The sequence below is a fragment of the Procambarus clarkii genome, chromosome 22, assembly GCF_040958095.1.
Source record: "Procambarus clarkii isolate CNS0578487 chromosome 22, FALCON_Pclarkii_2.0, whole genome shotgun sequence".
Taxonomy (NCBI): domain Eukaryota; kingdom Metazoa; phylum Arthropoda; class Malacostraca; order Decapoda; family Cambaridae; genus Procambarus; species Procambarus clarkii.
This window is the reverse complement of record NC_091171.1, coordinates 40458843-40514343: the sequence shown is the minus strand read 5'-3', so window position 1 is coordinate 40514343 and position 55501 is coordinate 40458843. Positions and strand designations below refer to the sequence as shown.

At 46.6% G+C, this 55501-nt stretch overlaps 6 protein-coding genes across 6 annotated transcripts; 1 reads left to right on the top strand and 5 right to left on the bottom strand.

Annotated features, from left to right (window-relative positions):
* Positions 1-1080: 1080 nt before the first annotated feature.
* Positions 1081-40722, top strand: LOC123756748 (pro-resilin-like; the record flags this gene model as incomplete). The annotated part of the gene is made up of 3 exons (XM_045740047.2): positions 1081-1125; positions 39479-39666; positions 40028-40722. Coding segments are annotated over 3 exons (411 nt in total), but the record flags the coding sequence as incomplete, so codon positions are not given.
* LOC123760275 (cuticle protein 7-like) lies at positions 6507-8634 on the bottom strand. Its single transcript, XM_045745798.2, has 3 exons — positions 8609-8634; positions 7427-7644; positions 6507-7183 (listed from the first exon to the last, which is right to left on the bottom strand). The coding sequence occupies exons 1-3, from the start codon at positions 8612-8614 to the stop codon at positions 6820-6822; spliced, it is 588 nt and encodes a 195-aa protein (XP_045601754.2). The 5' UTR covers positions 8615-8634; the 3' UTR covers positions 6507-6819.
* LOC123760285 (cuticle protein 7-like) lies at positions 13400-15555 on the bottom strand. The gene is made up of 3 exons (XM_069329304.1): positions 15531-15555; positions 14360-14577; positions 13400-14117 (listed from the first exon to the last, which is right to left on the bottom strand). The coding sequence occupies exons 1-3, from the start codon at positions 15534-15536 to the stop codon at positions 13754-13756; spliced, it is 588 nt and encodes a 195-aa protein (XP_069185405.1). The 5' UTR covers positions 15537-15555; the 3' UTR covers positions 13400-13753.
* On the bottom strand, positions 22302-24432 carry LOC123760279 (pro-resilin-like). Its single transcript, XM_045745812.2, has 3 exons — positions 24407-24432; positions 23224-23441; positions 22302-22981 (listed from the first exon to the last, which is right to left on the bottom strand). Exons 1-3 carry the CDS (start codon positions 24410-24412, stop codon positions 22651-22653), a joined length of 555 nt encoding a protein of 184 aa, XP_045601768.2. The 5' UTR covers positions 24413-24432; the 3' UTR covers positions 22302-22650.
* LOC123756741 (cuticle protein 21) lies at positions 29015-30506 on the bottom strand. The gene is made up of 3 exons (XM_045740036.2): positions 30481-30506; positions 30038-30255; positions 29015-29803 (listed from the first exon to the last, which is right to left on the bottom strand). The coding sequence occupies exons 1-3, from the start codon at positions 30484-30486 to the stop codon at positions 29386-29388; spliced, it is 642 nt and encodes a 213-aa protein (XP_045595992.2). The 5' UTR covers positions 30487-30506; the 3' UTR covers positions 29015-29385.
* Positions 40723-45676: 4954 nt separating the features above from the next.
* Positions 45677-46980, bottom strand: LOC123756755 (pro-resilin-like). The gene is made up of 2 exons (XM_045740060.2): positions 46721-46980; positions 45677-46358 (listed from the first exon to the last, which is right to left on the bottom strand). The coding sequence occupies exons 1-2, from the start codon at positions 46963-46965 to the stop codon at positions 46181-46183; spliced, it is 423 nt and encodes a 140-aa protein (XP_045596016.2). The 5' UTR covers positions 46966-46980; the 3' UTR covers positions 45677-46180.
* Positions 46981-55501: the final 8521 nt, after the last annotated feature.

Here is a 55501-nt window from a genome sequence, read left to right as displayed (position 1 = left end):
CCTAATCACCTAACTTACGCCTAATTAAACATAAACTTGTAATGTATAGTATTTTAATTTATATGTGAGAAAAACGATTTTGGATTCATATTACGTTACGACTATTGAATGGTAGACCGCTGCCTGAACGACCCTAGCCTGAGGTAAGCTTGTTTGCAGGAAATATCAGTCGATGACAGGCCTTTACTGCTCTAGCAAAATGACATTCTTCTTGGTCCCCTCCGCTCCTTCCTTCAGTGCTCCTCGTCTTGAGCTGAATGTTTACGATGTCTTTTTAGTGCTCCTCGTCTTGAGCTGAATGTTTACGATGTCTTTTTAGTGCTCCTCGTCTTGAGCTGAATGTTTACGATGTCTTTTTAGTGCTCCTCGTCTTGAGCTGAATGTTTACGATGTCTTTTTAGTGCTCCTCGTCTTGAGCTGAATGTTTACGATGTCTTGCAAGTTTTATGGATGCTGACGTGTCTTACGCAGTGTTGGGTGAACTTCTTGACCCAATCTGACCTCACTAGACGAAGGACACCAGCCACCGCATCCTTCAAACAAGGTAAGCAAATTTCTCGATTAGCAACCATCATCTTCACCTGAATTGCTTTTATATGTGTTGTAGCTTATAAACCAAGTTGCCTAACAAGCCAAAATTTAACGAAGTTATATAATTTTAAAAAATTATTGTGGAATGATCAAGCTTTCCATTATATTATATATGATATTAATTTTTTTAATGAGTAAAAAAAACTTAAAAGTAATCAAACCTAATCTACCTAACCTAACCTGCCTAACATAACTAAGTCAAGTCCAAGTCCCTAAGACTATGAATTAAGTTCATATTCTTAATATAATAATGAAAATAAATCAACATGAAAATAAATATTTGAAAATAAAGAGAATCACTCTTCCTGTTAGGCAAATCGGACTTTGCATACTAGGCCAAGTAGTGCGTTCTGGCTATTAGTGTGTGTCAAAGGACATGTAATCGTTCGCGTGGTCATTACGTCATATTTGTGATGTATGAGGATGGAAATGTATAAAGGCATTTCACTAAAGCCTCTGACTAATGCACGCTCAATTCATTACAGGTAAAGGGATCACATCTCTCCCAAGGACCAGACCTCCACCAATTTTAAGGTACGTCCCCCATTTCCTTGTGTTGTAAATTCGTTTCTAAATTGGAGATATCTAGCGGACCCAGGATGCAGGAGATGGATACCATCGTCAGACGTGTTATAATCTCTTTGGTGGAGAACTGTATGCACAATCACCTCCGACGTCCTCCTATTCTCTCCACCTTCCGTATGATAGTAGCCATTCGTAACTATAGTTCGACTCGCTGCGATTCAGGGCCAAAATGATATATTTTAACATAATTGTTGCCATATTATGACGCGGAGTAAATGAGAGTATGAGAAGATCGGAGTGAAGAGCGGGCCCAGGAACTAAAGCTTGAGAGTGGATGTGAAGAATCGTAGGATTCTGAGGAAGAGTAGGCCTAAGGGGGGGATCCCTAATGAGCGGATAGCAACCCGTCCTCTTAAAAATAACGTCACTTTTCGCTCGTATGCGCCGCTATGGCCAAATTTGGACGTAATTTGAAATGTAATCGACTCACAAAAGTGACGTACTGTCCCGTTTTCTGTTTGAGTCGTACGGCTTACTCGGTAAGGTTAGAAGAGGAAAGTTTTTAATTAACGTTTTTCATAACGTTTTGAAACTTTATGAGAATTTCCTGCCCGCCTAACCTATCAGAGGACCTTTATCTTACTGTTGTTGTAAAAAAAAATCCCAAATTTATTTTAACTTTTTTCATTTTCAAATTACGTCCACTTTCGGCCATACGGGCAAACGGCCAAAAGCGACGTTATTTTTAAGAGGACAGGTTGGGGTAACTATAGAAAACTCTATGGCATTCACTGCGAGGCATGACTGAAGAATCTGGCATCAGTAGTTAGCAAAGAACGAAACGTATTTTGAAAATTCTGTTTTTCTCTCTCTTGTGCGATAAATGCAAATTGATAATATTTCAGATTCCATCAAAACATTTTTGGAAGAAGTTTTAGGGGAAAAAAATTATGAAAACAAGATCGAGACGCAAACAAAACTTAAGTTGCGTAAAACAGCTGGAAAATGTCAAAGAAACATTATATAAGGTTCTTCATCAAGACCTCATAGGAACATATTACGCAATATGGTTCGTAATATAATATTTTTCGTAATTTTAATCGTAAAAATTTAATATTCATTTCGTAAAAACATTGCCTAATATGTAATATATAATATTACATACAAGAAACATAGGACGTAATATGTACTCTGGCAGAATACATATACAGGATACAGGGTAACATGTACCCTGGCAGGGTAACATGTACCCTGGCAGGGTGCAGGTTACCTACTCCGGCAGGGTACCCATCCTCCTGTTCAGATAGTAGTTTTGGTAACTATGTGCACCATAGTAAAAACAATGACATGGAATGCAATAAGATAGTAGAATTTGGTACTATTCTCATCATAAAAGTCCGAAAAAATAGAGCTAAAAACCAAATGTTCCTAGACCTAGTATAGCACATATATGTACTAAATTAGACCTGGGGAAGGTTAGAATAGTTAGTTTATGTTGTCTTTGCAAAATAAATGCAAAAGAACTTTTCCGGTTTGTCCAAATTCAATAGTAACGATTTCTACTTTCTAATTGTCCATTACGTCATATATGTACTATGGTTTTCATTGTTTATTTCCTAAATTTACCACCCGACGTAACTGTTATTCTAAGTTAAGGCTTTCTTCATTCAGTATGAACTGCATATCCATACATTTACATTCATCATTCAGTGGCAAGATTTTCCTCGACCCACTGAAGGGAAGGTTACCCTCCATCCCCTGAAAGCAAGGTTACCCTCGAACCACTGAAGGGAAGGTTACCCTCGAACCACTGAAGGGAAGATTACCCTCGAACCACTGAAGGGAAGGTTACCCTCGAACCACTGAAGGGAAGGTTACCCTCGAACCACTGAAGGGAAGGTTACCCTCGAACCACTGAAGGGAAGGTTACCCTCGAACCACTGAAGGGAAGGTTACCCTCGAACCACTGAAGGGAAGGTTACCCTCGAACCACTGAAGGCAAGGTTACTCTAGACCTTGAGGAAGAGGGAGGAAGGGAACTATCAAGGGAAGGCGCCAAGCCATTACAACATATAACACTTGGAAGGGGTCAGGATAAGGATTTGGGATGGGACGGGGGGGGTGGGGGAAAGGACTGGTGTCCTACCAGACGGTCGGGTATTGAACGCCGACCTGCATGAAGCAAGACCTTGATAACGGTAATCTTGCCTCTAACCTAACCATAATATTGTATCACAAATATTATCATTACTCTTGTGATACAAATATTATTTTTTTATATATACTCCTAAAATAAATATAAGACCCTATGTCTTGTATGTGTAGTTGCTTTTTGAATGGTTAATAACAAGACTAAGCTGTTGATCACGATGAGGAAACTGTCTATTACCTGTTGGAAAGATGTCCGCCAAATAACGAGAAAGGTCTGCCACTCTTGTGTCACTTGTTTGGGGCGCGGTAAGTGCCGGAACTCACAGTGCCAAGCCAAGTTCCCTGGCGAGGAGCCCTTGCTGTCCAACTGGGAGACAGATCAAGACTGGGAAATCTTGGAACAGAATGACCTGGCACAACGTAACTAATTAGAACAGGAGGAAATCTAGGAGGAAAGTGTCTCAGGGAAATCGACGCAAAAGTGGCAGGGAAATACCTAAGAAGAGAGTGCCACAGGGGCTCCCAGCCAGGAGAAGAATGGTTAAACTAATGACCCTAAAGTTTCTGATACTTCATAAAAAGTGCGAGTCTAAATGTTTAGCTGTGTACTTTTACATCCGTTGACAGATATCATGTTGCTGAAAACGTGCCTGGAGCTATGCAAGATCGTGCAGGAGCTGCACGAGAACGGCCTAGTGCATAACTCCATCAACGAAAACAGTATCTTGCTCCAATTATGGACCGAAGAGGAACGCATCCTGTGGTTCACGAAAAGACATGAGCGTGTTAGGCCAAACTTCATTCGTAACTCCCACGTTACGAAGATCGGGTCATTCCCGTCTTAATACACCGAATATAGATAACGCAATTCGCGTTCATTTGCCCGTAACGAATGCGTCAGAGAGAGGCTGTACGCGTGGTGTCCCCCGGAGCTCTTCCACGGCCTCAGCCCCAGCTCCTCAGCCACTGATGTCTATTCTCTGGGCGCGCTCTTCGGCAAGGTCTGCAGCGTCATGCACAACCCTCCTCTCGTTCTCTTAAACTGGGTCTCGTCGAGCCAGTTAGCTGTGAAACATAGGCCGGATATCAAGGAACTGCTTGAACAGCTGCCTCTAAGTATTAGACGGAGGAAGCTGTGGAGGCGATATCGTTGCTTCTGGCTTTATAAATGGTTATGCTGGTGATTGGCCTTCTGTGGCAGAGAACGAATGCAAGTCGCATTGTACAACAAGGGGAAGAAAGAGGCGCTCAACCAACTCGTAGGGGCATGTAAAAGTCGTCTCAGGGCGCTGAAAGCTGTGACCTGCATTGATACATGTGCCCTCTATTGCGTGCTTAAAATGATGCCTCTATTGCCTTGCTTTACTCCCAAAGCAAATCCACATGCACATTGTCCTCGTCTCAGCACATTGAATACTTTAAAATACCACAATGAATACCAGTAAAGAGTGTGTGTGTGTGTGTACTCACCTAGTTTTACTCGCCTAGTTGTGCTTGCGGGGGTTGAGCTCTGGCTCTTTGGTGATTCGGCTACTGGGAACAAAAAGTTCCAAGGAGCACGGTCTATGGTGAGCCCGTAATGGACTTAACCTGGCACAGGAGATGTACGTTTTGATGATTACTTAAACATCATCTTCATCACTGTAGCCATCTTCACAACACACCATCTTCACTATACATCATCTTCATCACTGTAGTCATTTTCACTACACACCATCTTCATCACTATATATTAACTCTTCCGGCTCCCCCGTGTACCCCATCTCTAACTACAATCATCATTACCATCACTCTCCATCACTATTCTTCCCCTCCATCATCACTTTCCCTAACCTTTACTACCTTTCGTCTCCTTCACAACATTTTTTACCCTTGACAACCTTCCTTACCTTTTACCACTTTCCCTACCCTTCACCTTCCCTATCCTTCATCACGTTCCTTACCTGTTACCCCTTTAACCCTTCATCCACCACCTTCCCTACCCTTCACCCAGCCATCTGGGGTAAATGGTCTCGCTTCATGCAGGTCGGCGTTCAATCCTCGACCGTCCAAGTGGTTGGACACCATTCCTTTCCCCCCTGTCCCATCCCAAATCCTTAACCTAACCCCTTCCAAGGGCTATATAGTCGTAATGGCCTGGCGCTTTCTCCTAATAATTACCTACCTTTCCCACCATTCACCACTTGAACCACGGAATGTTATTGTGGTCCATACTCTAAGTCGTGCGTCTGTGGTGATCAAGGACGTTAGTTCGATCCCACCATCCTGCTTCAAAACTTTCGTCTGGTGTAACAACCCGCGCGTCAATTTCTAATGCTTCAACGTAATATAAGAATTGTAATATTGACGCTGCCTTGAACAGGTGAGCCTTCTGCTAAATAAGTTAGGTGTAAGGCCTGGGTTTGAATGCTTCTGGTTAGAAACCACTAGGATGTGGTGCTGACGACGCTGACAGCGGGGTCACTTGCTGAGTCCTCGTGAGCCTGTCAGCCTTCTACTCCAGGAACCCTGTCAGTCGACCACTCCAGGATCCCTGTCAGTCTACCACTATAGGATCCCTATCAGTCTACCATTCCAGCATCCCTGTCAGTCTACCACTCCAGGCACCGTCAGTCTACCACTCCAGGAACCGGGTTCTTCTGCAGGTTTGCAGATTTAGTGGTCCCCACTGACCTTAGGTCACGACTCCCTCATCTTTAATCAGCTCATCTTCCTCCTTTGTGCACCTTCCTTCCCTTTGGATTTACCTTCCTAGGCCTCTCGGGGTCTTCGTGTAAATGTTACCATCTTGCGTAGATGGAGATTATCTTGCGTTTATGTAGACCGAAGATATTACCATCTTCGCGTATATGTTACCATCGTCCGTGATGTTACGGAAGGGGCTGCATGGTCCTTTAGTCAGAAGACTGGGACCTTTTCATGTTCAAAGTTAACTGACTGGTATTTCTGGTGGCCTGGGCTGCAACGGACTGGTTCCTGTACACGCCTCCACCCGGAGAGAGGGAGACTTTCTTACCTGTAAAGTTGTTTAAATTATAGGGATGCGTTCTTATGTCTCGTAGTGGGTGTGGATTATGAGGAGAAACGTCGACCGGACGGCCGAAACATAAGTCATGGTACAGACATCAGCCATGGGGACAAATATTATAATTGCCCCAGCTAAATGCATCAAGGTTATATTTAAAAGTTCTTTTCAGATTCTCTCTATTTTTATTGTCATATTTAAAGTATCTTTGTATAAAAAAGTATATGTACATACAAGCACTAATCAGCAGGCGGTGCAGACGGTGCATGAAGCCGATATCCAAGTGGTAGGGGTCTCCAGGGCATGAAGAGCCTTCAGGAGCCTTAGATCTCCAGCTGCATGCCTTGCAGATGCTTCAGGAGCGACAGATCACCACCTTCGAGGGCCTTCAGGAAGCGCAGGTCTTCAGCAACCACTAAATAATATGGCAGACCGAGACACTGCAAGTTGCTCTCTGTGTGGCACGGTGAAGGAAACAAAGTCGGTGGTAATATACGAATAGAGATGTGAACTCATCTTCATATTTTCTATTTTCCTGGTTGAGTGTAGAACTGTGAGGGCTGCTGAGCAGGCTGAGAGTATACTTGCCTAGGAGGTGAGGCAGGCTGAGAGTATACCTGCCTAGGAGGTGAGGCAGGCTGGGAGTACACTTGCCTAGGAGGTGAGGCAGGCTGAGAGTACACCTGGCTAGGAGCTGAGGCAGGCTGCCCATGCGCTAGAGCAGGCAGAGAGTAACCCTGGCTAGGTGTTGAAGCAGGCTGAGCGTAGCCCCTAGCCGGGGCGCTGGGATACTGGGCCTCGCCCTCATAGGTGATAGTAGGGTGGTAGCCGGACTCGTCGGCGTAGTAGTCCACCCTCATGAGCCGGGTGTCCGGCAGCCGGACGAAGTAACTGTGAATGCAAGAATTCAAAGCTGTTATCGTGTTTTAATCTCAATAGCTGTGAAATTCATCCTGTGTTGAAGGAGAAAACCAAGTGTTAAGAGGCGCTGCAAGTTGATAAAATGACTTTTATAGTTACGAGTGATCACTAATATTTCTGAAAAGTTAAACATTCTTTCCACGTTTAAAAATACTTACTTATCAAGAAAGTTCAGAGAAGTTTATATTTATTGCTGCATTAGGAATGACTCACGTTCCCTGGGTGTTGTCTCCGTCCCTCTGTTCTCGGTGACCGTAGAAATTGCCTGAATATTCGTCGTTGACGTCCCACTGGAAGTTGTACTGGGCGGGGGCGTCGGGGTACTGGCCGCCTCCCTGTACAGCCGGTTGCTGGTAGTTGTAGCCGCCCTGGGGAGCCGCCCATGCCGCCGCCGACGCTGCCACCCCCGCCAAGATCACCAAAGCCACTGCCTGAAGGAGAAGCAACGCGATCAAACCGAATACTGAGATACTGTCGTGGAATTAATCACGGTTAAATGCTCCAGTCTTAATGACGACGCTAAGAATCCTGTTTAGCTTCGACCTTTCTCTCACGTGACCTTTTATATAGAACGGAAAATCACGTGATTTCATTCAGCCTTAGGAAGAAAGACTTCCTATGGCTGGGAGTTTGACGTCCTTTACCTTGACTATTCTATAACACCCGTGTGTATGTAACAATGAGATTACGAGTTCAACATCAAGCCTTGTATGTGAATGTGTCACAACTTTGGTTTCTAGTCTAAAATCACGCTTCATCCACTCCAGAACATCGTGTTCCTGGAAAGTATGCTTTAGATTGCACATTTAAATAATATTTAAAACATATGCTGCAACAAAATAAACTTCTGATTACTTGATCGTAGTGAATTGCAGGAATTAGCAATCAACGTCGAAGCCATTACAAATTAGTCTGGCAGAGTGAAGAGGTTACATCAAGTCCCATAATGGATGAGGGTGTCAAATCATGGCTTAGAACGGCCGTCATAACTTAGGATGTCCCGTCATGGCGGACGATGTCTCATTTAGCTGTTAGAAAGTCCTTTCGTGGATATATATAAACATTTTGCAGCCTCTTCATACCCTAGTAGCAGGATGCATTGAATGGCTGCAACTTGCAACTTGTTGCATTCTCAGAAATGGCAATTATCAGCAAAAAGTCATTAAAAGTATCGAGTCTTGGGTCATGTCTCCGTAAGTAGGCGGAGCAGAGGTCACGATGCTTTGGTACTAGACTCGACGCCCATCCGAGGGTAGAGTGGTATTAAAGCCATCATGATAACTAGTATTCTTTAGTCCTGAACATAGTCCAGGGCTAAAAGTAAGCTCTCAGTGTACACAAAGAAGTTGGGTACACCTCTCAGTGTATATACACCAGTATGTCCAGGTCAAGTACCTTCATTGTTGCGTTTCGGGTGAGGGTCTGAGTTGAACTGCCGGTTGCGGCACCCGCACCGCCTTATATAGGGCCGCGGAAGGCGCGACTGGCCTTGCCCGCGTCGTGACGTCATAACTAAGATGAGGGAAGGTCATAATAAAAACTGAAATAGCTTATCATAGCAGTGAGCCAGTAAAGATTTAGGTGAGAGCTATCATTATAGCAGGGAGGTCTTTATGGGGGGGAGTGGTCCTTATAGCAGGTCTACGGGAGCGAGGTTTCGATGAGAGGGGGATCCTCTCTCAGAGTCTTTTGCGAGAGAAAGATCCTCTTTTATTATAGAGTTTTGAGAAATTGAATGTAAAACTGGCTATGGAAAATACGCATTTTACTGGCGAGAAGTCTGTGTGTTTCCTTTATAAGAACGTTTTACGAAAAAAAGAAGAGAGAGAGAGATAAAAAAGAGAGAAAGATAAAGAAGAGAGAAAGATAAAGAAGAGAGAGAGATATAAAGAAGAGAGAGAGAGATATAAAGAAGAGAGAGATAGAGATAAAGAAGAGAGATTGATATTGTTTTTTATTGGAATTTGATCTAAGTGTTTAGTGAGAGTGAAGTCTTTTAAAGAAGAGGCAGAAAGTCTTGCATATGAAAGGCATTAAAAAGGAGAGCGCTAATTTTATTCGGAGAGACAAATATTTCATGACAGAAATAACTTTTAAATCAGGTCTGAAGCGTGAGAGACAGAGGACAAGTATGGTAATAAGGTCCCATATTGAAAAGTCTCCCTAGATGGGGATGGGAGGATACACTTGACTGGTCGGTACATCACCAACCTATCTTACAGCGACGGCGTTCGATCCCTGATGGTCCAAGTAGATTATAACGCCCTCTCCTAGCTCTAGGACCCTCATATTCCCTTCCAAGCACTTTGTAGTCACACTGGCTTAGCACTTTCTCCTTAGTCCACATTTCCACACTTAACTCCACCTTCCGGGAAACGTGAGTCCAGCTGGACCCTTATGACCAACTGCCAGACGCCTGAACTGGTCTAACCATCATCCCAGACCATTAAGACCAGCTAGTAGACATTGGACTAGTCAAACCACCCAGCAAGACCACTAATACCAACTAGCAGACCCTGAGCTGGTTAAACAATACAGCTTCATCATTGTTTCAAAATGAAAGGAATCGCCTCGCTCTGTTAAACAACTTTAGCATCACTTCCGATGTGATTGTTGTTCCTGGACGGTCTCTGGGCTCATGGACCGCCCTGTTGGACGGTCTCTGGGCTTATGGACCGCCCTGTTGGACGGTCTCTGGGCTTATGGAACGCCCTGTTGGACGGTCTCTGGGCTTATGGACCGCCCTGTTGGACGGTCTCTGGGCTTATGGACCGCTCTGTTGGACGGCCTCTGGGCTTATGGACCGTTCTGTTGGACGGCCTCTGGGCTTATGGACCGCCCTGTTGGACGGTCTCTGGGCTTATGGACCGCTCTGTTGGACGGCCTCTGGGCTTATGGACCGCCCTGTTGGACGGCCTCTGGGCTTATGGACCGCCCTGTTGGACGGCCTCTGGGCTTATGGACCGCTCTGTTGGACGGCCTCTGGGCTTATGGACCGCTCTGTTGGACGGCATCTGGGCTTATGGACCGCCCTGTTGGACGGTCTCTGGGCTTATGGACCGCCCTGTTGGACGGTCTCTGGGCTTATGGACCGCCCTGTTGGACGGTCTCTGGGCTTATGGACCGTCCTGTTGGACGGCCTCTGGGCTTATGGACCGCCCTGTTGGACGGCCTCTGGGCTTATGGACCGCCCTGTTGGACGGCCTCTGGGCTTATGGACCGCCCTGTTGGACGGCCTCTGGGCTTATGGACCGCCCTGTTGGACGGCCTCTGGGCTTATGGACCGCCCTGTTGGACGGCTTCTGGGCTTATGGACCGCCCTGTTGGACGGCCTCTGGGCTTATGGACCGCCCTGTTGGACGGCCTCTGGGCTTATGGACGGCCCTGTTGGACGGCCTCTGGGCTTATGGACGGCCCTGTTGGACGGCCTCTGGGCTTATGGACCGTTCTGTTGGACGGCCTCTGGGCTTATGGACCGTTCTGTTGGACGGCCTCTGGGCTTATGGACCGCCCTGTTGGACGGCCTCTGGGCTTATGGACCGCCCTGTTGGACGGCCTCTGGGCTTATGGACCGTTCTGTTGGACGGCCTCTGGGCTTATGGACCGCCCTGTTGGACGGCCTCTGGGCTTATGGACCGCCCTGTTGGACGGCCTCTGGGCTTATGGACCGCCCTGTTGGACGGCCTCTGGGCTTATGGACCGTTCTGTTGGACGGCCTCTGGGCTTATGGACCGTTCTGTTGGACGGCCTCTGGGCTTATGGACTGTTCTGTTGGACGGCCTCTGGGCTTATGGACCGTTCTGTTGGACGGCCTCTGGGCTTATGGACCGTTCTGTTGGACGGCCTCTGGGCTTATGGACCGCCCTGTTGGACGGCCTCTGGGCTCATGGACCGCCCTGTTGGACGGTCTCTGGGCTTATGGACCGTTCTGTTGGACGGCCTCTGGGCTCATGGACCGTTCTGTTGGACGGCCTCTGGGCTTATGGACCGCCCTGTTGGACGGCCTCTGGGCTTATGGACCGCCCTGTTGGACGGCCTCTGGGCTTATGGACCGCCCTGTTGGACGGCCTCTGGGCTTATGGACCGTTCTGTTGGACGGCCTCTGGGCTTATGGACCGCCCTGTTGGACGGCCTCTGGGCTTATGGACCGTTCTGTTGGACGGCCTCTGGGCTTATGGACCGTTCTGTTGGACGGCCTCTGGGCTTATGGACTGTTCTGTTGGACGGCCTCTGGGCTTATGGACCGTTCTGTTGGACGGCCTCTGGGCTTATGGACCGTTCTGTTGGACGGCCTCTGGGCTTATGGACCGCCCTGTTGGACGGCCTCTGGGCTCATGGACCGCCCTGTTGGACGGCCTCTGGGCTTATGGACCGTTCTGTTGGACGGCCTCTGGGCTCATGGACCGTTCTGTTGGACGGCCTCTGGGCTTATGGACCGCCCTGTTGGACGGCCTCTGGGCTTATGGACCGCCCTGTTGGACGGCCTCTGGGCTTATGGACCGCCCTGTTGGACAGCCTCTGGGCTTATGGACCGCTCTGTTGGACGTCATCTGGGCTGATGGACCGTCTTGAGCTAGTGCTATTGTGCCTGTTCTTTCATGGCACTGACTTAGGTTTTAACAATTATTTACTTGGGTTTAAATTATTGAGCTGCTCCTACCAGCTTATTTATGAGATGTCTGGGACTGTTCATTTCCAGTTCCTAATTTGATTATTAAAATTTAAATTTTCACAATTCTCCTGAAATTGACATTGGCCATGATTGTCTGAGCTTCGATAAGCTTCATTTGTTTTTTTAATCATTATGTTTAATCATAATCATTTCATCATTTTTAATCATTATCAGTCCAAGGTTGTTAAAATAATGTCAGTGGAGTTGTCTAGTTGTTTCTGCTATTTTATCATGTTCAAGGCGAATCTGTCGTGTAACCACAGGAGCCTACGTGTGTGTGTGTGTGTGTGTGTGTGTGTGTGTGTGTGTGTGTGTGTTCATTTAGACTGTTTCCTGAAGGTCCGTAATGTAAGGGTGCTAGAGGAGGTGTAGACGGCGTTGCTCGGGTGATGAGCTACATAGTCTCCCTGGCTTGGTGCCTTCTTTTGTTAATGTTGTTGTTTTAGATTCTACTTGAAAATGTTCCTAGTAGCACGGTCTATGGTGAGCCCGTAATGGACTTACCCTGGCACAGGAGATGTACGTTTTGATAATTACCTACCCTGTCAACCTACCACTCTGTCTGCCTATTACGCCAGGTACCCTGTCAGTCTACCACCCCCAGGAACCGGGCTCTTCAAGCGCAGTTTGGAGGTTTAGTGGTACCCACTGACCTCAGGTCACGATAGCCTCCTCTTTAATCATCTCATCGTCCTCATTTGTGCACCTCCCTTCCATTTGAATTCATCTTCCTTCCCTTTGGATTCACTTTGCTTCCTTCCCTCTGTATTCACTTTCCTTCCCCTTGGATTCACGTTCCTTCCCTCTGTTTTCACTTTAGTTCCCTTTGGATTCATCTTCCTAGGCCTATTGGGGTCTCAGCATAGACCCCCTCTTGCACGATGTTACGGAGGGGGGCTATAGCCCCCTCCGTAACAGCTTCAGTCAGCAGACTGGGACCTTGTCATGTTCAAAGTTAATTGACTGGTATTTCTGGTGGCCCGGGCCGCAGCGGACTGGTTCCTGTACACGCCTCCGCCCGGAGAGAGGGAGACTTTCTTACCTGTAAAGTTGTCTAAATTATGGGGATGCGTTCTTATATCTCGTAGTGGGTGTGGATTGTGAGGAGAAACGTCGACCGGAAGGCCGAAACATAATTCATTGCACAGACATACGCTTTGGGCACAGGCATATGCCATGGGCACAGGCACAATCCATGGGTACAGGCACAAGCCGTGGATACCGGCACAAGCCGTGGGTACAGGCACAAGCCGTGGATTGTGCCGGTACCCACATAAACATATGTCATGGGTATCAACACAAGCTATAGGTACAGGCATAAGCAATTGGTTCAGATATAAGCCGTGGGTACATATGTCATGGGAACAGCCATAGCCTTTGGTATAGACATAAACTATGGGTACAAACATATGTCATGGGTATCGACATAAGCCATGGGTACAGGCATAAACCATGGATACAAATATTATTTTTGCCCCAGCTAAATGCATCAAGGCTACAAGTAAAAAAAAAAATTCAGATTCACTCTATTTTTATTGTCATATTTAAAGCATCTTTGTAAAAAAGTATATGTACAATTAGTACAAGCACTAATCAGCCGGCGGTGCATGAAGCCGATGACCCTGTGATAGGGGTCTCCGGGGCTTGAAGAGCCTTCAGGAGTCTTAAATCTCCAGCTGCATGCCTTGGAGACGCTTCAGGAGCGACAGATCAGCACCTTCCAGGGCCTTCAGGAAGCGCAGGTCTTCAGCAACCACTAAATAATATGGCAGACCGAGACACTGCAAGTTGCTCTCTGTGTGGCACGGTGAAGGAAACAAAGTCGGTGGTAATATACGAATAGAGATGTGAACTCTTGTTTATATTTCCTATTTTCCTGGTTGAGTGTAGAACTGTGAGGGCTGCTGAGCAGGCTGAGAGTATACCTGCCTAGGAGGTGAGGCAGGCTGAGAGTATACCTGCCTAGGAGGTGAGGCAGGCTGAGAGTATACCTGCCTAGGAGCTGAGGCAGGCTGAGAGTACACCTGTCTAGGAGCCGAGGCAGGCTGCCCATGCGCTAGAGCAGGCAGAGAGTAACCCTGGCTAGGTGCTGAAGCAGGCTGAGCGTAGCCCCTAGCCGGGGCGCTGGGATACTGGGACTCGCCCTCATAGGTGATAGTAGGGTGGTAGCCGGACTCGTCGGCGTAGTAGTCCACCCTCATGAGCCGGGTGTCCGGCAGCCGGACGAAGTAACTGTGAACGCAAGAATTTAATGCTGTTATCGTGTTTTAGTCTCAATAGCTGTGAAATTCATCCTATGTTGAAGGAGAAAACCAAGTGTTAAGAGGCGCTGCAAGTTGATAAAATGACTTTTATAGTTACGAGTGATCACTAATATTTCTGAAAAGTTAAACATTCTTTCCACGTTAAAAATGCTTACTTATCAAGAAAGTTCAGAGAAGTTTATATTTATTGCTGCATTAAGAATGACTCACGTTCCCTGGGTGTTGTCTCCCTCCCTCTGCTCTCGGTGACCATAGAAATTGCCTGAATATTCGTCGTTGACGTCCCACTGGAAGTTGTACTGTGCGGGGGCGTCGGGGTACTGGCCGCCTCCCTGTACAGCCGGTTGCTGGTAGTTGTAGCCGCCCTGGGGAGCCGCCCATGCCGCCGCCGACGCTGCCACCCCCGCCAAGATCACCAAAGCCACTGCCTGAAGGAGAAGCAACGCGATCAAACCGAATACTGAGATGCTGTCGTGGAATTAATCACTGTTAAATGCTCCAATCTTAATGACGACGCTAAGAATCCTGTTTAGCTTCGTCGTTTCTCTCACGTGACCTTGTATAGAGAATGGGGAAATTACGTGATTTCATTCAGCCTTAGGAAGAAAGACTTCCTAAGGCTGGGAGTTTGATGTCCTTTACCTTGACTATTCTGTAACACCCGTGTGTATGTAACAATGAGATTACGAGTTCAACATCAAGCCTTGTATGTGAATGTGTCACAACTTTGGTTTCTAGTCTAAAATCACGCTTCATCCACTCCAGAACATCGTGTTCCTGGAAAGTATGCTTTAGATTGCACATTTAAATAATATTTAAAACATATGCTGCAACAAAATAAACTTCTCATTACTTAAACGTAGTGAATTGCAGGAATTAGCCAACAACGTCGAAGCCATTACAAATTAGTCTGGCAGAGTGAGGAGGTTACATCAAGTCCCATTATGGATGAGGGTGTCAAATCATGGCTTAGAACGGCCGTCATAACTTAGGATATCCCATCATGGCACACGATGTCTCATTTAGCTGTTAGAAAGTCCTTTCGTGGATATATATAAACATTTTGCAGCCTCTTCACATCCTAGTAGCAGGATGCATTGAATGGCTACAACTTACAACTTGTTGCATTTTCAGAAATGGCAATTATCAGGAAAAAGTCATTAAAAGTATCGAGTCATGTCTCCGTAAGTAGGTAGAGCAGAGGTCACGATGCTAGTAGACTCGACGCCCATCCGAGGGTGGAGTGGTATTAAAGCCATCATGATAACTAGTATTCTTTAGTCCTGAACATAGTCCAGGGCTAAAAGTAAGCTCTCAGTGTACACCAAGAAGTTGGGTACACCTCTCAGTGTATATACACCAGTATGTCCAGGTCAAGTACCTTCATTGTTGCGTTTCGGGTGAGGGTCTGAGTTGAACTGCCGGTTGTGGCACCCGCACCGCCTTATATACGGCCGCGGAAGGCGCGACTGGCCTTGCCCGCGTCGTGACGTCATAACTAAGATGAGGGAAGGTCATAATAAAAACTGAAATGTCTTATCATAGCAGTGAGCCAGTAAAGATTTAGGTGAGAGCTATCATTATAGCAGCGAGGTCTTTATGGGGGGGAGTGGTCCTTATAGCAAGCAGGTCTACGGGAGCGAGGTTTCGATGAGAGGGGGATCCTCTCTCAGAGTCTTTTGCGAGAGAAAGATCCTCTTTTATTATAGAGTTTTGAGAAATTGCATGTAAAACTGGCTATGGAAAATACGCATTTTTCTGGCGAGAAGTCTGTGTGTTTCCTTTATAAGAACGTTTTACGAGATAGAGAAGAGAGAGAGAGATAAAAAAGAGAGAAAGATAAAGAAGAGAGAAAGATAAAGAAGAGAGAGAGATATAAAGAAGAGAGAGAGAGATATAAAGAAGAGAGAGAGAGAGATAAAGAAGAGAGATTGATATTGTTTTTTTATTGGAATCTGATCTAAGTGTTTAGTGAGAGTGAAGTCTTTTAAAGAAGAGGCAGAAAGTCTTGCATATGAAAGGCATTAAAAAGGCGAGCGCTAATTTTATTCGGAGAGACAAATATTTCATGACAGAAATAACTTTTAAATCAGGTCTGAAGCGTGAGAGACAGAGGACACGTATGGTAATAAGGTCCCATATTGAAAAGTCTCCCTAGATGGGGATGGGAGGATACACTTGACTGGTCGGTACATCACCAAACTATCTTACAGGGACGGCGTTCGATCCCCGATGGTCCAAGTGGATTATAACGCCCTCTCCTAGCTCTAGGACCCTCATATTCCCTTCCAAGCACTTTGTAGTCACACTGGCTTAGCACTTTCTCCTTAGTCCATATTTCCACACTTAACTCCACCTTCCGGGAAACGTGAGTCCAGCTGGACCTTTATGACCAACTGCCAGACGCCTGAGCTGGTCTAACCATCCTCCCAGACCACTAAGACCAACTAGTAGACATTGGACTAGTCAAACCACCCAGCAAGACCACTAATACCAACTAGCTGACCCTGGGCTGGTTAAACTATACAGCTTCATCATTGTTTCAAAATGAAAGGAATCGCCTCGCTCTGTTAAACAACTTTAGCATCACTTCCGATGTGATTGTTGTTCCTGGACGGTCTCTGGGCTTATGGACCGCCCTGTTGGACGGTCTCTGGGCTTATGGACCGCCCTGTTGGACGGTCTCTGGGCTTATGGACCGCCCTGTTGGACGGCCTCTGGGCTTATGGACCGCCCTGTTGGACGGCCTCTGGGCTTATGGACCGCCCTGTTGGACGGCCTCTGGGCTTATGGACCGCCCTGTTGGACGGCCTCTGGGCTTATGGACCGCCCTGTTGGACGGCCTCTGGGCTTATGGACCGCCCTGTTGGACGGCCTCTGGGCTTATGGACCGCCCTGTTGGACGGCCTCTGGGCTTATGGACCGCCCTGTTGGACGGCCTCTGGGCTTATGGACCGCCCTGTTGGACGGCCTCTGGGCTTATGGACCGCCCTGTTGGACGGCCTCTGGGCTTATGGACCGCCCTGTTGGACGGCCTCTGGGCTTATGGACCGCCCTGTTGGACGGCCTCTGGGCTTATGGACCGCCCTGTTGGACGGCCTCTGGGCTCATGGACCGTTCTGTTGGACGGCCTCTGGGCTCATGGACCGCCCTGTTGGACGGCCTTTGGGCTTATGGACCGGCCTGTTGGACGGCCTCTGGGCTTATGGACCGCCCTGTTGGACGGCCTCTGGGCTCATGGACCGTTCTGTTGGACGGCCTCTGGGCTCATGGACCGCCCTGTTGGACGGCCTCTGGGCTTATGGACCGCCCTGTTGGACGGCCTCTGGGCTCATGGACCGTTCTGTTGGACGGCCTCTGGGCTCATGGACCGCCCTGTTGGACGGCCTCTGGGCTTATGGACCGCCCTGTTGGACGGCCTCTGGGCTGATGGACCGCTCTGTTGGACGTCATCTGGACTGATGGACCGTCTTGAGCTAGTGCTATTGTGCCTGTTCTTTCATGGCACTGACTTAGGTTTTAACAATTATTTACTTGGGTTTAAATTATTAAGCTGCTCCTACCAGCTTATTTATGAGATGTCTGGGACTGTTCATTTCCAGTTCCTAATTTGATTATTAAAATTAAAATTTTCACAATTCTCCTGAAATTGACATTGGCCATGATTGTCTGAGCTTCGATGAGCTTTAACTTTAACTGTTTTTTAATCATAATCATTTCATCATATTTAATCATTATCAGTTCAAGGTTGTTAAAATAAGGTCAGTGGCGTTGTCTAGTTAGTTCTGCAAGGCAAATCTGGCACGTATCCATAGGAGCTTATGTGTGTGTTTGTGTGTGTGTGTGTTCATTTAGACTGTTTCCTGAAGTTGTCTGTTATGTAGGGGTACTAGAGGGGTAGCCGGCGTTGCTCGGGTAATGAGCTACATAGTCTCCCCAGCTTGGTGCCTTCTTTTGTTAATGTTGTTGTTTTAGATTCAGCTACTAGGAACAATAAGTTCCAAGGAGCACGGTCTGTGGTGAGCCCGTAGTAGACTTACCTAGCACAGGAGATGTGCGTTTTGATAATTATTTAAACATCATCTTCATCACTGTAGCCATCTTTACTATAAACCATCTTCATCACTGTAGCCATCTTTACTATAAACCATGTTCATCACTGTAGGCATCTTTACTATAAACCATCTTCATCACTGTAGGCATCTTTACTACACACCATCTTCATCACTGTAGGCATCTTTACTACACACCATCTTCATCACTATATCTTAACTCTCCAGGCTCCCCCGTGTACCCCATCTACTTCCATAATCGTCACTACCTTCACTTTCCATCACTATTCTTCCCCTCCATCATTACTTTCCTTAACCTTCACTTCCTTTTCTCTCCTTCGCAACTTTTTGTACCCCTCATAACCTTCCTTACCTTTTATCACTTTTCCTACCCTTCATCACGTTCCTTACCTGTCACCACCTTATCCCTTCATGCACCACCTTTTCTACCTTTCACCACCTTCCCTACCCTTCACCCAGCCACCTGGGGTAAATGGTCTCGCTTTTTGTAGGTCTGCGTTCAATCTCCGACCGTCCATTTGGTTGGCCATCATTCCTTCCCTCCGTTCCATCCCAAATCCATACCTTCATCCCTTCCAAGTGTTATATAATCGCTTGGCACTTTTTCCTGATAACTACCAATCTGCCCTACCCTACACCACATGAACCTCGATACGCTACTGCGGCCCATAGTCTAAGTTACGCGTCTGTGTTGACCCAGGACGTTAGTTCGATCCCACAATCCTGCTTCAAAACTTTTAGCGTGTATAAGATTCTCGTATAACATCCCGCACGTCAATTTCCGCTGCTTCAACGTAATAAAAAAATAATATTGACACTACCTTGAACAGGTGATCCCTAATTGTGAGCTTTTATTTTCTGACTCCCTAAAATAAAGAACTACTAACATAACAGCAAACGTAGCTGTCTACAGTAATCGTAGTCATATCCAGTGGTCACTAGGAAACTTGCTTTTGCTCCTGGGATAGTAAACTGTATCTATTCTCTGTGTTCCCGAGGTGGCTCAGTTTCAGGGTGATCCAGCAGGGATGGTGTTGCTTTCATTTACCTGTCGGATGAAAATCACCACTTTACCACTTGGTAAAAATATAAGAATATGTATAAGGCAGCTAGCAACGATAGGGTTATAAATTATTTTAGCCTGTCCTTTTCCTCTGGTATCTTGACACATATGAATTATATTATAAACAATGACAAGATTGGTTATTTAAATTTCTATTGCTATGAAGTTATCTTTAAACAATTGTAATATATGAAATGCTAAATATGGATTAACCTAGTTAGTATATTTTTATTTAAGTGGCAAGTAATTTACTTCGTGCGCTCGTAAGCCTATGGTATAACTGTACCTGCAATAAATGGGGTTAGTGGTACAAAGATATAGAATCCAAATCTCTCAAAACACCACCAACCTCCCTTATTTTATTAGTCTGCGGGTACTGAGCTCGGAGTCTTATTTTGCTAAGACTTATCCCTCTTGTTGGGCCAGAGCATGTAGTGTTGTTCACTACCGTTGTTGAAGTGGTGTTGTAATGGCATCTGGGAGCTCCGTCAGCTGTTGGTTTCAGCCGAGGTGCAGGAAGCACTATTTCACCTCATGGTTTCTTTACATTTCACGCACCTAACGTTTCTAAACGGTATGTGAACACTTTAAATAGTTTTATGTGTAGTTAACACTACTATATAAAGGTCAACAGATGTAAAACAGCTGCAGTTAAGCAGTTTGTATATCTGAGGTGTCTTCACTTGGTGGAAGAGTTCTGTTTACTCTGTGTGAGGGAGTCTCTGGTGTCGGTGTGATCACACACTCCTCTCATTTTTATTCACATTTAGGTGTAGTTTATACCACCAATTAAACAGCTTATACATCGGGGAGTGCCCTGATGTGGTGGAGGAGCAATGTTTACAGTAGCGACAGTGTCTAGACATTTATGCAATCCACTCTCAAGGCGGGAATAGTTGTCCTACCTGTTTTAAGAATCTAATTATACTATCGATAATCAAACGTATTTGGTTAAACAATTATTTATTAAGTATATGCATTTGTTTTGGAGTATTGCCATGATATACTTATAGCTATTAGATATAATTACTTATCCTGGTATGGATCCATTCAAGATGCTCCCTGGGATGGTGTTCACAAAATGGCCGAAATATGCTGACTTGACACTTGGTCTTGAGAGAGCTTGGTTTGTTCTATAAATAGTCATGCCTGATCTACGTGCTTTCATAGACCATGTTACTCATACATGTTATACAATAATTTTGATGGAAATTTTCCACAAGCCTATTGCTAAATAGATGAATGACCTGGGTTGGAATGCTTATAAATATAATAATAAATGCTTATTCAGGCAACAGTACAGACATTCAAAATTAGTTACAAACAGAATGTTGAATTTCTAGATGGAGTTAGTACATAATATGCGTAAAGCTACAAATACACACACAGCGCTTCGGGCTTCTGGCTAGTCAGAAACTACCACGAAACATACCACCTTCAGGAACCCTGTCAGCCTACCACCACTAGGAACCCTGTCAACCTACCACCTCCAGGAACCCTGTCAACCTACCACCTCAAAGAACCCTGTCAACCTACCACCTCCAGGAACCCTGTCAACCTACCACCTCAAAGAACCCTGTCAACCTTCCACCTCAAAGAACCCTGTCAGCCTACCACCACCAGGAACCCTGTCAACCTACCACCTCCAGGAACCCTGTCAACCTACCACCTCCAGGAACCCTGTCAGCCTACCACCTACGGGAAACCTGTCAGCCTACCACCTACAGGAACCCTGTCAGCCTGCCACCTCCTGGAACCCTGTCAGCCTACCACTCCAGGAACCCTGTCAGCCTACCACCTCCATGAACCCTGTCAGCCTGCCACCTCCAGGAACCCTGTCAGCCTACCACCTCCAGGAACCCTGTCAGCCTACCACCTCCAGGAACCCTGTCAGCCTACCACATCCTGGAACCCTGTCAGCCTACCACCTCCAGGAACCCTGTCAGCCTACCACCTCCAGGAACCCTGTCAGCCTACCACCTCCAGAAACCCTGTCAGCCTACCACCTCCAGGAACCCTGTCAGCCTACCACCTACAGGAACCCTGTCAGCCTACCACCTCCAGGAACTCTGTCAGCCTACCACCTCCAGGAACCCTGTCAGTCTACCACTTCCAGGAACCGGGTTCTTGAAGCGTAGTTTGGAGGTTTTGTTGTCCCCAGTGACCTCAGGTCACGATAGCCTCCTCTTTAGTCATCTCATCGTCCTCCTTTGTGCACCTCCCTTCCATTTTAATTTACCTTCCTTCCCTTTGGATTCACCTTGCTTCCTTCCCTCTACATTCACTTTCCTTCCTCTTGGATTCACCTTCCTTCCCTCTGTATTCAGTTTAATTCCCTTTGGATTCATCTTCCTAGGCCTCTTGGGGTCTTCGCGCAGGCCCTTCTTGCGCGATGTTACGGAGGGGGTTACATGCCCCCTCCGTAACAGCTTCAGTCAGAAGATTGGGACCTTGTCATGTTCAAAGTTAATTGACTGGTATTTCTGGTGGCCCGGGCCGCAGCGGACTGGTTCCTGTACACGCCTCCGCCCGGAGAGAGGGAGACTTTCTTACCTGTAAAGTTGTCTAAATTATGGGGATGCGTTCTTATATCTCGTAGTGGGTGTGGATTGTGAGGAGAAACGTCGACCGGAAAGCCTAAACATAATTCATTGCACAGACATACGCTTTGGGTACAGGCATATGCCATGGGCACAGCCACAATCCATGGGTACAGGCACAATCCATGGGCACAGCCACAATCCGTGGGTACAGGCACAAGCCGTGGGTACAGGCACAAGCCGTGGGTACCAACACAAGCCATAGGTACAGGCATGAGCAATTGGTTCAGATATAAGCCGTGGGTACATATGTCATGGGAACAGGCATAGCCGTTGGTATAGACATAAACTATGGGTACAAACATATGCCATGGGTATCGACATAAGCCTTGGGTACAGGCATAAACCATGGGTACAAATATTATTTTTGCCCCAACTAAATGTATCAAGGTTACATGTAAAGGTTTTTTTCAGATTCACTCTATTTTTATTGTCATATTTAAAGAATCTTTGTATAAAAAAGTATATGTACAATTAGTACAAGCACTAATCAGCCGGCGATGCATGAAGCCGATGACCCAGTGGTAGGGGTCTCCGGGGCTTGAAGAGCCTTCAGGAGCCTTAAATCTCCAGCTGCATGCCTTGGAGACGCTTCATGAGTGACAGATCAGCACCTTCGAGGGCCTTCAGGAAGCGCAGGTCTTCAGCAACCACTAAATAATATGGCAGACCGAGACGCTGCAAGTTGCTCTCTGAGTGGCACGGTGAAGGAAACAAAGTCGGTGGTAATATACGAATAGAGATGTGAACTCATCTTCATATTTCCTATTTTCCTGGTTGAGTGTAGAACTGTGAGGGCTGCTGAGCAGGCTGAGAGTATACCTGCCTAGGAGGTGAGGCAGGCTGGGAATACACCTGGCTAGGAGGGGAGGCAGGCTGAGAGTACACCTGCCTAGGAGCTGAGGCAGGCTGCCCATGCGCTAGAGCAGGCAGAGAGTATCCCTGGCTAGGTGTTGAAGCAGGCTGAGCGTAGCCCCTAGCCGGGGCGCTGGGATACTGGGCCTTGCCCTCATAGGTGATAGTAGGGTGGTAGCCGGACTCGTCGGCGTAGTAGTCCACCCTCATGAGCCGGGTGTCCGGCAGCCGGACGAAGTAACTGTGAATGCAAGAATTCAAAGCTGTTATCGTGTTTTAGTCTCAATAGCTGTGAAATTCATCCTGTGTTGAAGGAGAAAACCAGGTGTTAAGAGGCGCTGCAAGTTGATAAAATGACTTTTATAGTTACGAGTGATCACTAATATTTGTGAAAAGTTAAACATTCTTTCCACGTTAAAAATACTTACTTATCAAGAAAGTTCAGAGAAGTTTATATTTAATGCTGCATTAGGAATGACTCACGTTCCCTGGGTGTTGTCTCCGTCCCTCTGTTCTCGGTGACCGTAGAAATTGCCTGAATATTCGTCGTTGACGTCCCACTGGAAGTTGTACTGGGCGGGGGCATCTGGGTACTGGCCGCCTCCCTGTACAGCCGGTTGCTGGTAGTTGTAGCCGCCCTGGGGAGCCGCCCATGCCGCCACCACCGCCGCCGACGCCGCCAAAATCACCAAAGCCACTGCCTGAAGGAGAAGCAACGCGATCAAACCGAATACTGAGATACTGTCGTGGAATTAATCACGGTTAAATGCTCCAGTCTTAATGACGACGCTAAGAATCCTGTTTAGCTTCGACCTTTCTCTCACGTGACCTTGTATAGAGAATGGGGAAATTACGTGATTTCATTCAGCCTTAGGAAGAAAGACTTCCTAAGGCTGGGAGTTTGATGTCCTTTACCTTGACTATTCTGTAACACCCGTGTGTATGTAACAATGAGATTACGAGTTCAACATCAAGCCTTGTATGGGAATGTGTCACAACTTTGGTTTCTAGTCTAAAATCACGCTTCATCCACTCCAGAACATCGTGTTCCTGGAAAGTATGCTTTAGATTGCACATTTAAATAATATTTAAAACATATGCTGCAACAAAATAAACTTCTGATTACTTGATCGTAGTGAATTGCAGGAATTAGCCATCAGCGTCGAAGCCATTACAAATTAGTCTGGCAGAGTGAGGAGGTTACATCAAGTCCCATTATGGATGAGGGTGTCAAATCATGGCTTAGAACGGTCGTCATAACTTAGGATATCCCATCATGGCGGACGATGTCTCATTTAGCTGTTAGAAAGTCCTTTCGTGGATATATATAAACATTTTGCAGCCTCTTCACATCCTAGTAGCTGGATGCATTGAATGGCTACAACTTGAAGCTTGTTGCATTTTCAGAAATGGCAATTATCAGGAAAAAGTCGTTAAAAGTATCGAGTCTTGGGTCATGTCTCTGTACGTTAGTGGAGCAGAGGTCATGATGCTTTGGTAGTAGACTCGACGCCCATCCGAGGGTGGAGTGGTATTAAAGCCATCACGATAACTTGTATACTTTAGTCCTGAACATAGTCCAGGGCTAAAAGTAAGCTCTCAGTGTACACCAAGAAGTTGGGTACACCTCTCAGTGTATATACACCAGTATGTCCAGGTCAGGTACCTTCATTGTTGCGTTTCGGGTGAGGGTCTAAGTTGAACTGCCGGTTGCGGCACCCGGACCGCCTTATATACGGCCGCGGAAGGCGCGACTGGCCTTGCCCGCGTCGTGACGTCATAACTAAAATGAGGGAAGGTCATAATAAAAACTGAAATAGCTTATCATAGCAGTGAACCAGTAAAGATTTAGGTGAGAGCTATCATTATAGCAGGGAGGTCTTTATGGGGGGAGTGGTCTTTATAGCAGGTCTACGGGAGCGAGGTTTCGATGAGAGGGGGATCCTCTCTCAGAGTCTTTTGCGAGAGAAAGATCCTCCTTTATTATAGAGTTTTGAGAAATTGCATGTAAAACTGGCTATGGAAAATACGCATTTTACTGGCGAGAAGTCTGTGTGTTTCCTTTATAAGAACGTTTTACGAAATAGAGAGAGAGAGATAAAAAAGAGAGAAAGATAAAGAAGAGAGAAAGATAAAGAAGAGAGAGAGAGATAAAGAAGAGAGAGAGATATAAAGAAGAGAGAGAGAGAGATAAAGAAGAGAGATTGATATTGTTTTTTTATTGGAATCTGATCTAAGTGTTTAGTGAGAGTGAAGTCTTTTAAAGAAGAGGCAGAAAGTCTTGCATATGAAAGGCATTAAAAAGGAGAGCGCTAATTTTATTCGGAGAGACAAATATTTCATGACAGAAATAACTTTTAAATCAGGTCTGAAGCGTGAGAGACAGAGGACACGTATGGTAATAAGGTCCCATATTGAAAAGTCTCCCTAGATGGGGATGGGAGGATACACTTGACTGGTCGGTACATCACCAACCTATCTTACAGCGACGGCGTTCGATCCCTGATGGTCCAAGTGGATTATAACGCCCTCTCCTAGCTCTAGGACCCTCATATTCCCTTCCAAGCACTTTGTAGTCACACTGGCTTAGCACTTTCTCCTTAGTCCACATTTCCACACTTAACTCCACCTTCCGGGGAACGTGAGTCCAGCTGGACCTTTATGACCAACTGCCAGACGCCTGAACTGGTCTAACCATCCTCCCAGACCATTAAGACCAACTAGTAGACATTGGACTAGTCAAACCACCCAGCAAGACCACTAATACCAACTAGCAGACCCTGGGCTGGTTAAACTATACAGCTTCATCATTGTTTCAAAATGAAAGGAATCGCCTCGCTCTGTTAAACAACTTTAGCATCACTTCCGATGTGATTGTTGTTCCTGGACGGTCTCTGGGCTTATGGACCGCCCTGTTGGACGGTCTCTGGGCTTATGGACCGCCCTGTTGGACGGCCTCTGGGCTCATGGACCGTTCTGTTGGACGGCCTCTGGGCTTATGGACCGCCCTGTTGGACGGCCTCTGGGCTCATGGACCGTTCTGTTGGACGGCCTCTGGGCTTATGGACCGCCCTGTTGGACGGTCTCTGGGCTTATGGACCGCCCTGTTGGACGGTCTCTGGGCTTATGGACCGCCCTGTTGGACGGCCTCTGGGCTTATGGACCGCCCTGTTGGACGGTCTCTGGGCTTATGGACCGCCCTGTTGGACGGTCTCTGGGCTTATGGACCGCCCTGTTGGACGGTCTCTGGGCTTATGGACCGCCCTGTTGGACGGTCTCTGGGCTTATGGACCGCCCTGTTGGACGGCCTCTGGGCTCATGGACCGTTCTGTTGGACGGCATCTGGGCTTATGGACCGCCCTGTTGGACGGCCTCTGGGCTCATGGACCGTTCTGTTGGACGGCCTCTGGGCTTATGGACCGCCCTGTTGGACGGTCTCTGGGCTTATGGACCGCCCTGTTGGACGGTCTCTGGGCTTATGGACCGCCCTGTTGGACGGCCTCTGGGCTTATGGACCGCCCTGTTGGACGGTCTCTGGGCTTATGGACCGCCCTGTTGGACGGTCTCTGGGCTTATGGACCGCCCTGTTGGACGGCCTCTGGGCTTATGGACCGCCCTGTTGGACGGCCTCTGGGCTTATGGACCGCCCTGTTGGACGGCCTCTGGGCTTATGGACCGCCCTGTTGGACGGCCTCTGGGCTTATGGACCGCCCTGTTGGACGGCCTCTGGGCTTATGACCGCCCTGTTGAACGGTCTCTGGGCTTATGGACCGCCCTGTTGGACGGCCTCTGGGCTCATGGACCATTCTGTTGGACGGCCTCTGGGCTCATGGACCGCCCTGTTGGACGGCCTCTGGGCTTATGGACCGCCCTGTTGGACGGCCTCTGGGCTTATGGACCGCCCTGTTGGACGGCCTCTGGGCTTATGGACCGCCCTGTTGGACGGCCTCTGGGCTGTTGGACGGCCTCTGGGCTTATGGACCGCTCTGTTGGACGGCCTCTGGGCTTATGGACCGCTCTGTTGGACGGCGTCTGGGCTGATGGACCGTTCTGTTGGACGGCCTCTGGGCTTATGGACCGCTCTGTTGGACGGCATCTGGGCTTATGGACCGCCCTGTTGGACGGCCTCTGGGCTTATGGACCGCCCTGTTGGACGGCCTCTGGGCTTATGGACCGCTCTGTTGGACGGCGTCTGGGCTGATGGACCGTTCTGTTGGACGGCCTCTGGGCTTATGGACCGCTCTGTTGGACGGCATCTGGGCTTATGGACCGCCCTGTTGGACGGACTCTGGGCTTATGGACCGCTCTGTTGGACGGCCTCTGGGCTTATGGACCGCTCTGTTGGACGGCGTCTGGGCTGATGGACCGTTCTGTTGGACGGCCTCTGGGCTTATGGACCGCTCTGTTGGACGGCCTCTGGGCTTATGGACCGCCCTGTTGGACGGCCTCTGGGCTTATGGACCGCCCTGTTGGACGGCCTCTGGGCTTATGGACCGCCCTGTTGGACGGCCTCTGGGCTTATGGACCGCCCTGTTGGACGGCCTCTGGGCTTATGGACCGCCCTGTTGGACGGCCTCTGGGCTTATGGACCGCTCTGTTGGACGGCGTCTGGGCTGATGGACCGCCCTGTTGGACGGCCTCTGGGCTTATGGACCGCCCTGTTGGACGGCCTCTGGGCTTATGGACCGCCCTGTTGGACGGCCTCTGGGCTTATGGACCGCTCTGTTGGACGGCCTCTGGGCTTATGGACCGTCTTGAGCTAGTGCTATTGTGCCTGTTCTTTCATGGCACTGACTTAGGTTTTAACAATTATTTACTTGGGTTTAAATTATTGAGCTGCTCCTACCAGCTTATTTATGAGATGTCTGGGACTGTTCATTTCCAGTTCCTAATTTGATTATTAAAATTAAAATTTTCACAATTCTCCTGAAATTGACATTGACCATGATTGTCTGAGCTTCGATGAGCTTCAATTCTTTTTTTAATCATTATGTTTAATCATAATCATTTCATCATTTTTAATCATTATCAGTTCAAGGTTGTTAAAATAATGTCAGTGGAGTTGTCTAGTTGTTTCTGCTATTTTATCATGTTCAAGGCGAATCTGTCGTGTAACCACAGGAGCCTACGTGTGTGTGTGTGTGTGTGTGTTCATTTAGACTGTTTCCTGAAGGTCCGTAATGTAAGGGTGCTAGAGGAGGTGTAGAGGGCGTTGCTCGGGTGATGAGCTACATAGTCTCCCTGGCTTGGTGCCTTCTTTTGTTAATGTTGTTGTTTTAGATTCTACTTGAAAATGTTCCTAGTAGCACGGTCTATGGTGAGCCCGTAATGGACTTACCCTGGCACAGGAGATGTACGTTTTGATAATTACCTACCCTGTCAACCTACCACCCTGTCTGCCTATTACGCCAGGTACCCTGTCAGTCTACCACCCCCAGGAACCGGGCTCTTCAAGCGCAGTTTGGAGGTTTAGTGGTACCCACTGACCTCAGGTCACGATAGCCTCCTCTTTAATCATCTCATCGTCCTCATTTGTGCACCTCCCTTCCATTTGAATTCATCTTCCTTCCCTTTGGATTCACTTTGCTTCCTTCCCTCTGTATTCACTTTCCTTCCCCTTGGATTCACGTTCCTTCCCTCTGTTTTCACTTTAGTTCCCTTTGGATTCATCTTCCTAGGCCTATTGGGGTCTCCGCGTAGGCCCCCTCTTGCGCGATGTTACGGAGGGGGCTACATGCCCCCTCCGTAACAGCTTCAGTCAGAAGACTGCGACCTTGTCATGTTCAAAGTTAATTGACTGGTATTTCTGGTGGCCCGGGCCGCAGCGGACTGGTTCCTGTACACGCCTCCGCCCGGAGAGAGGGAGACTTTCTTACCTGTAAAGTTGTCTAAATTATGGGGATGCGTTCTTATATCTCGTAGTGGGTGTGGATTGTGAGGAGAAACGTCGATTGGAAGGCCGAAACATAAGTCATTGCACAGACATACGTCGTGGGCACAGGCATATGCCGTGGGTTCAGGCACAAGCCGTGGGTACCGGCACAAGCCTTGGGTACCAATACAAGCCATGGGTACAGGCATAAGCAATTAGTTCAGATATAAGTCGTGGGTACAGACATATGCCATGGGAACAGGCATAGCCGTTGGTACAGACATATACTATGGGTATAAACATATGCCATGGGTATCGACATAAGCCTTGGATACAGGCATAAACCATGGGTACAAATATTATTTTTGCCCCAACTAAATGTATCAAGGTTACATGTAAAAGTTTTTTTCAGATTCATTCTATTTTTATTGTCATATTTAAAGAATCTTTGTATAAAAAAGTATATGTACAATTAGTACAAACACTAATCAGCAGGCGGTGCAGACGGTGCATGAAGCTGATGACCCAGTGGTAAGGGGTCTCCAGGACTTGAAGAGCCTTCAGGAGCCTCAAATCTCTAGTTGCATGCCTTGGAGACGCTTCAGGAGCGACAGATCAGCACCTTCGAGGGCCTTCAGGAAGCACAGGTCTTCAGCAACCACTAAATAATATGGCAGACCGAGACGCTGCAAGTTGCTCTCTGCGTGGCACGGTGAAGGAAACAAAGTCGGTGGTAATATACGATTAAAAATGTGAACTTTTCTTCATATTTCCTATTTTCCTGGTTGAGTGTAGAACTGTGAGGGCTGCTGAGCAGGCTGAGAGTATACCTGCCTAGGAGGTAAGGCAGGCTGAGAGTATACCTGCCTAGGAGCTGAGGCAGGCTGCTTAGGAGTTAGAGCAGGCTGAGAGTATACCTGCTTAGGAGGTGAGGCAGACTGGGAGTACACCTGCCTAGGAGGTGAGGCAGGCTGAGAGTACACCTGGCTAGGAGCTGAGGCAGGCTGCTTGGGAGCTAAAGCAGGCAGAGAGTAACCCTGGCTCGGTACTGAAGCAGGCTGAGCGTAGCCCCTAGCCGGGGCGCTGGGATACTGGGCCTCGCCCTCATAGGTGATAGTAGGGTGGTAGCCGGACTCGTCGGCGTAGTAGTCCACCCTCATGAGCCGGGTGTCCGGCAGCCGGACGAAGTAACTGTGAACGCAAGAATTTAAAGCTGTTATCGTGTTTTAGTCTCAAAAGCTGTGAAATTCATCCTATGTTGAAGGAGAAAACCAGGTGTTAAGAGGCGCTGCAAAATGACTTTTATAGTTACAAGTGATCACTAATGTTTCTGAAAAGTTAAACATTCTTTCCACGTTAAAAATACATAATTATCAAGAAAGTTCAGAGAAGTTTATATTTAATGCTGCATTAGGAATGACTCACGTTCCCTGGGTGTTGTCTCCGTCCCTCTGTTCTCGGTGACCGTAGAAATTGCCTGAATATTCGTCGTTGACGTCCCACTGGAAGTTGTACTGGGCGGGGGCGTCGGGGTACTGGCCGCCTCCCTGTACAGCCGGTTGCTGGTAGTTGTAGCCGCCCTGGGGAGCCGCCCATGCCGCCACCGCCGCCGCCGACGCCGCCAGGATCACCAAAGCCACTGCCTGAAGGAGAAGCAACGCGATCAAACCGAATACTGAGATGCTGTCGTCGAATTAATCACTGTTAAATGCTCCAATCTTATTGACGACGCTAAGAATCCTGTTTAGCTTCGACCTTTCTCTCACGTGACCTTGTATAGAGAACGGAAATCACATGAACCCTTGTGTTCATGTGATTTCATCCAGCCTTGGGAAGAAAGAATTCCTAATTCTGTAAATTTGTAGTACCTTCATTGTTGCGTTTCGGGTGAGGGTTTGAGTTGAACTGCCGGTTGTGGCACCCGCACCGCCTTATATAGGGCCGCGGAAGGCGCGACTGGCCTTGCCCGCGTCGTGACGTCATAACTAAGATGAGGGAAGGACATAATAAGAACTGAAATGTCTTATCATAGCAGTGAGCCAGTAAAGATTTAGGTGAGAGCTATCCATTATAGCAGCGAGGTCTTTATGGCAGGGAGATCTTTGTTTATGGAGTGGTCTTTATAGCAGGAGCGAGGTTTTGGTGAGAGGGAGATCCTCTCTCAGAGAATCTTTTGTGAAAGAGAGATCCTCTTTTATTATAATTTCGAAAAATTGCAAGTAAAAATAATTATGGAAGATACGCATTTTACGGGCGAGAAGTCTGCGTGTTTCCTTTATAGTAACGTTTTACGAGGGAGAGAGAGAGAGAGATTAAGAAGAGAGCGGGATAGATATTGTTTTTTATTAGAATTTGATCCTCTAAGGAATCCTCTTTTAGAGAAGAGGCAGAAAGTCTTGCATATGAAAGACTTTAAAAAGGAGAGCGCTAATTTTATTCGGAGAGACAAATATTTCATTTTCAAATATTTGGCAGAAATATCTTTTAAATGAGAGAAGTCTGAAGGGTGAGAGACTGAGAACAAGTATGGTAATAATGTCCCGTATTAAAAAGTCTCCCTAGATGGGGGGTACACTTGACTGGTCGGTACATTACCGACCTATCTTACAGAGACGGCGTTCGATCCCCGATGGTCCAAGTGGATTATAACATCCTATCCTAGCTCTAGGACCCTCATATTCCCTTCTAAGGACTTTGTAGTCACACTGGCTTAGCACTTTCTCCTTAGTCCACATTTCCACACTTAACTCGACCTTCCGGGAAACGTGAGTCCAGCTGGACCCTTATGACCAACTGTCAGACCCCTGGGCTGGTCCTACCATCCTGCTAGATCACTAAGACCAACTAGCAGACCCTGGACTGGTCCAACCACCCAGCAAGACCAAATAGCAGACCTTGCGCTGGTCCAACCATCCTGCTAGACCCAATAGCAGACCCTTGGCTGGTCCAACCATCCTGCTAGACCAAATAGCAGACCCTGCGCTGGTCCAACCATCCTGCTAGACCAAATAGCAGACCCTTGGCTGGTCCAACCATCTTGCTAGACCAAATAGCAGACCCTTGGCTGGTCCAACCATCCTGCTAGACCCAATAGCAGACCCTGCGCTAGTCCAACCATCCTGCTAGACCAAATAGCAGACCCTTGGCTGGTCCAACCATCGTGCTAGACCAAATAGCAGACCCTTGGCTGGTCCAACCATCCTGCTAGACCAAATAGCAGACCCTTGGCTGGTCCAACCATCCTGCTAGACCAAATAGCAGACCCTTGGCTGGTCCAACCATCCTGCTAGACCAAATAGCAGACCCTTGGCTGGTCCAACCATCCTGCTAGACCAAATAGCAGACCCTTGGCTGGTCCAACCATCCTGCTAGACCAAATAGCAGACCCTTGGCTGGTCCAACCATCGTGCTAGACCAAATAGCAGACCCTTGGCTGGTCCAACCATCCTGCTAGACCAAATAGCAGACCCTTGGCTGGTCCATCCATCCTGCTAGACCAAATAGCAGACCCTTGGCTGGTCCAACCATCCTGCTAGACCAAATAGCAGACCCTGCGCTGGTCCAACCATCCTGCTAGACCAAATAGCAGACCCTTGGCTGGTCCAACCATCCTGCTAGACCAAATAGCAGACCCTTGGCTGGTCCAACCATCCTGCTAGACCAAATAGCAGACCCTTGGCTGGTCCAACCATCGTGCTAGACCAAATAGCAGACCCTTGGCTGGTCCAACCATCGTGCTAGACCAAATAGCAGACCCTTGGCTGGTCCAACCATCGTGCTAGACCAAATAGCAGACCCTTGGCTGGTCCAACCATCCTGCTAGACCAAATAGCAGACCCTTGGCTGGTCCAACCATCCTGCTAGACCAAATAGCAGACCCTTGGCTGGTCCAACCATCCTGCTAGACCAAATAGCAGACCCTTGGCTGGTCCAACCATCCTGCTAGACCAAATAGCAGACCCTTGGCTGGTCCAACCATCCTGCTAGACCAAATAGCAGACCCTTGGCTGGTCCAACCATCCTGCTAGACCAAATAGCAGACCCTTGGCTGGTCCAACCATCCTGCTAGACCAAATAGCAGACCCTTGGCTGGTCCAACCATCCTGCTAGACCAAATAGCAGACCCTTGGCTGGTCCAACCATCCTGCTAGACCAAATAGCAGACCCTTGGCTGGTCCAACCATCCTGCTAGACCAAATAGCAGACCCTGCGCTGGTCAAACTATACAGCTTCATTGTTTCAGAATGTAAAGAATCGCCCCGCTCTGTTAAACATCTATAGCATCACTTCCGGTGGGGTTGTTGTTCCTGGACGGCATCTGGGCTCATGGACCGCCCTGTTACACGGCCTCTGGGCTTATGGACCGCCCTGTTGGACGGCCTCTGGGCTTATGGACCGGCGTGTTGGACGGCCTCTGGGCTTATGGACCGCCCTGTTGGACGGCCTCTGGGCTTATGGACCGGCGTGTTGGACGGCCTCTGGGCTTATGGACCGCCCTGTTGGACGGCCTCTGGGCTTATGGACCGCCCTGTTGGACGGCCTCTGGGCTTATGGACCGCCCTGTTGGACGGCCTCTGGGCTTATGGACCGCCCTGTTGGACGGCCTCTGGGCTTATGGACCGGCGTGTTGGACGGCCTCTGGGCTTATGGACCGCCCTGTTGGACGGCCTCTGGGCTTATGGACCGGCGTGTTGGACGGCCTCTGGGCTTATGGACCGCCCTGTTGGACGGCCTCTGGGCTTATGGACCGCCCTGTTGGACGGCCTCTGGGCTTATGGACCGCCCTGTTGGACGGCATCTGGACTTATGGACCGCCCTGGACGACATCTGGGCTTATAGACCGTCCTGGACGACTTCTGGGCTTATGGACCGCCCTGTTAGACGGCATCTGGGCTTATGGACCGCCCTGGACGACATCTGGGCTTATATAAACCAGGAAATATACTGAAGCATTTCAGTGTTACCGGAAATGTTTGATGGAGCTGAGTGACCTTCAACCCTCACTGGGGGGAGAGGAGGGGGGTGGTGCTTCCTGTATTTACCCTCGTACCGCTACCTGGGGGAAGAGGCCCACGTAGGACTGGCCCTGAGAAGCTGGCCCTCAGGAGACCTGGCACTGGGGAAGCACAGGAGGTTCCCCTGGGACCTGACCTGGGTTGAGCGTTCGCTGAGGAGCCCCAGGGGCCCTTTACTAATATTCAAACCGAAATTAATATTTTGTCTACGCCTCCACAAATCTATGTAGATGATGAAGATAAGTTCAATTGTTTACATCATTGGCAGGAAGGAAGGTTTTTATCAGATATAAAACTAAAATGCCAAACATATCTCCAAGACCAGATAAAGTCTTAACTAGGGTCCTGGAAGACTGTGAGGAAGAGCTAAGCGAGACCTTGAGTTTCATAAAGATTTAAGAAAGCACTTCAGACGAGCGAAGTTTCGATATCCTAAAAGGTTGCAAATCTTACACCAATCTTTAAGAAGGGGAAAAGTGTGTGAATCGATAATCGCAAAAGCCTTTCATCTATATCTTGAAAAAGAACAAATGTTTCACATGTTTTACTAAAAGCAACTTGTGTTGTATGAATTTCTCTTCATTCTTTTCGGTATATTAGAGCCAAGAGTGTGGTCTTGTGTACCTTGATTTTAGCAAAGATTTTGACACGATGCCTCACGTAGTCCTCGCGGTATTCGGTGTGCTCACGAAGTCCTCGTGGTATTCGGGGCGCTATCTTGAGTTAGATAAGGGCGTGGTTATATCAAAGGAAACCAAAGACTTAATCTAAATGAGGTTAGTCGTATTGGGAACCGTTGTAAGTGGGGTGCCCCAAGGCTAATATATATATATATATATATATATATATATATATATATATATATATATATATATATATATATATATACAGAATAAACTCAGAAGACTATAAACTCAGAAGACTATGAATCACTTAAAGTCAATGTAGATAGGGCTTTTGAAATGGTCGAAAGATTGGCAGATGCAATTTAATGGTGACAAGTGTAAGGGTGTGAGACTGTAACGATGAGAGTTATCTGAGAGCTGGATAGTATTGAAATTGCAACGAGTGAATGTGAAAAGGATCTGGGGATCGTGATTAGTAGGAATATAAAGTTAAAAAATCTAAGCATAAATGTTGAGAATGAGGCAAATGGAACACTATGGATTTGTTTCTAAAAGCGTTAGGAATAAATTAATGCTATTCTTCCAGCTATATCTTGCTCTTGTTAGGCCCTATTTAAATTATTCAGTTCAGTTTTGGTCGCTACTATAGAATGTACTTTATTTGATCGCGTTCAGCGTAGGATGTGAAAATTATTCCAAAGAATTAAAAGCCTTCCACATTAAGAGACATTGACAACGATTAAATTACATTATCTAGAAAGGCGAAATCAGGTGTGACATGAGTGATGTGTACAGATGTATGAATAGGCATAACAAGGGGGAACATTAATAAGTTATTAAAATATTAACATAAAATAGAACACGAAACAATGGATATAAATTGTGAAAGTTTAGATTTAAGAAAGATCTGGGTAAATACTGGTTTGAAAACAAGGTTTATTGATTTGCAGAGCAGATTACCGGGTAAGGTGGTAGACCACCTCACCTAGTTGTGCTTGCAAGTGTTGAACTTCGGCTCTTTGGTTCCGCCTCTCAATTATCAACCAACTAGTGTACAGACTTCTGGGCCTATTGGGCTCGATGATATCTATATTTGAAACTGTGTATGGAGTCAGCCTCCACCACATCACTGATTAATGCATTCCATTTGTTATGTACCCTGACACTGACAAAATTATTTGTAATGTCTCTGTGGCTCATCTGGTTACTAGGTTTCTACTTGTGTCCCCTTGTTCGTGTTTCATCCATGCAAAATATTTTATCTTGCTCCATCCTGCCATTTCCTCTGAGAATTTTGAAGGTTTTTGATGGTGGTGATCATGTCTCCTGTAACTCCTCTGTCTTCCTGCGACGTGAGGTTTAGTTCCCGTAGTCTTTTCTCGTAGCTCATACCACTCACTCCACTTCATATAGTCTAGGGTAGCTGCACTAATGCAGATGTACCTCATATCTTAATAAAAAAAAAAAAAAAAAAAAAAAAAAAAATCAGCTCTGGGAACTTTGTCATGTGTTTAACTAGGTATGAACTCCAGGCTGCAGCATACTCCAGGATTGGTCTGACATAAGTGGTATACAAGGTTCTGAATGACTCCTTACACAATTTTTCTAAAGTCAGTTTTTATGTTGGCCAACCTAGCGTATGCCGCTGATGATTTCCTTTTGATGTGGGCTTCTTGGTACAGGTTCGGTGTGATATCAACCCCAAGATATTTCTCTCTACTTGACTCTTGAAGGATTTCACCTCCCAGATGGTACCTTGTGTTCAGCCTCCGGCTCCCTTCACCTAATTTCATCACTTTACACTTTCCTGAGTTAAACTTTAGTAGCCAATTTTTAGACCATTCCTCCAGTTTGTCCAGGTCGTCTTGTGGTCTCTGTCTATATTCATCTATCGTGATTCTTCTCATAATTTTTGCATCATCAGCAAACAGTGAGAGGAATGAGTCTATACCCTCTAGAAAATCGCTTACATATATGAGAAACATGATGGGGTCCAAGTACAGAGCCCTGAGGAACTGCACAGGTGACATTTCGCCACTTTGAGGTCTTCCCCCTCTCAGTTACTCGTTGTTTCCTGTTGCTTAGATACTCCCTTATCCACTGGAGCACTTTACCTTTTACTCCTGCCTATTTATCAAACTTTTTTGACAGCCTTTTATGGGGTGCTGTGTCAAAGGCTTTCTGACAGTCTAAGAAAATACAATCTGCCCACCTTTCTTTTGGCACCCTGCCCACGTGGGATCATGTGGTTGTTTCAAACGTAGGTTTGACATAAATTATGAATGAGTCTGGATAGATATAAAGATAATCTTCCACGTATGGGCACCAATAGGCCTTCTGCTGTATACTCCGTTATGTTCCTGTGTTCATATTCTTAAGTTGGATAATCATTGTCTGTGGATACTGCATTTGTTATTTGGAGTTTTGGTTACTCAGAGTCTTTAAATTGTGTCTTTAAATATAAATAGTGTATGCTAAAGAAGTCCCAAGCGGACAGTAGTTACTGTAGACAGTAGGTACTGTAGCCAGCAGCGCTACTGTGTATCCTAGTGAGGTTTGAAGTTCACTAAATTATTGGTTGCACAAACTTCAGAGATTTTCTTGCATTGAGCGAGTGTACAGATCAGGTGTACTGGGCAGGTGTACTGGACAGGTGTACCGGGCAGGTGTACTGGACAGGTGTATCAGGGTGGGTGTACCGGGCAGGTGTACTGGACAGGTGTACCGGGGTGCGAGTACCGGGCTGGTGGGAAGGGCAGGAGTCGTCACCGTCACTTTCCCTCTTAATCAACAACTGGAGCGGAGCTTCGTTACCACCTGTTCCATCCCCCATCCCGCGGGTCCAAGGTATACCCAGCCTTCCTACCCTCTATCCTGGCTGTGGTTAGGCCATCCAGCAAATCCACCCGCTCTTATATACAAATAAGATACAAATAAGGGCACGTATAGGCCCCTAAGAATCACTTTTGAAAAGATTAATAAGGGTCTTATACCTATCTTACATAATTGGAGTTAAGTCAGAGTGGGAAACTGTTTTAAGTGGAGTGCCTCAAGGCTCTGTTCTTGGATATATGTTGCTTGCAATATTTATAAACGATTTATAAATGAATTATATAAATGAATTATATAAATGAATTAGATATATGACTGAGCAGCAATATTTGCAAATTTGCAGATAATACAAAAATAGGGCAAGAACTATATTCAGATAGGCTCTCTAAATAGACGAAAGAACGACAGATGCAGTTTAATGCTTACACATGTAGGGTTTCGAATCTAGGTAATGATAACAAAGTTACCAGACACAAGCTGGTCAATGATGAAAAGGCCAAATTTGAATGTAAAAAATATCTGAGAATTATATCATTAGTATCGACGCGAACCTAAGCCCAGGGCATTGCCAGCCACGTACTCTGTCACTGGACCACCGCGACTTGAAAAGTCATACAATCGGATTCCTACTGAAATCACGGGAAGTCTGGAGGCCGCTACTGAAGCCAGTCCAAGTGTTCACATATGACCCACAAGTACTCGGTTGGAAGGGCAGAGTGGTCCTACACCTTACGGTGCAGCTTCAGAAACACACAGAAATCTCACTAACGTGAAATTTCTAAAATGGATATAAATGCATTTGAGTATATACAAAAGAATGACAAAGTTAATCCCAGGAATTGAAACCTTCCTCATGGAAAGAGATTAAGAAAAAATAAATAATATGTATTCTCTTGAAAGACGAACAGTAAGAGATAACTAAAATGTACAAATGAATGTAGGGCATAACAAAGTTAATTAAATATATCAAAACAGTATCATATGAAATAAAGGATATGATAATTTTAGATTCAGGAAACGCCTGGGTAAATACTGGTTTGGAAATAAAGGTTGTTGATTTATGGAACACATTACTGGGTGGCATAACAGATGTGGGATTGCTGGATTGTTTCAAGCGTAAGTTAGACATATATAAGATGAGGTTGATTTGGGTAGCGTCCTCGCCAAAGAGCTTCGGTAGTCTCCTCTAGTCATTTGTTCTCAATGACAAAGACATTGGTAGCCGATACACCAAACCACACACACACACACACACACACACATTATATCACTAACACGTCTAAGAAATCTGTGGCGATCTGAAAAGCCTACAAGATAAAGCTAGAAAAACGTCTCTTTTTGCGGGAAAACATTAGAATGGATGGCTAAGAACCTTATTAGCATCTTTGCGATGACTGATTCCCTAGAACCACTGGACTATTGGTGAGAGCCACAGAAATTACTTAAATGGACACGAGGTCCCATGGGATAAATGGAAGAGTGGAGAAAGGCTTCAGAAAGCATTGGACGACAGGTGAGTTTCTTAGAATGCACTAGATGGAGTATGAGGGGCCCATAATTAATTGGAGCAGACTGGGTACTCCAAAATGCATTATATAGTTAGTAAGGAACCCCGTGATGAACTGGGCGGAGTGTGAAGCCCCAGAATGTACTGGACTATGTGGTTGATGGCTCTAGGAGTCACTGAATGGTGGATAATGACCTCAACAGTCACTAGTCGGGGACAGAAGACACAAGACGGATGCTGTGTGCGTTACACCCATACTAAACACATCCGGAAGCAGGAGGTGGATGGGTGGGTGGGGCAAGACAGTCGTCCATGTGAGCAGGTGGGTGTTGGTGTGAGTTGATGCAGGAGAGAGAGAGGCGCGACGGGTCAGCTGCCCCGCCCACCATACCCAGTATATAAAACCCACCTCATCCTGCCCCACCACCATCAGTTGAGCTTCTCCTCCTGCTAGCAAACCATCATGAAGGTACTTTGCTCCCTAACACTCACACCTCAACTCATATTGGACTTACAACTTACGACACACACATATGACCAAGTGACTCGCCGGCTCTCAGTGCCAAGTTACGGAGAGATCCTCTTTTTTAACTTGAAAACACACAAGGTTTCACCGCGGTGTGCTTCGCTCTAATATATCAACATGGAGTTCCGGCAAGTATAGACTTCCTGAAGGTGGAAGTGTGGAGTGACAGCGGATGACTCACCACTCTGTTTACTTCAGTATGAGACCGGCCGTCGTACCCTGACAAGACACTAACGTGACTGACGTTAGTGTCTCGTCAGTGAATGTCGCGAGAATCCAAGACGATTATCGAGACGGAAAACGATGGTACGGGCCAGTAGCGTCCGAGTACTCGACCTGACAATGTTGTTCCTCCTGCAGACTGTGGCTCTGGTGCTCTTGGTGGCGGCGGCGGCGTGGGCGGCTCCCCAGGGCGCCTACAACTACCAGGAACCCCAGTATCCTGACGCTCCCGCTCAATACACCTTCCAGTGGGACGTCAAAGACGATTATTCCGGCAACTTCTACGGTCACCAGGAGCACAGGGATGGAGATGACACCAAGGGCAGGTACGTCTTCGGTCACCACAACATCAGAGGTACAGAGCCTTCAGCAACAGAGGGGGGGTGAGTCTACGGTGACCAACACCAGAGGGGTGGGTGAGTCTACAGTGACCAGAAACACAGAGGCGCTCAGTTTACGTGAACAATCTCAGCTGACTGAGAAGAGCTTGAACGAGTATACCCCATCTAAGCTGACTAACACATGGAGTTCATGTTTAATGCTACGCACTTGATGGTTTCTCGTCTTAGAGACCTACTTGTGTTAGAAAACTTTCGCTTAATAAAAAATAACGATACCTTCCAAAATCATGCTTTTTCTCGACCAGCTTTTTTTAAATTATAACTCGGCATGTTCCTCCATCCACAGTTACTACGTCCGGCTTCCGGACACCCGGCTCATGAGAGTGGACTACTACGTCGACGCCTACGGCTTCCATCCCACCGTCACCTTCGAAGGCGAGGCTCAATACCCTACCGCTCCTAGCCAAGGGTATGGCAAGCCGGCGCCACCTCCTTCGGAGTTCTACGCCCAACCTGGAAAATAGGCGTTCATTCTAGCGCGTTCACATTTACCTACTTTGTGTGTACAGTATTGTTTTTCTTTTACATTGTGTTTTCGCTCCTCTCTCTCTCTCTCTCTCTCTCTCTCTCTCTCTCTCTCTCTCTCTCTCTCTCTCTCTCTCTCTCTCTCTCTCTCTCTCTCTCTCTCTCTCTCGATCGATCGTTATATCTCCTGTGTTAAGGGAGAATTTAATATGTTGAGGCCGTGAGAGGTTCCCCGCAGGAGCTTAGCTGATGACGATGCCTAGGAGCTTCTTTTGCTTCTCCTCCTCCTCCTGTAGGAGTCTGTAGGACTCGCCTCCCTCGCCCACATGGTCTCGCTTATTTCAGCTGCTTCGTGTTGTGTTCTCCTGCTTGTGTTCAACAAGCCACCTTCGTGTTGTGTTCTGCTTGTGTTCATCAAGCCACCTTCGTGTGAGTAAGCTTGACTGCCTCTCACAGCTGAGCCAGTCTCCACGCCAAGCTTATTATGAGTGCATGAGAAATTAATGTATTTTTTATACCGAGAATTTATGATTATAAAATGAATAAAAATATTTTATAAATTGTGTGTTTAAATTATAGAAATCTTTCATTTGCGTGTTTTATAAGCCAACTGTAAGTAGCCGCAGGGTGCAGAGGTGCTCAGTCCCGGTGGATCAGGCTATCAGTCCAGGTGGATCAGGCTATCAGTCCAGGTGGATCAGGCTATCAGCCCGGGTGGATCAGGCTATCAGCCCGGGTGGTCAGGCTTTCAGTCCGGGTGGACCTGTGACGCTGAGAGGAAGAGCGTGAATCGTTGCTCTTTTCAGAACAGGTGTAGGCTTGACTGACAACTGCAACCTGTGTGTGATGATATTAAGAAGTGTGAAAGCGCTCTGTTAAATAAATTGTGTCCGTGTTTAGGTACTAAATGTAAAATTCTTTTTCCACGTTGTATATAAGTGTTATAATTATTGAGTCGCTTCTGCAGTAATCTGGATCCAGGATCTTGATATTAGTTCATGTAAATAAGTCTCTGTTCTTGTTTGACTGTGATAGACTAGTTTCTGGTTTCAAATGTATTTTTGTTATCCGCTTTGATAAAGCTATATTTGGGTGGAGTTCAAAGTATGGGAAGATAACACCGTAACACAGTCTCTACAGTCTTCTCTTTCTGTTGTATTTTAATAACTTTGTTATAAAACTCGCATTAGATTGTCAGACACTACTTTTATAAATCAATGTTGCCCTTTCGCTGCTAGGGTTATCGTCTCCAGGTGCTCCACTGTTCTCAACCTGATTACTTTCTCCAACACTTCACAAGGAACACTTCTTAGTGACACTGGTCTGCAATATAGTGGCTTCCCCCACCACTTTGTATCCTTTAGTTCATATAATACTGGGACTACGTACGCATTTTTCCGAAATTTTAGGAGATTCCATCGTCTCGAGTGGTGTTGGCATGGCACTCAGGTGACAAGCTGACCCAGTCTCAAGACCCTAGCACAGATGGAAGTCTGTGACATTCTGTCTGGTCTTGATGTGTCGCCAAGCTGCTGTGAGAGGCTTCAAGGGAAACACTAACGGAGAAGGTTTGAATCGAACTCCACAATCTTCTCAGTAAATGACGTTTGAAAAATTACAGATTGTTTCAACCCAAAACTGGTTGATTGTCGAAAGAATGAGAAACTGTCATGACTCTCCAGCACTCCATATATAAGGAGACTTGACACTGGGAACACCACTAGTACACAAATAACCCGCGGGCTATTTGGGTATTAAATACGCTGAGGCAACTAGATAGAGAGAGCAGCAAAACGGTTGTTAAACCATGGACTGGCTACGTCTCAACGCCAACACGAGCTACGTCTCAACGCCAACACGGGCTACGTCTCAACGCCAACACGGGCGACGTCTCAACGCCAACACGGGCTACGTCTCAACGCCAACACGGTCTACGTCTCAACGCCAACACGGGCTACGTCTCAACGCCAACACGGGCTACGTCTCAACGCCAACACGGACTACGTCTCAACGCCAACACGGGCTACGTCTCAACGCCAACACGGGCTACGTCTCAACGCCAACACGGGCTACGTCTCAACGCCAACACGGGCTACGTCTCAACGCCAACACGGGCTACGTCTCAACGCCAACACGGGCTACGAACACGACTCTCCTGTCTTTCTCCTGGTAGTGAATATAACGTGATTAAAAACCCTTAACAACACTGAGAATGTAGTTAATAAATCAGACAGACAACTGGCATTGTCTGGCAGTTATAAGCATCATTATCAACACTGAATGGAGAGGACTTAGTCAATTATTATTAAGTAAACTAAGATCCCTCGAGGGACTGTTGCCGCCAAACGAAAAACGGCGCGAAAGTCAGTTGTTTCAAAGTCAGTTGAAAGTCGGAGCCCCTCAGATCAAATCCATTACCATGAGAAACCTCACCTCCCTCAAACCATCTAGATATGTGTGATAGTCTGAAAGAATATTATGTTTATAGTATAGTCTTTGTGTAACCTGGGAAGTGAATCTTTGTGCTAAAACCAGATTATTCTCAAGTTAGAACTTCATTGTATTATAAATCATTGCTTTAGAATATAAAAAGTGTTGCTAAAAACGTTTTCATTAAAGAATTGGGGTTTCTGTAAACGGAATTATCGGGTACACTGAAATAGTTTTCGAATTCCATATTTCCCATTACTGCCAATAATAACCATTTTAACATTAGATCCCAATGTCCAATATTTATTTCCTCCACCATCCCCCCCTCCCCATCCCCACCAAACCATAAAAAAAATAGCTGCTATCGGAGCAATGCACTAAAGACTTGCACCCCAACCACACCTCATCTCAGCATCACCCAAAAGACAACTGACTTTCGCGCCGTTTTTCGTTTGGCGGCAACAGTCCCTCGAGGGATCTTAGTTTACTTAATAATAATTGACTAAGTCCTCTCCATTCAGTGTTGATAATGATGCTTATAACTGCCAGACAATGCCAGTTGTCTGTCTGATTTATTAACTACATTCTCAGTGTTGTTAAGGGTTTTTAATCACGTTATATTCACTACCAGGAGAAAGACAGGAGAGTCGTGTTCGTAGCCCGTGTTGGCGTTGAGACGTAGCCCGTGTTGGCGTTGAGACGTAGCCCGTGTTGGCGTTCAGACGTAGCCCGTGTTGGCGTTGAGACGTAGCTCGTGTTGGCGTTGAGACATAGCCCCGTGTTGGCGTTGAGACGTAGCCCGTGTTGGCGTTGAGACGAAGCCCGTGTTGGCGTTGAGACGTAGCCCGTGTTGGCGTTGAGACATAGCCCTGTGTTGGCGTTGAGACGAAGCCCGTGTTGGCGTTGAGACGTAGCCCGTGTTGGCGTTGAGACGAAGCCCGTGTTGGCGTTGAGACGTAGCCCGTGTTGGCGTTGAGACGTAGCCCCGTGTTGGCGTTGAGACGTAGCCCGTGTTGGCGTTGAGACGTAGCCCCGTGTTGGCGTTGAGACGTAGCCCGTGTTGGCGTAGAGACATAGCCCCGTGTTGGCGTTGAGACGTAGCCCGTGTTGGCGTTGAGACGTAGTCCGTATTGGCGTTGAGACATAGCCCCGTGTTGGCGTTGAGACGTAGCCCGTGTTGGCGTTGAGACGAAGCCCGTGTTGGCGTTGAGACGTAGCCTGTGTTGGCGTTGAGACGTAGCCCGTGTTGGCGTTGAGACGTAGCCTGTGTTGGCGTAGAGACGTAGCCCGTGTTGGCGTTGAGTCGTAGCCTGTGTTGGCGTTGAGACATAGCCCCGTGTTGGCGTTGAGACGTAGTCCGTGTTGACGTTGAGACGTAGCCTGTGTTGGCGTTGAGACGTAGCCCGTGTTGGCGTTGAGACGTAGCCCGTGTTGGCGTTGAGTCGTAGCCTGTGTTGGCGTTGAGACGTAGCCCGTGTTGGCGTAGAGACGTAGCCTGTGTTGGCGTAGAGACGTAGCCCGTGTTGGCGTTGAGACGTAGCCCGTGTTGGCGTAGAGACGTAGCCCGTGTTGGCGTTCAGACGTAGCCCGTGTTGGCGTTGAGATGTAGCCCCGAGTTGGCGTTGAGACATAGCCCCGTGTTGGCGTTTTGACGTAGCCCGAGTTGGCGTTGAGACATAGCCCCGTGTTGGCGTTGAGACGTACCCCGTGTTGGCGTTGAGACGTAGCCCGAGTTGGCGTTGAGACGTAGCCCGTGTTGGCGTTGAGACGTAGCCCGAGTTGGCGTTGAGACGTAGCCCGTGTTGGGGTTGAGACGTAGCCCGTGTTCGCGTTTAGACGTAACCCGTGTTGGTGTTAAGACGTAACCAGTTCATGGTTTTAACAACCGTTTTGCTGCTCCCTTTATCTAGTTGCCTCAGCGTATTTAATACCCAAATAGCCCGCGGGTTATTTGTGTACTAGTGGTGTTCCCAGTGTCAAGTCTCCTTATATATAGAGTGCTGGAGAGTCATGACAGTTTCTCATTCTGTGGACAATCAACCAGTTTTGGTTTGAAACAATCTGTAATTTTTCAAACGTCATTTACTGAGAAGATTGTGGGGTTCGATTCAAACCTTCTCCGTTAGTGTTTTCCTTGAAGCCTCTCACAGCAGCTTGGCGACACATCAAGACCAGGCAGGATGTCACAGACTTCCATCTTTGCTAGGGTCTTGAGACTGGGTCAGCTTGTCACCTGAGTGCCATGCCAACACCACTCGAGACGATGGAATCTCCTAAAATTCCTGAAAAAATGCGTACGTAGTCCCAGTATTATATGAACTAAAGGATACAAAGTGGTGGGGGAAGTCACTATATAACAGACCAGTGTCACTAAGAAGTGTTCCTTGTGAAGTGTTGGAGAAAGTAATCAGGTTGAGAACAATGGAGCACCTGGAGACGATAACCCTAGCAGCGAAAGGGCAACATTGATTTATAAAAGTAGTGTCTGACAATCTAATGCGAGTTTTATAACAAAGTTATTAAAATACAACAGAAAGAGAAGACTGTAGAGACTGTGTTACGGTGTTATCTTCCCATACTTTGAACTCCACCCAAATATAGCTTTATCAAAGCGGATAACAAAAATACATTTGAAACCAGAAACTAGTCTATCACAGTCAAACAAGAACAGAGACTTATTTATATGAACTAAAATAAAGATCCTGGATCCAGATTACTGCAGAAGCGACTCAATAATTATAACACTTAAATACAACGTGGAAAAAGAATTTTACATTTAGTACTTAAACACGGACACAATTTATTTAACAGAGTGCTTTCACACTTCTTAATATCATCACACACAGGTTGCAGTTGTCAGTCAAGCCTACACCTGTTCTGAAAAGAGCAACGATTCACGCTCTTCCTCTCAGCGTCACAGGTCCACCCGGACTGATAGCCTGATCCACCCGGACTGAGCACCTCTGCACCCTGCGGCTACTTACAGTTGGCTTATAAAACACGCAAATGAATGATTTCTATAAATTAAACACAATTTATAAAATATTTTTATTTTATAATCATAAATTCTCGGTATAAAAAATACATATATTTCTCATGCACTCATAATAAGCTTGGCGTGGAGACTGGCTCAGCTGTTAGAGGCAGTCACGCTTACTCTCACGAAGGTGGCTTGATGAATACAAGCAGAACGCAACACGAAGGTGGCTTGATGAACACAAGCAGAACACAACATGAAGGCGGCTTGATGAACACATGCAGGAGAACACAACATGAAGCAGCTGAAATAAGCGAGACCATGTGGGCGAGGGAGGCGAGTCCTACAGACTCCTACAGGAGGAGGAGGAGAAGCAAAAGAAGCTCTTAGGCATCGTCATCAGCTAAGCTCCTGCGGGGAACCTCTCACGGCCTCAACATATTAAATTCTCCCTTAACACAGGAGATATAACGATCGAGAGAGAGAGAAAGAGCGAAAACAAAATGTAAAAGAAAAACAATACTGTACACACAAAGTAGGAAAATGTGAACGCGCTAGAATGAACGCCTATTTTCCAGGTTGGGCGTAGAACTCCGAAGGAGGTGGCGCCGGCTTGCCATACCCTTGGCTAGGAGCGGTAGGGTACTGGGCCTCGCCTTCGAAGGTGACGGTGGGATGGAAGCCGTAGGCGTCGACGTAGTAGTCCACTCTCATGAGCCGGGTGTCCGGAAGCCGGACGTAGTAACTGTGGATGGAGGAACATGCCGAGTTATAATTTAAAAAAAGCTGGTCTAGAAAAAGCTCTCTTTTGGAAAGTATCATTATTTTTTATGAAGCGAAAGTGTTATAACACGACAAATAAATCTCTATGACGAAAAATCATCAAATGCGTAGCATTAAACATGAACTCCATGTGTTAGTCAACTTGATTGGGTATACTCGTTCAAGCTCTTCTGAGCCAGCTGAGATTGTTCACGTAAACTGGCCACCTCTGTTTTCCTGGTCACTGTAGACTCTCCCATCCTCTGGTGTTGGTCACCGTAGACTCACCCACCCTCTGTTGCTGAAGGCTCTGTATCTCTGATATTGTGGTGACCGAAGACGTACCTGCCCTTGGTGTCATCTCCGTCCCTGTGCTCCTGGTGACCGTAGAAGTTGCCGGAATAATCGTCTTTGACGTCCCACTGGAAGGTGTATTGAGCGGGAGCGTCAGGATACTGGGGTTCCTGGTAGTTGTAGGCGCCCTGGGGAGCCGCCCACGCCGCCGCCGCCACCAAGAGCACCAGAGCCACAGTCTGCAGGAGGAACAACATTGTCAGGTCGAGTACTCGGACGCTACTGGCCCGTACCATCGTTTTCCGTCTCGATAATCGTCTTGGATTCTCGCGACATTCACTGACGAGACACTAACGTCAGTCACGTTAGTGTCTTTTCAGAGTACGACGGCCGGTCACATTCTGCAGTAAACAGAGTGGTCAGTCATCCGCTGTCACTCCACACTTCCACCTTCAGGAAGTCTATACTTGCCGGAACTCCATGATGAAATATTAGAGCGAAGCACACCGCTGTGAAACCTTGTGTTTTCAAGTCAAAAAAAGAGGATCTCTCCGTAACTTGGCACTGAGAGCCGGCGAGTCACTTGGTCATATGTGTGTGTCGTAAGTTGTAAGTCCAATATGAGTTTAGGTGTGAGTGTTAGGGAGCAAAGTACCTTCATGATGGTTTGCTAGCAGGAGGAGAAGCTCAACTGATGGTGGTGGGGCAGGATGAGGTGGGTTTTATATGCTGGGTATGGTGGGCGGGGCAGCTGACCCGTCGCGCCTCTCTCTCTCCTGCATCAACTCACACCAACACCCACCTGCTCACATGGACGACTGTCTTGCCCCACCCACCCCATCCACCTCCTGCTTCCGGATGTGTTTAGTATGGGTGTAACGCACACAGCATCCGTCTTGTGTCTTCTGTCCCCGACTAGTGACTGTTGAGGTCATTATCCACCATTCAGTGACTCCTAGAGACATCAACCACATAGTCCAGTACATTCTGGGGCTTCACACTCCGCCCAGTTCATCATGGGGTTCCTTACTAACCATATAATGCATTTTGGAGTACCCAGTCTGCTCCAATTAATTATGGGCCCCTCATACTCCATCTAGTGCATTCTAAGAAACTCACCTGTCGTCCAATGCATTCTAAAGCCTTTCTCCAATCTTCCATTTACCCCATGGGATCTCGTGTCCATTTAAGTAATTTCTGTGGCTCTCACCAATAGTCCAGTGGTTCAAGGGAATCAGTCATCGTAAAGAGGCTAATAAGGTTCTTAGCCATCCAATCCAATGTTTTCCCGCAAAAGAGACGTGGTTCTTGCTTTATCTTGTAGGCTTTTCAGATCTCCACAGAGATTCTTAGATATGTTAGTGATATAATGTATGTGTGTGTGTGTGTGTGTGTGTGGTTTGGTGTATCGGCTACCAATGTCTTCGTCATTGAGAACAAATGACTAGAAGAGACTACCGAAGCCCTTTGGCGAGGACGCTACCCAAATCAACCTCATTTTATATATGTCTAACTTACGCTTGAAACAATCCAGCAATCCCACATCTGTTATGTCACCCAGTAATTTGCTCCATAAATCAACAACCTTTATTTCAAAACCAGTATTTACCCAGGTTTTTCCTCAATCCAAACTTATCATATCCTTTTTTTTCATATGATTCTTTGTGTTGATATTTTAACACTTTCTTTTGTCTCTACATTCATTTGTGCATTTAAGTTAACTCTTACTCTTCGTCTTTCAAGAGAATATGATTTATTTTTTCTTAATCTCTTTCCATGAGGAAGGTTTCTAATTCCTGGGATTAACTTTCTCATTATTTTGTATATATTCAAATGCATTTATATCCATTCAGTAGTAAAGAGAAAAAATTGAGCTGCAGATTTAACTGGAGCCGAATAAGAGCCAGATAAAGCTGAATAATAACATTAGAAGTTATTATTCATATATATATATATATATATATATATATATATATATATATATATATATATATATATATATATATATATATATATATATATATATATATGCGAACAAGCCTAAATGGTCCCCAGGACAATATGCAACTGAAAACTCACACCCCAGAAGTGACTCGAACCCATACTCCCAGAAGCAACGCAACTGGTATGTACAAGACGCCTTAATCCACTTGACCATCACGACCGGACAAAATGAGGTGATAGCCGAGGCTATTTGAACCACCCCACCGCCGGCACTCGGATAGTAATCTTGGGCATAGCATTTTACCAAATCACCTCATTCTTTGGGGCACACGTGAGGAACACAAATGCGAACAAGCCTGAATGGTCCCCAGGACAATATGCAACTGAAAACTCACACCCCAGAAGTGACTCGAACCCATACTCCCAGAAGCAACGCAACTGGTATGTACAAGACGCCTTAATCCACTTGACCATCACGACCGGACAAAATGAGGACGTCTTGTACATACCAGTTGCGTTGCTTCTGGGAGTATGGGTTCGAGTCACTTCTGGGGTGTGAGTTTTCAGTTGCATATTGTCCTGTGGACCATTCAGGCTTGTTCGCATTTGTGTTCCTCACGTGTGCCCCAAAGAATGAGGTGATTTGGTAAAATGCTATGCCCAAGATTACTATCCGAGTGCCGGCGGTGGGGTGGTTCAAATAGCCTCGGCTATCACCTCATTTTGTCCGGTCGTGATGGTCAAGTGGATTAAGGCGTCTTGTACATACCAGTTGCGTTGCTTCTGGGAGTATGGGTTCGAGTCACTTCTGGGGTGTGAGTTTTCAGTTGCATATTGTCCTGGGGACCATTCAGGCTTGTTCGCATTTGTATTCCTCACGTGTGCCCCAAAGAATGAGGTGATTTGGTAAAATGCTATGCCCAAGATTACTATCCGAGTGCCGGCGGTGGGGTGGTTCAAATAGCCTCGGCTATCACCTCATTTTGTCCGGTCGTGATGGTCAAGTGGATTAAGGCGTCTTGTACATACCAGTTGCGTTGCTTCTGGGAGTATGGGTTCGAGTCACTTCTGGGGTGTGAGTTTTCAGTTGCATATTGTCCTGGGGACCATTCAGGCTTGTTCGCATTTGTGTTCCTCACGTGTGCCCCAAAGAATGAGGTGATTTGGTAAAATGCTATGCCCAAGATTACTATCCGAGTGCCGGCGGTGGGGTGGTTCAAATAGCCTCGGCTATCACCTCATTTTGTCCGGTCGTGATGGTCAAGTGGATTAAGGCGTCTTGTACATACCAGTTGCGTTGCTTCTGGGAGTATGGGTTCGAGTCACTTCTGGGGTGTGAGTTTTCAGTTTATATATATATATATATATATATATATATATATATATATATATATATATATATATATATATATATATATATATAGACGTGAACACATGGACTGGCTTCAGTAGTGGCCTCCAGACTTCCTGTAATTTCAGTAGGAATCCGGTTGTATGACTTTACAAGTCTTCAGTGGTCCAGTGGTAGAGTATGCGGCTGGCAATGCCCTGGACTCAGGTACGCGTCGATACTAATGATATAATTCTCAGATATTTTTTACATTCAAATTTGGCCTTTTCAGTATTGACCAGCTTGTGTCTGGTAACTTTGTTATCATTACCTAGATTCGAAACCCTGCATTTGTAAGCATTAAACTGCATCTGTCGTTCTTTCGTTTATTTAGAGAGCCTATCTGAATATAGTTCTTGCCTTATTTTTGTATTATCTGCAAATTTGCAAATATTGCTGCTCAGTCATATATCTAATTCATTTATATAATTCATTTATAAATCGTTTATAAATATTGTAAGCAACATATATCCAAGAACAGAGCCTTGAGGCACTCCACTTAAAACAGTTTCCCACTCTTACTTAACTCCAATTATGTAAGATAGGTATAAGACCCTTATTAATCTTTCTCAAGTGGTTCTTAGGGGCCTATACTTGCCCTTATTTGTATCTTATTTGTATACAAGAGCGGGTGGATAGGCTGGACGGCCTAACTACAGCCAGGACAGAGGGTAGGAAGGCTGGGTATACCTTGGACCCGCGGGGGGGGGGATGGAACAGGTGGTAACGAAGCTCCGCTCCAGTTGTTGATTAAGAGGGAAAGTGACGGTGACGACTCCTGCCCTTCCCACCAGCCCGGTACTCGCACCCCGGTACACCTGTCCAGTACACTTGCCCGGTACTCCCACCCCGGTACACTTGTCCAGTACACCTGCCCGATACACCTGTCCAGTACACCTTCCCGGTACACCTGATCTGTACACTCGCTCAATGCAAGAAAATCTCTGAAGTTTGTGCAACCAATATTTAGTGAACCTCAAACCTCACTAGGATACACAGTAGCGCTGCTGGCTACAGTAACTATTGCCTACAGTAACTACTGCCTACAGTAAGTCTGTAGGCAGTAGTTACTGTAGTTACTATTTCCATGCAGTAGTTATTATTCCGACTGCATGGAAATAGGGAGATTAAATAAGGCAGGAGAACACGAGTACACAACGTTCACAAGAACACGACCCCAAAACGACGAGGAGAACACGACTACACAACGTTCACAAGAACACGACCCCAAAACGACCAGGAGAACACGACACGGTGACTGCTCGGTCACTCCACGTTCAGCCCCAAGGCGGGTCGAGTTTCCGTTCTCTCAACTAATAAGTCGGATTTTTTTAAGGATTCGTCGCATCCTTTCCCGTGATGCATTAACGAAAACAAAGCGCAGTAGTGTCGACGTTCTCAGTGCATTGGCCTCGATGGGTTAGGTGGGTTGCTTGGGGTTTGTTCGTTTTTGGTTCTGCGAAACCGGTTCATTTTTTTTTACTGAGTGGCAAATTAAAAGAGTGAATATCAACATCACAACTTGTGTCAGTAACTTATCAGAAAACTCTTCTTTCTGTCTTCTCGCCACGCCAGTCAACATACAACATAGCCACGACGTCAAACATACAACATAGCCACGACGTCAAACATACAACATAGCCACGACGTCAAACATACAACATAGCCACGATGTCAAACATACAACATAGCCACGACGTCAAACATACAACATAGCCACGACGTCAAACATACAACATAGCCACGACGTCAAACATACAACATAGCCACGACGTCAAACATACAACATAGCCACGACGTCAAACATACAACATAGCCACGACGTCAAACATACAACATAGCCACGACGTCAAACATACAACATAGCCACGACGTCAAACATACAACATAGCCACGACGTCAAACATACAACATAGCCACGACGTCAAACATACAACATAGCCACGACGTCAAACATACAACATAGCCACGACGTCAAACATACAACATAGCCACGACGTCAAACATACAACATAGCCACGACGTCAAACATACAACATAGCCACGACGTCAAACATACAACATAGCCACGACGTCAAAACAAACAACATAACCAACAATGTCAAACATTCAAATTAACCACAACGTTTTAGGAACGTTTTTTTTAAGTAAAAAATAACGTTCAGGTTAAGCTGTGTGTGTGTGTGTGTGTTCACCTATTTGTATTCACCTAGTTGTGCTTGCGGGGATTGAATTCTGCTCTTTCGGCTCGCGTCTCAACTGTCACTCAACTGTTTCTAATTACTACTACTACTATTATTTTTCAATATCACACACACACACACACACACACACACACACACACACACACACACACACACACACACACACACACACACACACACACACACACACAAACACCCTCAGAAAGCAGCCCGTGACAGTTGACTAACTCCCAGGTACCTATTTACTGCTAGGGCACAGGGGTGAAAGAAACTCTGCCCAATGTTTCTTGCCGGCGCCCGGGATCGAACCCGGGACCACAGGATCACATGTCCAGTGTGCTGTCCGCTCGGCCGGCCGGCCCCCCGACACACACACACACACACACACACACACACACACACACACACACACACACACACACACACACACACACACACACACACAACAAGAACCAACAAGAATGAGAGGAGAAGATGAACCAGCAATGCTCGATTTGATATTTACCCTAAATGAGTGGGATATAAGGGAAGTTAAGATGGAAGCGCCCTTGGGAATGAGTGACCACAGTGTATTGAACTTTGAGTACCTGGTAGAGCTAGGACTTATCTCCCCTAAAAAAGAACTAGGAATCAAAAGGCTGGCATACCGAAAGGGGAATTATGAACAGATGAGAAGTTTCCTAAGTGAAATACCTTGGGACACAGACCTCAGAGACAGGTCTGTACAGGGTATGATGGACTATGTTACCCAAAAGTGTCAGGAGGCAGTAAGCAGGTTCATCCCGGCCCAAAGGGAAAAATCCGAGAAGCAACAGAAGAATCCATGGTATAATAGGGCATGTATAGAAGCGAAGAAACTGAACAAAAAGGCGTGGAGGAACTTCCGGAATAACAGAACACCAGAAAGCAGAGAGAGATACCAGAGAACCAGGAATGAGTACGTCAGGGTGAGAAGAGAAGCAGAGAAAAATTTTGAAAATGATATAGCAAACAAAGCCAAGACCGAACCAAAGCTACTCCACAGTCACATCAGAAGGAAAACAACAGTGAAAGAACAGGTATTGAAACTTCGAACAGGCGAGGACAGGTATACAGAGACTGACAGAGAGGTGTGTGAGGAACTCAACAAGAGGTTCCAGGAGGTCTTCACAATAGAACAAGGTGAGGTCACTGTGCTAGGAGAAAGGGAGGTAAACCAGGCGGCCTTGGAAGAGTTCGAAATTACGAGAGAGGAGGTCAAGAGACACCTGCTGGATCTGGATGTTAGAAAGGCTGTTGGTCCAGATGGGATCTCACCATGGGTACTGAAAGAGTGTGCAGAGGCACTTTGCTTGCCACTCTCCATAGTGTATAGTTAGTCACTGGAGACGGGAGACCTACCAGAAATATGGAAGACGGCGAATGTGGTCCCAATATACAAAAAGGGCGACAGACAAGAGGCACTGAACTACAGGCCAGTGTCCTTGACTTGTATACCATGCAAGGTGATGGAGAAGATCGTGAGAAAAAACCTGGTAACACATCTGGAGAGAAGGGACTTCGTGACAAATCGCCAACATGGGTTCAGGGAGGGTAAATCATGCCTTACAGGCTTGATAGAATTCTACGATCAGGTGACAAAGATTAAGCAAGAAAGAGAGGGCTGGGCGGACTGTATTTTCTTGGATTGTCGGAAAGCCTTTGACACAGTACCACATAAGAGGCTGGTACATAAGCTGGAGAGACAGGCAGGTGTAGCTGGTAAGGTGCTCCAGTGGATAAGGGAGTATCTAAGCAATAGGAAGCAGAGAGTTATGGTGAGGGGTGAGACCTCCGATTGGCGTGAAGTCACCAGTGGAGTCCCACAGGGCTCTGTACTCGGTCCTATCTTGTTTCTGATATATGTAAATGATCTCCCGAAGGGTATCGATTCATTTCTCTCAATGTTTGCGGACGATGCTAAAATTATGAGAAGGATTAAAACAGAAGAGGACTGTTTGAGGCTTCAAGAAGACCTAGACAAGCTGAAGGAATGGTCGAACAAATGGTTGTTAGAGTTTAACCCAACCAAATGTAATGTAATGAAGATAGGTGTAGGGAGCAGGAGGCCAGATACAAGGTATCATCTGGGAGAGGAAATTCTTCAGGAGTCAGAGAAGGAAAAAGACTTGGGGGTTGATATCACGCCAGACCTGTCTCCTGCAGCACATATCAAGCGGATAACATCAGCGGCATATGCCAGGCTGGCCAACATACGAACGGCATTCAGAAACCTGTGTAAAGAATCATTCAGAACTTTGTATACCACATATGTCAGGCCAATCCTGGAGTATGCAGCCCCAGCATGGAGTCCATATCTAGTCAAGGATAAGACTAAACTGGAAAAGGTTCAAAGGTTTGCCACCAGACTAGTACCCGAGCTGAGAGGTATGAGCTACGAGGAGAGACTACGGGAATTAAACCTCACTTCGCTGGAAGACAGAAGAGTTAGGGGGGACATGATCACCACATTCAAGATTCTGAAGGGAATTGATAGGGTAGATAAAGACAGTCTATTTAACACAAGGGGAACACGCACAAGGGGACACAGGTGGAAACTGAGTGCCCAAATGAGCCACAGAGATATTAGAAAGAACTTTTTTAGTGTCAGAGTGGTTGACAAATGGAATGCATTAGGAAGTGATGTAGTGGAGGCTGACTCCATACACAGTTTCAAATGTAGATATGACAGAGCCCGATAGGCTCAGGAATCTGTACACCTGTTGATTGACGGTTGAGAGGCGGGACCAAAGAGCCAGAGCTCAACCCCCGCAAACACAACTAGGTGAGTACACACACACACACGCAGGGTGTGTGTGTGTGTGTGTGTGTGCTAGCCTCAGCCCCCAGCCTAGCTAGCTCAGAGGGGAGGACTCCCAGCAACCAGTTCACTTTTCCTTCATTAACTTAGAGAGCAAAAAAAAGAGACACAACATTCACCATAGAGCCTCAGAGCGTGTCTGGTCCCAGTAAATCAAGACTTCGCCCCAGATGAGCTGATTGACGCACTTTCCTTTCCCTCAAATATAACTTTTCCCGTCACCCAGTTGGACTTACTCTGTCACTCAGGCGAGACTGGTTACTGGTGGGTTATCGGGACAGGTAAATTACCTGTCTATTGTCTAATTGACAGTCTACTGTCTAGTTAACAGTCTACGGTCTATGATTATTCTAGTTTTAAAAATAAAAGTGTCTCAATATTATATGCACGCAGGGTACTCGAAGTACAAGCAGAAATACATTATACATTGATGTATGAATATTTTATAAACTAGT

Coding starts and splice junctions, on each gene's coding strand:
- LOC123760275 (XM_045745798.2), bottom strand. Junction 7,184..7,426: donor GGAGACAACACCCAGGGAAC/GTGAGTCATTCC, acceptor TTGCATTCACAG/TTACTTCGTCCGGCTGCCGG.
- LOC123760285 (XM_069329304.1), bottom strand. Junction 14,118..14,359: donor GGAGACAACACCCAGGGAAC/GTGAGTCATTCT, acceptor TTGCGTTCACAG/TTACTTCGTCCGGCTGCCGG.
- LOC123760279 (XM_045745812.2), bottom strand. Junction 22,982..23,223: donor GGAGACAACACCCAGGGAAC/GTGAGTCATTCC, acceptor TTGCATTCACAG/TTACTTCGTCCGGCTGCCGG.
- LOC123756741 (XM_045740036.2), bottom strand. Junction 29,804..30,037: donor GGAGACAACACCCAGGGAAC/GTGAGTCATTCC, acceptor TTGCGTTCACAG/TTACTTCGTCCGGCTGCCGG.
- LOC123756755 (XM_045740060.2), bottom strand. CDS start 46,965: ATGGTACGGGCCAGTAGCGTCCGAGTACTCGACCTGACAATGTTGTTC. Junction 46,359..46,720: donor GGAGATGACACCAAGGGCAG/GTACGTCTTCGG, acceptor CTCCATCCACAG/TTACTACGTCCGGCTTCCGG.